This window comes from Moschus berezovskii, chromosome 8 (assembly GCF_049115385.1).
Source record: "Moschus berezovskii isolate FMDL1 chromosome 8, NW_MosBer_1.0, whole genome shotgun sequence".
Taxonomy (NCBI): domain Eukaryota; kingdom Metazoa; phylum Chordata; class Mammalia; order Artiodactyla; family Moschidae; genus Moschus; species Moschus berezovskii.
In genome coordinates this window covers 49,419,798-49,491,426 of record NC_142467.1, presented here as the reverse complement: position 1 = coordinate 49,491,426, position 71,629 = coordinate 49,419,798, and the positions used below count along the sequence as shown (strand labels likewise).

At 41.7% G+C, this 71,629-nt stretch overlaps 3 protein-coding genes across 9 annotated transcripts in view; 1 reads left to right on the top strand and 2 right to left on the bottom strand.

Moving 5' to 3' along the window:
* MYOZ3 (myozenin 3) overlaps positions 1 to 9,228 on the top strand; it is an 18,091-nt gene extending 8,863 nt beyond the window's left edge. For 2 of the 5 annotated variants that reach the window (XM_055431335.2, XM_055431334.2), the window contains 5 exons: positions 484 to 638; positions 1,762 to 1,815; positions 1,908 to 2,043; positions 2,481 to 2,643; positions 5,567 to 9,221. In XM_055431335.2, the coding sequence (XP_055287310.1) occupies positions 484 to 638; positions 1,762 to 1,815; positions 1,908 to 2,043; positions 2,481 to 2,643; positions 5,567 to 5,735 (677 nt within the window). In that variant the 3' untranslated portion in view covers positions 5,736 to 9,221. Of the gene's footprint in view, positions 1 to 483; positions 639 to 1,761; positions 1,816 to 1,907; positions 2,044 to 2,480; positions 2,644 to 5,566 lie in introns of all 5 variants that reach the window. The other 3 variants (XM_088838557.1, XM_055431332.2, XM_055431331.2) reach the window with 3 other exon arrangements.
* Positions 9,229 to 16,170: 6,942 nt separating this feature from the next.
* Positions 16,171 to 27,612, bottom strand: RBM22 (RNA binding motif protein 22). 3 transcript variants are annotated; one of them, XR_008686556.2, is made up of 12 exons: positions 27,466 to 27,612; positions 26,990 to 27,043; positions 26,036 to 26,065; positions 25,174 to 25,306; positions 24,007 to 24,107; positions 23,730 to 23,902; positions 22,418 to 22,618; positions 21,292 to 21,456; positions 20,349 to 20,437; positions 20,015 to 20,146; positions 18,327 to 18,509; positions 16,171 to 16,494 (listed from the first exon to the last, which is right to left on the bottom strand). XR_008686556.2 is itself a non-coding variant. In XM_055431328.2 (11 exons), the coding sequence occupies exons 1-11, from the start codon at positions 27,517 to 27,519 to the stop codon at positions 18,379 to 18,381; spliced, it is 1,263 nt and encodes a 420-aa protein (XP_055287303.1). In that variant the 5' UTR covers positions 27,520 to 27,612; the 3' UTR covers positions 17,401 to 18,378. The 3 variants fall into 3 exon arrangements, 2 of the variants coding, with proteins under 2 accessions (XP_055287303.1, XP_088694682.1); XM_055431328.2 differs by lacking the exon at positions 16,171 to 16,494 and having other exon boundaries at positions 17,401 to 18,509; XM_088838556.1 differs by lacking the exons at positions 16,171 to 16,494; positions 26,990 to 27,043; positions 27,466 to 27,612 and adding an exon at positions 26,337 to 26,960 and having other exon boundaries at positions 17,401 to 18,509.
* A 7,917-nt stretch (positions 27,613 to 35,529) lies between these two features.
* On the bottom strand, positions 35,530 to 70,208 carry DCTN4 (dynactin subunit 4). The gene is made up of 13 exons (XM_055429417.2): positions 70,042 to 70,208; positions 67,280 to 67,350; positions 64,973 to 65,151; positions 59,927 to 59,970; positions 57,737 to 57,844; positions 56,091 to 56,164; positions 55,758 to 55,870; positions 55,346 to 55,455; positions 50,985 to 51,058; positions 47,754 to 47,808; positions 46,651 to 46,758; positions 41,340 to 41,437; positions 35,530 to 38,119 (listed from the first exon to the last, which is right to left on the bottom strand). The coding sequence occupies exons 1-13, from the start codon at positions 70,174 to 70,176 to the stop codon at positions 37,906 to 37,908; spliced, it is 1,383 nt and encodes a 460-aa protein (XP_055285392.1). The 5' UTR covers positions 70,177 to 70,208; the 3' UTR covers positions 35,530 to 37,905.
* Between the last annotated feature and the right edge of the window lie 1,421 nt (positions 70,209 to 71,629).

Genomic DNA, 71,629 nt, shown 5'->3' with positions numbered 1-71,629 from the left:
GCTTGGGCTTCCCCACACCTCCGCCTCCTCCAGCCTTCCCATGTCAGAGAGTGGCTGCTGCATCCTCCCAGTGGCTCAGGCCAGAAACCTTGCCACCACCTCCACTCCGCCGTCTCTCTCTCACATCCCACCCCAAGGGCCTTCCTTCAGAAGATATCTAGAATCTGATCGTTTCTCGTCACCTCCACCACTATGGGCACAGAGCTGCACAGGAGAGTCAGGGACTAAACACACCTGGCCCAAGAAGATGTGAAACGATGCTTGATTTCAGCATCAAACACAGGCAAATCACACTCAGAGGAGTCATCTCAGCCCACTGGCTGGGCAAAGAATCCACAGAATGACACCCAGTGTCAGCAAGCATGGGGAGAAACTGACATTCTTGTACATAGTGGACAGTGCTGTGAAGAGTTCCCCTTAGAGTCAGCAGCCTGAGTATCCTGAAGATTTGGCGGTAAGAGCTCTCTCTGTCCTCTCCTGCAGTTCCTTTGCTGGACCTGGGCAAGAAACTGAGCGTGCCCCAGGACTTGATGATGGAGGAGCTATCGCTGCGAAACAACAGAGGGTCCCTCCTCTTCCAGAAGAGACAGCGCCGTGTGCAGAAATTCACTTTTGAGTTTGCAGCCAGCCCTCGTGCTGTGAGTAAGCTCCCACTGTGCTCACAGGGAAACTGAGGGCCAGTCATTAGCCTAGAGCCAAACAACAAGCCAAATGAGAACATCTGGCCCCTCAAGTCCAACTAGGGGATGACTGTGGCGTTGCCATCAGACTGATGCCTGCCCTGCTCTATGATCTTAGAAGAGTTAGCTCTTCAGGCATTTCTCCCCAGACACGAAACATAAAGTGGGTTGGACAGGGTGAGCTGTGGAGTGAAGGGACTCTGGCTCCTATGAAAAGTGCCGAAGAACAGTCAGGTGCTATGGGCTGAATGTGCAGCAAGCAGGATTTAGATTAGACTTGAGCTTGATCTAAGATAGAAAATACAGAACACCTCTCTCTTCTTTCCACTGGAAGAAGGTAAAGTCATCTAAAGAATGGGACTTCCCTGGTGGCTCAGTGGTAAAGAGCCCGCCTGCCCATGTAGGTGACAGTTCGATCCCTGGGTCAGGAAGATCCCCTGGAGAGGGAAATGGCAACCCACTCCAGTATTCTTGCCTGGGAAATCGCATGGACAGAGGAAACTGGCAGGCTACAGTCCATGGCTTGCAGGAGAGTCAAGACATGACTTAGTGACTAAACAACAGCAAAGAAAGGAAACAAGAATGACCTGCCCTTGGACTTCAGGGAGGTGGCAGGCAATCTCAAGTACTTCTAATGAACTCAGGGCCTGCTATCCTGTTCCACTCAATTTCTGGATGAAACAGGAGATGACGAGAGGGCACCATGCGGCAGAAAAATGACAAAACATCTGCCTTTGCTCTGTGCTTATAACGGTGCTAGCTAAGCAGTTTGCATGTGTCATCTCATTTAATGATCAGAGAGTGATAGTATTGTCATCATGCCCATTTTACAGAAAAGGAAACTGAGGCTCAGAGAGGTTAACAAAAGCCCAGGGTTAGTACAACAATAGCTGCTAACATATATAAGAGCACTTCTCTGTTCCAGGGTCTAGCGCTCTACATTATGAACTCATCCCCCAAACACCCTTGGGAGGTGGGCTCTAGGATTATGCCCCTCCCCACCCCCTGCCTTTATTAGTGGAGGCAGAACCTTGGTAAGCCTACCTGTGGTTTGCTTGCCACCTGCCCCCCAACCCCACAGGTCGTGGCAGGAAGTGCAAAGGAGAAGGTGACTGGAACAGCAGAACCTGGGATGGTGAGTGTGGACAGAGATCCCCCCACGGAGGGGAAGCCTGGGGGAAGGGGCCAGGCAGCTCAGATTCTCTGAGCTTTCACTCCTGTGCCCAGGTTGCCAACAGCCATGAGGGGCAGAACTACCGCTCTGAGCTCCACATCTATCCCACCTCACATGGAGGTCCTGGGGATGCTGAGTCCATGGCCTCCCGGCCGGTGAGCACCCACAACCCCAGCGCCCTGGCACCAGGTAAGTGGCCTCCCCACGTCCCAGGACCAGGGCTGAAGGACCAGAACATGGGTGTGTTCCCTGACGGGGCAGGAAGAACACCCAGAGAGTATCTAGTCCATCTTCTTACACGCACACACCCCTCTCTGCAGTTACAACACAAGCCTGGAGAGGTGCAGCCATGTCAGGTCACAGAGCATGCCAGAGATGAGCCAAGACCAGAGTCTCTGCCCCAACTTGCAATTCCCCTGCTCCATCCTCCCCGTTTCCAGGGATGGGGAAGGGTCCTCTTTGCTGGAGTGACTTTGGCATCACATTCCACTCCCTCCCTTGACTTCCCCTTCCTAGGTCCTTCCTTCCCGTCCCCAAACAGTGTCCCTGGGATGGGTGTGGCCAAAGGAGAAGGGAACCCAGGCAGCCCACTCGCCTGCCTCCCATGTGCCATACTCCACCCCTAGGTTATGCTGAGCCACTGAAGGGCATCCCACCCGAGAAGTTCAACCACACAGCCATCCCCAAGGGCTACCGCTGCCCGTGGCAGGAGTTCATCAGCTACCGGGACTACCTGGGCGAGGGCGGAAGTCACACCCCCAGTCTGGCGGAGTATCGGAATTTCAACAAGTAAGACAAGGCGGGGCTGCTCAGGGAGAGACCTAGGAGGAGGATGCACTGGAGCCAGTCACAACCACAGCAGCAGCTGCATTTCCTGAGCACTTTCTACATGCCAGGCTCTACCCCAGGGCCTTGTAGACATCTATCGAGTTCCTGCTAAAACACAATAGAACTCTTGCGCCTTAGCACACAGTCGGTGCTCAGTAAATGCACAGGGCATGAATGGGTGGGTGTGGCACACATCTTGTTGGATCCTGCTTCACATCAGGGTGGGGCGGGTGCTGCAATTTTTCCCATTCTGGTGGAGAAGAGGATTATCAACAATCTGCCCAAAGTCACACAGCAAGAAAGCGATGGCAGGGCTGTGATCCACGTCTGGGTTTGCCAGACTCCAGAGTCCAGTCTTGTTCTTCATCACTGCTGTGTGCCACCTCCTTGATGGATGTGGAAGTTTGAGTCCTTCCCTGGGCGGGGGCCCCAGATCTCACCAATCCTAGGCCAGTTCAGCCTTTCCCTTTCATCAGTGGTCTGGAAGAGGCCTAGAAAGTGACCTTGAGGTTGCACCACTGTGGGAAGTGGCAGTGAAGTTGCTGGACACCAGAGGTGAGAACAGCAGATAAGTGGCTCATAGTGTGTAGAGTGTGGGGCTTCATCAAGGGCTTAATGAAGTCTCCACCCCTGGCTGTGCGACCTTGGGCGACTGGCTTAACCTCGCTGGGTCTACCATTCCCCACTTGTTAAAGGAGACTCTTCTGGTATTAATACCTTCTTCACAAAATGGTTGTGAGGGTTGCATGAGAGGCCATAGGCAAAGTTTCTGGCAAGTGAGAAGCTCTCAAAAAAATGGTAGCTTCTATTATTACTATTTACAGGTTATTATTATTTTCAGGGGAGAACTTGAAAGGGATAAATTTAACGTTCCACTCTAGGGGCCCGAAAACAAATCACAGCAGGCAGGACAGGAGCCTGGCACTGGAGGAAGACGTGGGGCTGGGGGACGCATTTCAACTGCAGTTGGCTTCCTTAGTCTGCTGCTATTTGTGAGAAATTCTCTGCTGGCTTGGGCTGTATTAAGTGAGAAAGTGGAGGGTCCACAGAGAGCAGGCCACAGCCCAGCTCTTCTGGCACCTGCTCAGACCACATGTGGAGACTATCTGCCTGCCTTGGCCTGGAGACCAGGCCCCCTAGGGAAGGGTTGAAGGAGCCGGGGGTGATGGGCCTTGAGAAGAGAGTGCTCTGGAGAGATGTGACTGCCCTCAAACAGCTGAGAGCATGGGAGGACCATGATGGAAAGAACAGGGTCCAACAGGCATCGTGTGAACCACGAGCCATTGGCAGAGGATTGGGGGTTTCCTGCCAGGAAGGACTGGGCTGCCTCTTCTCCCGGGGCCCTCCAGCCCTGCCTGTCCAGCTATTTAAAACCCTCAGCAGACATCAGTGCTAGCAAGGCAGCTTCCAGGCTGGCCAGGGCAGGCCATGGCCCCACCGATCTCATGCTACGATGGGCTGAGGCATGTTCCCACCAAAAGGGGGGTTCTGAAGGAGCCTCAAGGCTAGACCCTTCCTGGCACAGAAGAGGCAAGTGAGGTAGAGAGAGAAGGAACAGCAGTGTTGGCGTCAAGCTGCACTCAGCATCCACGGCCCGACCGTGAGGCCTGCTCAACTTGGAGGCAGCCTGGCCTGCTTCTGTGGGGCCCGGCTGTTGCCACCACAGTGGGGGTGGTCCAGGCAGAAACGCTGTCCTGGCTGGAACCTGGGTCCTGGCTCAGGAATGGTCCCAAGCTGCAGGGAAAACACTACATGAGTAATGCTCTGGGTTCTCTTAAAAGTAAAAAATAGTTTGAAAATCATGTATTTGTATTATCTTAAAAAAAAACAACAACCAAAACACAGCCCTAGGCAACTACAAATAAAGGTAGGGCCCCTTTGTTCCCCACCCTCCAGTCCCAGGTCTCTTCCCAAAAGCAACACTGTTGTCAGGTTGGTGTGTGTTCTCAGAGCATTCTCTGCAAGCAGCCACATACCTATGGGGATGTAGCGTTGTTTGGTTTGCATGTGTGTGTGTATTTTTTGATATTTTGAATCTCATCCTATAACTTGCTTTTTTCAACTCAACATTATGCTTTTGCAATCTCTTAATATCTATAGCTCTGTTCATTCCTTTTAAGCTGAAATATAGTACCCTGACATGAATATATTGATCTTATCCACTGCTCTGCCAGTGGGCATATGGCTTGTTTCTGGTTTGTCACTAATCATTGCTCATATCTGCTTCCTTGTGCATATGTGCATGCATTTCCTAAGCCATATGCTTACAGGTAGAGTTGCTGGTTGACAGAATTTGCACATTCTCAGGTTTATAGGATCCCGCCAAATTGCCCTGCAAGGTAGCAGCACCAGTTTACCCTCCAGCCAGCAGTATATGAGTGAGAATCTTTCCACCATTCACTAACTTTGGCCCATTACCAAATCACTTATTCTTACCAGTATTATGGGTGAGAAATGGCATGTCTTGGTTGTAATCTGTATTCTCTGATTCTGAACATTCTTTCTAACTCTCCTTTCTCTCTCCAGTTTGTGATATATTTTTGTAAGGGGAGACGTCAAGAGGAAGGAAAAACCAGATTCCAATTCTTTCCCCTTCTGGACTTTATTTAAGGGGAGCCGAGAGTTTTGCCAGGACAGGTCAATTCTCACTCTGAAAACATCATTCTTATTAATATTTCCAAACAACGAGCCATCCTGACTAGGGGCAGATTTGGGACTGGGCAGAGCTGGAGAAACCTGTTAAAGACAGTAGAAAATCTTTGCTGAGTAGCAGAGAAACGGAGGCCCAGAGAGGTGGGGAGGGGGCCACACGTGGTGACCCCATGTCTGTTCTGCCACCCCACTCCCACACAGCCCGCCTCTCCCGCCGCTCTTCTCTCCCCAGGACCCCAGTGCCCTTTGGAGGACCCCTGGTGGGGGAAACCCTTCCGAGGGCAGGCACCCCCTTCGTCTCGGAGCTCACCAGTGGCTTGGAACTCCTTCGCCTTAGACCCAGCTTCAACAGAGTGGCCCAGGGCTGGGTCCGCAACCTCCCAGAGTCTGAGGAGCTGTAGCCCCAGCGCCTTCACTTCGCTCATCTCAGAGTTCGAATAACACCTGGAGCCAAGATTTGTGGCCAGCACTTCACAGTTTACAAAGGGCCATCGCACACGAAACCTTACTGCAAATGGCCTCAAAAGTCACAAAGTTGAGCAGTTCCCAATGTGGCATACTTCAAAATCACCTGGGGGTATTTTCCCCCAGGTTTCTGACCTGCCCCAAACTGCGGCATCAGAATCCCCTGAGCAGAGGGTTTCTGTTAGTTAACTCGCACTCCCAGCTGATTCTAAGAAAACTCGTCCCTGGTTTATGTCTTTAGGAATCCAAACCACCAATGACGTCACGTCCAGCCTCCACTCTCTTGCTCCTGTAGTCTAGCTTAGTCTCCCCCAGTGACAGGGAGCCCACTAGCTGCCTATTTACCTGTGAAGCACTCTGAAAGTTTTTCCTTTTACTGAGACACAGATGGTCTTTATCTATTCACGCTGCTAACATTTACTAAGCACCAACTGTGTGTTAGCTGCTGTGCCAGCCATAGGGAGAGGGTGTGGGGAATAAGCCTGGGCCCTAGCCTAGAAAGAGGGAGGAAAAGACATTAGGGAAGACAGATTTATAAAGCGGAAAATCACCTTAATGCTCCCTAAAGCACGCTGACAACTGAGGAACCATGTGCCAGTGAAGCAGGCGGTGGGGGGGTGGGGGGCTCTCCAACCCTGGGTGTGGGGTGGGGACTCTGGGAGGTGTCCCAGAGGATTTGAGTAGGGCCTTGGAGGACTGAAGGGAGGGAGTGTGACAGGGAGGTTGTGGAGATGAAGGCATTTCTGGCAAGTGGGTGGTGAGTGCAAGGGTGCGGAATTATCATGGGTGCCAGCATGAAGAAGGGGGACGGCAGTGTCAGAGGAGGCGGTGAGTCCTCAGTGGGGCAGAGTGGGTGGACTGCACTAAGGAGATGAGGAAGTTCTTAGGCTGGGGAGTGAGGGGTCTCGCTGGTTGCTGTGTGGGGCACAGACTGGAGAGGAGCAAGGCTGGATGCCGGGAATCCTTCAAGGAACGAGGCCTGGACTAGGGAGGCAGCCATGGGGTCAAAGGAAGGAGCACCCCTCAGCACCCTCCAGGGCAGGTGCAGAGTGGGGTGCTTACAAGGACGACTCCCTTCCACCCGCTTCCACTCACCATTTGAAGCAGACCCCGGGCTAGGTCTCGTCCTAGTCCCCACCAGGCGTAGTTCGGCCTCTACGCAGGCTCCTTGGAGAGACGGGAAGGGAACGCCTCCCTGCAGGTGTTGGTGATGGTGGTGCTGATGGGCTGCTTTTCATTGGGTGCCTCGGAGCTTGTGCTGGCAGCAGATGTTCTACATCGCCCACTTCTAATTTTCAGTACAACCTCGAGAGGAAGGCATGGTCCCGCTTTACAGATGTGGCTATCGAGGCCTAAGAAGGGGAAGTGACTCATCTGGGGACAAAGCCAAAGTGGGGATCTGTCCAATTTCAGTGAATATTTCTTATCAGTCCACTGGGTGGCCAAATCAGTGCCCGTTCAGTCTGGAATCACCTAATCCTGGTGTCATGCTTTTAGAGTTTAGAGCTTAAGAGTGCAGGCTGGGGGTCAGACTGGATGGGGTGGGTTCTAGTGCCACCGCTAGCCACGTGAACTTGAGCAAGTCATTTCTCACCTGCGGGCCTCTGTTTCTCCACTTGTAAGATGAGGACAAGAGTACAAGTCCCTGCATAGGGTTTTGCGAGCATAGTGATGGACACACAGGTAATAAGCAATCAGTAAGATTTTACGCAACTACTGCTCTTGGCTTAATAAGATGTTCCTGCAGTGAATGCACCTTGAGAAGTAGGCTCATGGAAATGTCACTGGGGGTCAGTAAGGCCGAAACCTGAAGGAGAGCCTCCGATGGGCTCTCTTTGGACCATAGGCCTCCCTTTGGACATGCCTTACTCCTTCCCCGCTGCCTCCTTCTGCCTCCTCCCTGACTCCCTCTCCTGGGGAGAGGAGAAGGCCACAAATCTAGCTGATTTCCAGAAATAGAATATGGCTGCATCTTCCTTTTGCTCCAGAGGAGTTTCGCTGTGCCCCACCCAGTCTTAAGGGGCCAACAGCTGATTTAGATTTACTTGCAATTGATGTGCTGTCTTGAATGTGGGGGATGCCATTTAAAGTTGTTTCTATGGACTGAAAGCAAACCGTTAAAAGTGTCTGAAAAAAGGAAGAGAGGATATGGACTGTCTTGGGTTGGCTCTGCTGTGCTCTGAGGGTAATGTCAGCCAGCGGGTATGGAAGGGAAGCTTGCTACACCCCAGAGTAAATCCTTATTCCTTCTTTTTTCTGAGGTGACTTACTGATGTTAAAAAAAAAAAAAAAAAGGAATGCTTATTGTAAAAGTAAATAAATGAAGTAATAAAATGTTAGGGTATCGGTCCATAGAGCTCCTCCCATACACATATGGAGCCCTTCCCCGCTTCCTGCATTCTGCCCCATTCCCGTACATATACCGGAGGTGGTGGTGGTGGTAGTGGTTTAGTCGCTAAGTCGTGTCCGACTCTTGCGACCCCAGGGTCTGTAGCCTGCCAGGCTCCTCTGTCCACGGGATTCTCCAGGCAAGAATACTGGAGTGGGTTGCCATTTCCTTCTCCAACACCAGAGGTAACCACTGCTAATTGTTTGGTCCCCCTAGCATTCTAGACTTAATTGAATAAAGATGTACATGTATAAAGATGCATAAGTACAAAGACATGTCTTTCTTTTAATGAGATCATACAGTATTTGTTGTTCTGTATTTTGCTTCTTTATTCAACAAGTAAAATTTGGATCCTGAAAAAGAAGGCCATTAACCTTTACTGTAATTTGGGAGCCTAGTATGCCCTTCCTATAAATTCTGTACTTTTGCCTGCTTTTGTTCTTTACATGAATGAAATCATACAGATATGGAAATGAAAGGGGCTGAGAATAACCTAAACATTGGGACAACTGACAGCAGGCATGGCAGCAGTGAACATGAATGAACTACAGTTACATACAACACAGAGGCATCTTAGAAACAAAACTGTGAGCAAAGGCAGGCAGGCATACAAACCATGTTTACTGAGGCAAGGAGGTGTTTAATATGAAATCAGGACTTTGGAGGAAAGAAAGGTTTGCGATTGTGAAGGGACATAATGCCCCTTCTGGGGAAAGCTGTACAATTTCTATTTCCAGATATATGTGATTGTTATACAGATATCCACTTAAAATATCCCTCCCTGGTCAGGGGACTAAGACCCCACAACTGTGGAATGTGGCCAAAATAAATAAATTCTAAAATAAATTAAAAAGTTAATGGGTAGATTGATTGTCCAGCATTATTAACAAGAGTTCCAGAAGGAGTTTTAAATGCAGAGACATAAACTCACACAATCTTCACCCTGCCATGAGAAGGATAAACTAAAGCCACACTTAGGAACCATGGCAGTGAACACTCACAGAACCCCAAAGTCACAAAGATACTTTAGAGGCTCCAGACAAAAAAGGTCACCTGACAGCAATAACGGAAAAACATCTTCAAGAAGTGAGAGCAGAGACTCCCTTGGTGGTTCAGTAGTTAGGACTCTGTGCTTCCACTGCGTGGTGTAAGGGTTCGATCCCTAGTGGGGGAACTAAGATCCTGCAAGCTGTGTGCCACAGCAAAAAAAAAAAAAAAAGAAGTTAACTTTCAGACAAATAAATAGGAAGAGAGTTTTCATTAATCTCTGAGATAACTATAAAAGAACATTTTTTGGGCAAGATCCATAGAGAAAGCATAGAATCTAAGGAGCAATGATGAGCAGAGAAATCAATTCAATAGACAGCAGAGAGTTAAAAAAAAGCAAAGGCACATAAAGTGGTATAAATACATTTAAATATATCAGTTATCACAATAAATGCACATGGATAAGACTCACCAGTTTAAAGACAGAAACTCACAAATTGGATAAAAAGTAATTCTAGCTCTATGCTGTTCACAAAGCAGCACTCCTGAAAATATGACACAAAAGTAAAATAAATGGAAAAGGATTAGCCAGTTAAATATTATCCCAAAGAAATATGCTCTAGCCATATTAACAACAGACAAAGGAGACTTCTGGCAAAAAAAAAAAAAAAAAGGATTATTGTGATCAGTTCAGTTCAATCGCTCAGTCGTGTCCGACTCTCCGCGACCCCATGAATCACAGCACGCCAGGCCTCCCTGTCCATCACCAACTCCCGGAGTTCACTCAAACTCATGTCCACAGAGTCGGTGATGCCATCCAGCCATCTCATTCTCCGTCGTCCCCTTCTCCTCCCGCCCCCAACCTTTCCCAGCATCAGAGTCTTTTCCAGTGAGTCAACTCTTCGCATGAGGTGGCCAACATATTGCAGTTTCAGCTTTAGCATCAGTCCCTCCAATGAACATCCAGGATTGATCTCCTTTAGAATGGACTGATTGGATCTCCTTGCAGTATAAGGGACTCTCAAGAGTCTTCTCCAACACCACAGTTCAAAAGCATCGATTCTTCGGCAATCAGCTTTCTTCACAGTCCAACTCTCACATCCATACATGACCACGGGAAAAACCATTGCCTTGACTAGATGGACCTTGGTTGGCAAAGTAATGTCTCTGCTTTTTAATATACTATCAAGGTTGGTCATAACTTTCCTTCCAAGGAGTAAGCGTCTTTTAATTTCCTGGCTGCAATCACCATCTGCAGTGATTTTGGAGCCCCAAAAAATAAAGTCTGACACTGTTTCCACTGTTTCCCCATCTATTTCCCATGAAGTGATGGGACCAGATGCCATGATCTTTGTTTTCTGAATGTTGAGCTTCAAGCCAACCTTTTCACTCTCCTCTTTCACTTTCATCAAGAGGCTTTTGAGTTCCTCTTTACTTTCTGCCATAAGGGTAGTGTCATCTGCATATCTGAGGTTATTGATATTTCTCCCAGCAATCTTGATTCCAGCTTGTGCTTCTTCCAGCCCAGAGTTCCTCATGATGTACTCTGCATATAAGTTAAATAAGCAAGGTGACAATATACAACCTTGACGTACTCCTTTTCCTATTTGGAACCAGTCTGTTGTTCCATGTCCAGTTCTAACTGTTGATTCCTGACCTGCATACAGGTTTCTCAAGAGGCAGGTCAGGTGGTCTGGGATTCCCATCTCTTTCAGAATGTTCCACAGTTTATTGTGATCCACACAGTCAAAGGCTTTGGCATAGTCAATGAAGCAGAAATAGATGTTTTTCTGAAACTCTCTTGCTTTCTCCATGATCCAGCGGATGTTGGCAATTTGATCTCTGGTGCCTCTGCCTTTTCTAAAACCTGCTTGAATATCTGGGAGTTCACGGTTTACATACTGCTGAAGCCTGGCTTGGAGAATTTTGACCATGACTTTACTAGCGTGTGAGATGAGTGCAATTGTGCGGTAGTTTGAGCATTCTTTGGCATTGCCTTTCTTTGGGATTGGAATGAAGACTGACCTTTTCCAGTCCTGTGGCCACTGCTGAGTTTTCCAAATCTGCTGGCATATTGAGTGCAGCACTTTCACAGCATCATCTTTCAAGACTTGAAATAGCTCAACTGGAATTCCATCACCTCCACTAGCTTTGTTAGTAGTGATGCTTTCTAAGGCCCACTTGACTTCACATTCCAAGATGTCTGGCTCTAGGTCAGTGATCACATTATCGTGACTATCTTGGTCGTGAAGATCTTTTTTGTAGTTCTTCTGTGTATTCCTGCCACCTCTTCTTAATATCTTCTGCTTCTGTTAGGTCCATACCATTTCTGTCCTTTATCGAGTCCATCTTTGCATGAAATGTTCCCTTGGAATCTCTAATTTTCTTGAAGAGGTCTCTTGTTTTTCCTATTCTGTTGTTTTCCTCTATTTCTTTGCACTGATCACTGAGGAAGGCTTTCTTATCTCTCCTTGCTATTCTTTGGAACTCTGCATTCAGATGCTTATAGCTTTCCTTTTCTCCTTTGCTTTTCGCCTCTCTTCTTTTCCCAACTATTTGTAAGGCCTCCTCAGACAGCCATTTCGCTCTTCTGCATTTCTTTTCCATGGGGATGGTCTTGGTCCCTGTCTCCTGTACAATGTCACGAACCTCCGTCCAGAGTTCATCAGGCACTCTATCAATCAGATCTAGTCCCTTAAATCTATTTCTCACTTCCACTGTATAATCATAAGGGATTTGATTGAGGTCATATCTGAATGGTCTAGTGGTTTTCCCTACTTTCTTCAATTTAAGTCTGAATTTCGCAATAAGGAGTTCATGATCTGAGCCACAGTCAGCTCCTGGTCTTGTTTTTGCTAACTGTATACAGCTTCTCCATCTTTGGTTGCAAAGAATATAATCAATCTGATTTCAGTGTTGACCATCTGGTGATGTCCATGTGTAGATAAATACCCTTATATAATACGCTAAACCCATAATCACAGTGGAAGGTTTAACACATTTCTTTCAATTGTTGACTGCTTAGCAGACAAATAATGGGTATGGATATAAAAATTTTGAACAATAAAATGAAAGTGTAGAATTCTGCCTCATCAAATTAAACAATACTCATTATTTTCAACTACCTATGAAACACTTTAAAAAGTGAATACACAAAATTAAAACTTTTTTGCATCAAAAAACAGTCGAGAGAGTGAAGACAACCCATAGGAGATTATAACTGAAAGAATAAAGTAAATATTCGTGAATCCAGTGATATAATTAAGTGACTGAATAAACAAATACATGAGGGGAAAGGACAGATCTTCCTTCCCTACAAAAGACTTACAAATAATACATGTAGGTACCACCCCTTCCAGGAGGTGGAACTTATTTCCCCTCCTACTCATTACAGACTGGACTTACTGACTTGCTTCCAAAGGGCATAGGAAGGAAAAATAGTAACTTTACAAAGACACCACTTTAACCAAGTGATCAAGGTTAACATCATCAGTGATATTCAACTTCCTGATGTAAACGGATGAGAAGGGCACCCCCACCTTGTAATATTTCCCCCAAATTCATAAGCCCAGTCTAAACAAATACAAACTGAGAGACATTCTACAAAATACCTAACCAGTTAGTCCTCTTTAAATCTATCAGGATCATGAAAAACAAGGAAAGACTGAGAAATTGCCACTGCATTCTCTATTCGGGAGAAGGCATCTTTCCACCCAGTTGACTAAACCAGACACTTGACGGGTTAGTGGTGAGGGAAGAAGGGTCACCCTAGACTCCTCTGATTTCACCTCCATTTACTTCAGGTCCCCATGTACCTTTAATTTGGCTTTCCAACATTCACTCTTTGCCCCATGGGCCATTACTGCCTTTGTCCAGCTGTCATGAGGCTATACCTTCTGAGCCTTCTCCAAGAGGGGAGGAGCTCAAAATACTACAGGCAGTGAGAATGGTTAGGAGGTAAGGCATTATGACAACTAGACAGAGGTTAAGTAGTGTGCGAGCTGGGAGTGCTGAAGTGATGATTTGAACTCAGGTAATCTGGCTCCCTTGGACTGCAAGGAGATCCAACCAGTCCATTCTAAAGGAGATCAATCCTGGGTGTTCATTGGAAGGACTGATGCTAAAGCTGAAACTCCAATACTTTGGCCACCTCATGCAAAGAGTTGACTCACTGGAAAAGACTCTGATGCTGGGAGGGATTGGGGGCGGGAGGAGACGGGGACGACAGAGAATGAGATAGCTGGATGGCATCACCGACTCTGTGGACATGAGTTTGAGTGAACTCCGGGAGTTGGTGATGGACAGGGAGGTCTGACGTGCTGTGATTCATGGGGTCGCAAAGAGTCAGACACGACTGAGCGACTGAACTGAACTGAATCTGGCTCCAGAATCTGTTTAAATCACCATTACTCTCACCCAAGTACCAGGTCTAACCCTGCTTAGCCTCCAAGATCAGACGAGATCTGATGCGTTCAGGTGACATGGCTGTAGCAAGGTGGCAGGATACAAGATTAACATACAGAAATCAGTTGCATTCCTTTACACTAACAATGAAATAGCAGAAAGGGAATATGAAAAGAATACCTTTTAAAATTGCGCCAAATAAAATACTTAGAAATAAATCTGACCAAAGAGGTGAAAGAGTTTATGCTGAGGACTTGCTTTTGAATTGGAAGAAGACTCTTGAGAGTCCTGTGGTCTGCAAGGAGATCAAACCAGTCAATCCTAAGGAAATCAACCCTGAATATTCATTGGAAGGACTGATGCCAAAGCTCCAATACTTTGACCATGTGATGCAAAGAGCCAACTCAGTGGAAAAGACCCTGAAGCTGGGAAAGATTGAAGGCAAAAGGAAAAGGGGCCTGTAGAGGATGAGATGGTTAGATAGGATCACTGACTCAGTGGACATGAATTTGGGCAAATTCTGTGACATAGTGAAGGACAGGGGAGCCTTGCATGCTGCAGTCTGTGGGGTCACAAAAGTGGGACACAACTTAGTGACTGAACAACAACAAATAAAATGTTAATAAAAGAAATTTAAGAAGATTCAAATAAACGGAAAGACATCCCATGCTCTTGGATTAGAATATTGTTGAAATGGCCATACTACAAAAAACAATCTACAGTAATGTGATCTGTATCAAATTACCCATGACATTTTTCACAGAACTATAACAAATAACCCTAAAATGTATATGGAAACATAAAAGACTCGGAATTGCCTAGGCAATCCTGAGGAAAAAGAACAAAGCAGGAGGTATAACCCTCCCAGAATTCAGACACTACTACAAAGCTACAGTAATGAAAACTGTGGTACTGGTACAAAAACAGACACACAGATCAACAGGACAGAACAGAGAACCCAGAAATAAACCCACACACTTACAAACAATTAACCTTCAACAAAGGAGGCAAGATACAAAACGGGGAAAAGGTCTCTTCAACAAGTGGTGCTGGGAAAATTGGACAGTTGAATTTAAATCAATGAAGTTAGAATACATTCTCACACAATGCACAAAAATAAACTCAAAATGGCTTAATAACTTAAATGTAAGAAAAGACACCATAAAACTTCTAGAAGAGATCACTGGCAAAACATTCTGACATAAATCATACCAATGTCAGTCTCCCAAGGTAACAGAAATAGAAATAAGCAAATGGGACCAAATCAAACTTACAAGCTTTCGCATGGCAAAGGAAACTATAAAAACAAACAAATGAAAAGACAACCTACAGAATGGGGGGAAATATTTGCAAATGATGGGGCTGATAAGGGCTCAATTTCCAAAACAATGTTGAGTCCATACAACCCGACAACAAACAAATCCAACTGAAAAATGGGTAGAAGACCTAAATAGACATTTCTCCAAAGAGGACATAGAGATGGCCAATACACACATAAAAAGATGCTCAGTATCACTAATTATTAGAGAAACGCACATCAAAACTACCATGGGGTACCACCTCACATCAGTCAGAATGGCCATCATTAAAAAGTCTGCAAATAACAAATGCCAGGGAGGGTGTGGAGAAAAGGGAACTCTCTTATACTGTCAGTGGGCATGTAAGTTGGTGCAGCCACTACTGAAAACAGTATGGAGGTTTCTCAGAAAACTAGAATTACCATATGATCCAGCAATCCCACTCCTGGGCACATATCTGAACAAAACTGTAATTCAAAAATACACATGCACCCCAATGTTAACAGCAGCCAAGACATGGAAACAATCTAAATGTCTATCAACAGATAAATAGATAAAGATGTGGTACATATATACAATGGACTACTACTCACCCTCAAAAAAAAAAATGAAACAATGCCATTTGTAGCAATATGAATGCCACTAGAGGTTATTATACCAATTGAAGTCAGAAAGACAAATATCATATCACTTATATGTGGAATCTAAAATATGGCACAAATCAACCTATCTAGGAAACAGACTCACAGACATAAAGAACAGACTTGTGGTTACCAAATGGAGGGAGAGGGACAGACTGGGAGTTTGGGATTGGTAGACGTAAACCATCACATACAGATTGGATAAACAAGGTCTTACTGTATAGCACAGGGAAATATAGTCAACATCCCGGGATAAACCATAATGGAAAAGAATATTAAAAAGTACGTATGCTGCTGCTGCTGCTAAGTCACTTCAGTCGTGTCCAACTCCATGTGACCCCATAGACGGCAGCCCAGCAGGCTCCTCCGTCCCTGGGATTCTCCAGGCAAGAACACTGGAGTGGGTTGCCATTTCCTTCTCCAATGCATGAAAGTAAAAAGTGAAAATGAAGATGCTCAGTCATGTCCAACCCTTTGCGACCCCACAGACTGCAGCCTACCAGGCTCCTCCGTCCATGGGATTTTCCTGGCGAGAGCACTGGAGTGGGGTAGTATGCATGTGTGTAACTGAGTCACTTGGCTACACATTAGAAATTAACATACTGTAAATCAACTATGCTTCAATTTAAAAAAAAGTAAAAATCTCCATGAGTGTAAATAAAAAAGTAGTTTATTTTTTGTGATCAGATCTGATATCTTTTATGAGAGTAACACTAGCTGCTGTTACAGTCCCTCAGGACTCAATGGCTTACTGTAACAAAAAGTCCTCTTATCATAATGCTCTCCTTTCAGCAGTGATAGAGGAACCCAGCCTCCTTCCACTGTGTGACTGCCATCCTCCAGAGACTGTTCTCCTGTGCATTCAGCCAGCAGACGGGAAAGAGTTCATAGCTCTGAGTGGGTGAGATGTTTCTACAGCCAAGGTCTGGGAATGGCAAAGTTTACTTTTCGCCAAGTGAACCCCTGGCTATGTTTCCTAGAGGAAAAAGAAATGGGAGTTTGGTAAGCACCTCTGAGTTTTTGCCAAAATCTAATTGCTCATAATTCTGATTTACTTAAGGCTAATCAAGTACTTACTTTATACTTCATGTTTGCTTATACTTTTTAAAAAACACATATCCACAGCCAGCTAGTAAACATTTAGAATGTTCTCAAAAAGGCAGGAATACACAATTGGATAGTCAAGATTACATATGTATATATACATAAACAGATATAGTTGAATTCAGAGATAAAAAACCACTGCTTCACATTACCAGACTGGCTAAAAATTTCTCACATGCTCAAAAGTAACCCTCCCTCCACCATCACAAAAAACCCTACCCAAAGGGTGTCAGAATATTTGGAAGTATCCCTACATTGCTTCACATCTGATACTACTAGAATTAAACTAACTGCTTTTAGATTAATTTTAAATCTTAAAAAAAAAAGGCAAGATAAAGTTCTCTAGAAGAAAACAAAAATTCTCAAGCTAAAACAGGGTAAAAAGAGGTATATTCATTCTATAATTAGGTACTTTTGAGATAAAAGTGACATGGGAATTGGCTTCTAGAAAAATGGGCTTGTAGATCAATTTTTCCTGATTCTTTTTAAAACGACTTATATAATACTAAGATGATATTTTAAAGCTACCATGTATCCACAACCACATGGCAGGCTGTGTTGAGTGCCTTCTGTGTATTATCTTATTTCGACCCCATAAGTAACCTTTGACATAAGTACTAAAAGGGCCTGGGTCTTTTAGACTAGATAAAGATCAGAATCAAAACAAAAACATATCTAAAGCAAAAACATATCTTTATATGTAACTTGTTTCTAACTTCCACTGACCTCAACTTCAGATACCAAGGATAAAGAAAACAGAAATAAACCTATGACAACATTTGGAAAATTGACCCGTTTTAATTTTTCAAAACAAAAATACAACACAATTTTTCTTTTTTTTTGCCATCTACAATTATTTCCAAATATTCTAAGACAAACAGAATCCCCTGCTCAGAGCAGGGAATTAAAATGAGACGCTGAAGTCACACAAAGGTGAATGCTGAAGATAGACATTCCAGCCGTAGGCCAGTCTTCCATGAAAACACACACTTAATTCTTTTCCTTTCACAGTTTGTTAAAGTGTTTTACAGGAAGTTCTTTAAAATAATTTCATTTCAAATACCAGGTTTCTTCAATGATACACAGCTCCATGAAATCTGTGTCTCCATCTGATTGACAGGAATGAAAAGTAATTTTTGTCTTTTTTGGTAGAGTGAAGTAAAAAAGCCAGATTCCTTTAGTAATAAATCAGGAAAGGAGAGATAAGATCTGGGTTGTGCTGGGTGCTGTTTCTACTTGTCTTTCAAGAGTGTGACTTTAGAATTAAATCACACTCTTGCCACTACAATGATTAGTACTAGTAATCTTTTTTTTAGATCATAAAAAGGAAAATATCCAATGGACATAAAAATGGTCAAAAATTACTTGCTTGTTTTTCTTACTGCAGGTCATTTTCCACCCCCCACCCGCCAAAAGAAGATACAAAATGAACATATGGTTAGGACGGTAACTCCGTTGGACATTCCAATTCACCCAGTTGCTTGTTCCCCATACAGATGAGGGGAAGAGGCATTAAGTTTTATTAGTAATGTTATAGCAGTAACCAGATGTGTTAATGGCAGCTTATTTCAGGTCCATCAATCCTTTGAGAACACACAGAGGAAATCATGGCTGTCGTTCTCCAACTGCCTACATCTGAATACATTCCACTACCATGGAAACTACAAAGGAAGGAAAAATATATTTATTCCAGGATTCATTTACTAGGATTTTTAAGCGCCCTCTCTTCTGTAGAGCCCCAGAGCGGTGATGAGTGCTAGGGGCTGCTGTGCTTCCCGGCATGTGCTCCCATCCTCTGAGGGTCCTGAGAAGGATAGTGGATTGGTCCTGGAGCCCTCATGAAAGGAGGGGGTGGTCCCATGGGGTGGAACATGTGTGGCCCAAAACCTACAGATGCGAGAGAACAAATCTGTTAGGTTTGCAATTCTCTTGACAACCTTTCAAACCATGAATCTTTCTAAGGTCTAAACCAGCTACACATAAATCAAACTGACACAGTGCTTCAGAAAATGCTGGTTCACAAGACTTGCTTAGGAATGTCTACCTGCATGACTTCTTTGGTTTTAGAAACCTTTCCCCTCAGGATGGCTAAAAACAACTCCATAGGTCTCAAGGTACTGCTAGTATGTCATCTGAGCCTTTGCTCTCTCTCAAACATGCCAATCCTACCAGATAGGATTTGATCAGAATTTGGGAGGTGAGGGAGAAATCAGGCTGACAGCAACACCCTGTCATCGTTAATCTCAATGCTTTATACTAGAATGAAGGTTGTTCAGAAACTAGGACTTACTCCAGTTGAGTATGGGAACTCTGCCCAGGCGAACCAGTTACTTGTGATTTACTTACACATTTCAACGCTGGCACTGGCAGTGCTGTACAAAGTGCTGATCCCTGAACTGTTTATTACTTGTCACAAACAAGATAAAGAGCTGGAGCCAAATTATAACTTCATTACACAATTAAGCACACTGTTTAGTTCATCTAACAATTTTTTGTTAACACAACTTCCTTAGGAGCTCCCCTGGTAGTTTAGTGGCTAAGACTCCACACTTCCAATGCAGGGGGCCCAGGTTCCATCTCTGGTCAGGGAACTAGATCCCGCATGCCACAACTAAGAGTTCCATGCCACAACTAAAGATCCTGCAAGACACTAGTAAAGATCCCTCATACTGCAAAAAAAACCTAAGATTCTGCATGCGGCAACTAAGACCAGGTGCAGCCAAATAAATAAATAAAAAGATTAAGGAAAAAAAAAAAAGACTTCCTTAATGAATTTACATTCTGGTGCAAACTCCTTGTCTTGCTGCAAGCAAATGACACCCACAGCCTACACTTAAAGCAATGATGCTCCAGGGCATCAATTAGGATATAGAACAGAGAACAAACTGATGACGTTAAGTTGCTTTACAATTAAGTTTAAGTTTAAACTGAAGTTTGTCCAACTCTTTGTTATACTATGGACTGTACCCTGCCAGCCTCTCTGTCCATGGGCTTTCCCAGGCAATAATACTGGAGTGGGTTGCCATTTCCTCCTCCAGGGGATCTTCCCGACCCAGGGATCCTCTTGATGTTTCTCGCAATGGCAGGCAGGTTCTTTACCACTAGTGTTACCTGGGAAGTCCCAAACTGATGATAGATCGTTGTAATCACAGTAACTCCCATTCTGATGATACACATACTTAGATCTTTAGAAAACTGGTGACTTCCTTCTTAGTAAGCCAATAAAAAAATGAAAATACCCGGAATGACAACAAGCAGGTTTACCTGCAGACTTCTATGGAGCATACCCGAAGGCTTAGATATGTTAGACATGATGGTACAGGGTCTGGACAGACTTCAGGAGGATTTCCCTAAGTCTAACCCATTTCCCTACTTCCTAAGAAAGAAGTTACCTGGGGGTGGGGGCGGGGCAATACCAGGTGGGGGTGGCAGGGCAATGTTCACCACGGCCGGAGGACCACTGGGGGGTAAGTTGAAGTAGTTGGCAGAGGCTTCTTCTTCTGCAGCAGGAGGAGGAGGAAGAGCTAAAGAAGAGAAGACAGCTAGTTAAGAGCAGAAGACCACTGTGCACCAGTGTTTCCACTACCCTGAAATGCTGAGGGGTCCTGCTGGGAGAACACAGCTGCTGGGAGCCAGAAGGGGGTCTCCTCTAACATTTGAGAAAGGTCAGGGCAGTATGAGTATCTGAAGTTAGCAAGCTACTGGGTAGGCAGAATCTGCACTCACCTCCTGGGAGCCCTGGAACGGGCTCGAGCTTGATTCCAGAGTCTGTGGTTCCGTCCTTCTCCTTCTCTTTCCCTCTGGCTGCCTGGGACCTGGGAGACACAGACATTCACGCTATCAGCACTTGGTGCCACCTTCTCTCACACCTCTGTTTCTCACGTTTCCTAGTCAAACAGAGCTCCTTCACTCCTGCCTCCTCTTCAGCACTTTTTCCTCATAAACGCCACAGTGCACAGTGGATAGGAGCAAAGGTTTTGAAGACAGAAAGACTTGGTTTCAAAATTTGCTAGAATCACTTTGGGGGATGCAGGAGGCAACAACACTGTGCTGAGCCCAGTGTTCAGGAAGCACTCTATGAGGCCTGCTGCTACTCTGAGAGGTCTCCCTGGCTCCAAGCCAGAAACTTGTTCCACTTTTGAACGTTCAGGGCATTTTACCTGTCTCTCTCTTACACAATAAACACTTTCAGGCTTAAATTAGCTGTTCTTCACTAAACAATTGGCCTTGAAGGACAGAATCCAGGTCTATTTAATTCATCTGTACACTTGCATGCCCTAGTATTATCCTTGGCCTATAATATCTGGTCACAGAACACATGAACCTTCAAAGCATCAGATTACTACACGAAAACCCTGAATAAATTTCCAAAGTAGCATCTTCCTGAAATCCACAGGAACTAGCGTCGGACATAATGAAAAATTATTTTTAAATGTCCTACTGATTAAGGCTGTTCACCAAACGCTTACTAGTCCCCAGATAATGAAAAGGTTTCTTGAAAATCTCAATAATGCTTTTCTGTGTGTGTGTGTGTGTGTGCCACGCAGTATATGGGATCTTAGCTCCCTGACCAGGGATCAAACCCACACCACCTGCAGTGGAAGCACAGTCTTAACCACTGGCCAGCCAGGGAAGTCCCAATGCTATTTTAATATAGTCTCACGCTCACCTTCCCCATTTCACGTTGAGCCTGCGGCCATTGACAATCAACTTATTAAAGGACTTCTCGGCAGCCACTTCTGCAGCCTGCCTTGTAGCAAACTGGATGAAAGCACACTGCTGTCTTTGTACAACAGTGATGGTCCGGATCTCTCCAAACTGGTAGAAGTGATTCCTGAAGGGATACAGGTAGAGAAAAACGAGAGTTGACAACACAGACATTCCCAGGAGGTTGAATATGGATTATTAACTCTTTCACTGATTCACCACGAGGTAAGTGGCCTCACGGCGATCTGCCTAGTTACCTGTAGGTGGTCTCCCCTATGCCTACTGTGGTCACCCCTACTGTCGGCATTATGTACTGAGGAAAGGAAAGATAAAAAGTGAGTAAAGACTATCAAATATCTCAGGGCTTTTCCTATGGAGGAAAGGGGGCTCCAGTAGGTTCCCTAAGGATGTTAAATCCTAGATAAGAGGTTAGTAAAGTATTGTGCCCAGGGTTGATGAGCCAAGAATGTTTAAATAAAAAATGTTTTAAGGTTTCAAAAAAGACGAGAAAGAGGAGGTGGAAGAAAGTCTGCTATCCCTGGGGAACTGTCTAGCTCACTTAGGTTTAATGTAGATAGGCTAACAAGGGCAAGTTCTACACCTGTAAGAGTTTCTTCTTCATGCTCTTTGCAAGAATTTCCACCACTATCTGCCCAGATGTCTTATCTAGCCAAGCAAAATATAAGAATAACACAAAATTACCAAATAACAATCTCTTAAAAAAAAATCAACAAGTTAAACCATCTTTTTTTTATAACTGCAAATCTCTCTTTCTATGTAATTAATCATTCCTGTAATTAATTAATTAAAGATGGTTGTGGGCCATCTTTAGAAATTCTAATGGTTATTAGGTCAAATAGAATCTCATGTAATTATTATCCTAAGCAAGCATGGAATAAGCACTGTTGAAGACTATTATCTGTCATCATAAAGAACTTTATAAAAATTCCAGTCAGCATGATAGTATAGAACAACTAAAAAAAATGTACCTGGTATAGAATTACCATGTTTTCTCAAAGTTTTCGCCAAAAAATATTATTTCAGGGCAGGTGAAAGTAAAGATAACTCATAAAACTATATTCACAAACCTTAGATCGGTTTCAGTAATGGTATCGCCCAGACCACCAACATACAGTGTGGTGATAGTCTTGTCCTCTGGTGGGTCTAGACGTGGCATTGTTGAAGCCCGCTTCAAGAGTTTATCTGCCACAGGGTCATTGATTCCATAATATCGGTCTTTAATGTTCTGATCAGCAAGGGGGTCATCTGGATCTGTTGGTTTTTCATGTCTATGGTTCAAGAAAGAACAATGCATAAAGGTGAAACAAAGGAAAAAATTTTACAGGTACCAAACAATAGCAGCTATATAAAGACCCCTGAAATGTTTTCTGAACCAGATACCATGGCCATACCAAAACATAATTATTAAAACAGAGCTAATATCAAGGAACTTACTATATCACACAAGGACATGCTAGCCTCCTAAAAGTCACTTAAATGGCCATAGGGTGGAATTATAAACAAATGCTTTTGGGGCTTCTCTGGTGGTACAGTGGATGGGACTCTGCCTGCCAATGTAGGGGACACAGGTTCAATCCCCAATCGGGGAAGACTTCACATGCCGTGGAGCAGCTAAGCTGGCGCACCACAACTACTGGAGCTCTAGGGCCCTTTGGCCACAGTTAATGAGCCTGTGTGCCGCAACTACTGAAGCAAATACCTAGAGCCTGTGCTCTGCAACAGGAGAAGCCACCACAATGAGAAGCCTGTGCACCGTAACAAACCCCACACACACAGCAACAAAGAGCAAGCAACAAATAAATAAATGTGAAAGAAATGCTTCTCGCACAATTTGCTTCAAAACCAAAGGTAACCACAACATGGTTACCCCTCTCTAGGGCAATGGTTCTTAATGTATCTGAGGTCTTGCATTCCACTCAAGCGTCTGATTAATCTATGGACCCAAACCCAGAAATAGGGAGAGCTAATTTTTTGTCAGGGATGGGGTTTACCAACTCCAAGGTAAAAACTCCTAATCCAGATGCCTGGCAGTCTTGACTCAAACATACTCACACTTTAGAAGTCTGGCTTTAATCTGATTTCAACTATACACTGAGATTCAAGCCAGTCATACCATGATAGCCAAGACTGACATCGTAGGTAGGAACCTGAGGTCAACAATGATATTTTACGGCAGAGCAATTTAGTCTCCCAAGGCTTGGTTATAGGTAAAAGTTCCATTATACGTAAAAACAACAATTCAATCAACCTCTGAGATACATGACACTAGCTGTATAAACTTCAACATTTTCAAGCATAAATAGTTTAAGCTAGCACCTCCCCCTTCATAGATAACTAGTCATCTGAAACCAAACACTGAAAAAGCAGTTCAGCTCTTGCCTGTATGGACACTCCTCTCCTCTCTTACATTCTCCTTTCACCCAGAAGGAGCAAATGTGCGGTCGATTCCTTTTGTAGTAGGGTGTGGTCCGGGCCAGTTTGAGCAGCATGTCACTGGTGGATGTGGCTTTCCCCAACATGCCAACTGGCCGCGTTCCATCAGAGTTGGAAATCTACAGAGGAATGACACATTCCAAAGGTAAATTACACAGACTATGTCAATCCCCTAGGATTCTTTCAACAAATATAAAACTGTATCAAGCAAGTGGCAGCACACCTCTCTCTCCATATTCTGTGTGTAGTACTCTTTGTTGACGTCGGACTTTGGCATGTCATCCTTAAAAGACAATCCTGCATCACGAACCTGGATGGGCAGGCCTAGAACAAAGGAAAGCAAAAAAAAAACTCAAGATACATTTTAAACCATATCCAAACTGGGTATGTATACAGAATAATATAACATCATTCTTCCTTTCTCCACTTTATTTGGTAATAGAAGCTTTATTTGAATTCAGAATCTGTAGCACTGTCAAGCTAATACTACTACAGAGCATTCTAAGAAATTATCCAAATTCTTAAGTTTTCATGAAATGAATGTTTAAATATTTTAGATGAACAAGCTCTTACTGTAGTCAGATTTTACCTGCAATTAATAATGCATCTAGCTTTTACTATAGCATGATTTAAAACAAATGTAAAAAGTGGATTATTTTTAGGCTTGTCCTGCAGATCCTCTGAACAGTCATAGTCATATAAGTATCACTGTACTGCAGAACCAGAACACTCCCTTAACAAACATACAAAGAATATTAAACAGTATGTGACCAGGACTCTGATTAGCAGAGTTAACTTTCTGAACTTAACATAAATAAACTTAGATTTTCCTTTTTTGTTTTATTGTATAGTAGAAACTTGCTGAAAGGATGTTTTTCTGAAAAACAAAAAGTCACCTGCAGTTCAAAAGTCACTCCCAAAAGAGTTACTCTGAAACAGTAGCAATACAGTGTATCAGTCCTAACAACACAGTTGATACAAAAACCCAAAGCACAATTAGCCTGAACTTTGGTAGGGACTGTGGAAGAAATGTTCTGAGAGGTTCTAGACAGGAGTCCAAGGCAAAGAAACTACCTGTCACAGCAACAATGCCTCTAACTTACCTTGGCTACAAAGGTATACAGAAGGGAGGTTTACAGCCTCCCTTCTGTATAATATAGTATTCAATATAGTTGTGTTGATTAATTACTGACCTTTCTTAAAATCACTATTGTTGTTCAGAACTCTAGAATAACCTAGTATGGTTCTTTTCTTCTTGGGAAAAGCAGAGCACAACAGACATTTCAAAGTGGGTCAGAACCAGAGACGGTGAGAAGAGGGACACAGAAAGACTGCTCTGTTGTTTAGAGCAGTTGCACACTTTCAGAACTATGGGACAAGTCAAACATACCATATTCTAGGTCTAAGAGGCAGGTCTGACAGACATTCTTCAATTTACTGCAGGTCTGGCAAACTTCAGTCTTCTTGAAACGCATGCGGACCCCAGGGCACCAGCGAAACACTGTGAATGGCCTGGCACAGATCTGGAACACAAGATAAAGCCACAGAGTGTTAATGGTCCTCATCTGGACAATTAATCCAGGAAATTTAGTAACATCAGGGGATTCAAAGAAAGGATCCCCAAATCTAGGATTTAGAGGAGATCTTAGCAATCATCTAAACAGGATCTGATGTTTCAATCCTTTATAACACTCTTCTCCAGTAGTTTAAATACTCAAAAATCAAAGTCCTCCCCACTCTAGAGGTCACCAGCATTAACAATCTAATTCTTAATCTTTTATGGGATGAGTAGGGAGTGGCCGGAGAAGGAAATGGCAACCCATTCCAGTGTTCTTGCCTGGAGAATCCCAGGGACGGGGGAGCCGGGTAGGCTGCCGTGTATGGGGTCGCACAGAGTCGGACACGACTGAAGCGACTTAGCAGCAGCAGCAGCAGGGAGTGTCTTATACTTCTTTAAGAATCTTATATCTATGACCTTCCCCCCAGCTTAAAAATGTTCATGGGCACAATCACAGAATATATGGTATATGCAATCCCAGGGGGTTCAAAGACCAACCACAGACATCAAGTTAACAATCACTGCATTAAACGGCTCATTTTCTTACCCCTACCCCAAATGCTTAACAGCCAAAGAGTACATAAATGATACATGAATGCATGTGTCACACTCACTTTTATAAAGGACTTCAAACCTCAGGGAGTTGAAGAAAAAAGGAAAAGAAAACTAAATCATTACTCTTTAACACACTTACTTTGCATTCCTTCCCATACTTCTCTTTGGTCTGAAATAGAAAAAATAGAAGAGTTACAGACACGGGGGGAAAAAGCTGATGCCTGTTCCTTCTCTACATAGGATCCAAGAAAAGTATCTGGAACTCCCTGGCATCTTAAGGGGTGGGAGGGGGAACCAGGACCCTACCCTTTTGGGGGAAGAGGTCAAGGAAGGGACTTGGACATAATCTAATCACATACAAACTATGACCTCTTAAGAATTTTATAGATCTAACACGGGGTAAGTATGTACCTTTCCACAACCACAATTCTTAGATTTACCTCTGGCTCCCAAGAACAATTTCCTAATGGTTTCCACAGTCCCGCAAGCACAGAGGATGCAGCCACGGCCAGTCCGTGTTCCAAAGTTGAGTCAGAGGCAACCACTATAGGCTCATCCTGTGACGGTCCTCTGTATATAGTAAATCAATACCTCCCAGACTGATCACAACACAGCCCTAATTATTAAATATAAACTGCCGCTAATATTACTTATTTATAAGGAGAGAAAGCACCTTACACTAAACACATTATAAGGTGTGGAGGCCAAAAGGCACTTGAGTTCAGTCCTGGCTCTCTTTCTAATTTGCTGAGGTCCCTGGAGTCAGAATATCTGAACTTAAATCCGAGTTCCACACCTTACTTGATATATTGAAAAGACATAAACTCTCTTCCCCTCTGGTTAACAGACCTGACTGCTAGGTAAATGCTCAATGGATATTAGCTATTATTATGATTCCTAGATCACAGACCGTCGCCGAGTTCCAAAGTGAGAGAACATGACAGTCCTTTGCAAATTCTTCCTACGCTTCGAGTTACTAAAGAAGCATTATTACTTCTTCGTGGCTAAGAAAAATACATGACCGACAGTGTGCGAGTACCACAACATTGACTGAACATATACAGTAGGTCCCGTTTTACACTCAATCACTCACCATTCGGATATATGGGTTTTCTCCAAGACACGTCTGGCACAGAATAGGGAAGTCCTGGTGAAAATGGGAAAGCTGGTTGAACGCCAAGTTCCAAAGGCCTTGCCGTCTCGGCCACTGTCGTGCGGCGGGGGGGAGGGGGCGAGGAGCGAGAACAGGGGGAACCCGTGGTCCAGCACGGACCGGGTGGCGGGAGGGGGCTCTGTATGCACTTCCGGGAGGCGGCGCGAGTAAAGACCCCCTCGAAAAGAGTGGAGGGAGTAGGGACAGAAAGTGAGCTGGTCCCAGACCCTGGCTAACCCCGCTCCATCCAAGCCCTCAGGAGGGCCGCCCTCCAGCCTTCAGCCGTAGCCGAGTTAGGCCGCGGTGCTGGCTGCTTCTTGGAATTCCCTCGGCCGCACCGCAGCCACGTCCCTGCCCGCCCGCTGGAGGCCTGACCTCGCTGCCTCTTTCTGTCCTCCTCCGGCAGGCTCACTCACCGCATCCTCCCAATTCTGCCTGTTGTAGGTGTTGGAACCCAGAGAGGTCGCCATCTTGAGAGCATCTGGAGGCAGCCGCAGCTTCCGAGTTGGGAGAGGACCGCCACAATCCCGTCAGGCCCTGCGGCTGCCTCTCGGCACGTCTACGTATTATTTACGCGTCCTGCGCGCCCTTGTGGGCGGCACCTTCTGTAACGGCATCGCTCGCTTGGAATAGCTTAACAATTGGCCTCCAGGTACTTCCTTCCATTGGTGACAGCCAGGAATGAAGTCACAAGTTCAACTGGTTTATTTAAAAATTGAGTGAAAGAATACAGGAACTATAATGAACGAGGGCCTGGAATTAAAACAGCGTCGACCCCAATGAGCGCTTATTATGCCAAAAAGTGGGGGGAACGTCTTGTGGTGACTCTCTCATTTAATTCCCACAGTAAGCCCGCTACAGGGTTGCCAGATTTAGCAAAAACCCAGAACGTCTAGTAAAATTTGAATTTCAGATAAACAACGAAAGTTATTTTAGTATAAATTTATTCCAAACATGCTTACACTAAATAATGACTTGTTTTTCTGAAAGTGAAATTTAGGAGGATGTCCTGTACTTTTCTGGCAACCACTGCCCTCTAGGCAAGTGTGACTGTACCTCGTTTATAGAAGGAAACCGAGGTTTAGAGAGATTAACTTGCTTCTAGTCATGCAGCTAAAAAATGGTGAAGCCACAAATCCAAAGACAACAGTACTTTTTTCCAATTTTTTAAATGAAAAGCCTTATGGATCAACACATGTATTGTTAAATCATTTTTGGAACAACTATCCTTTTGGATTTGACTTCTCGCAGAGTGCTTCCCTGGTGGCTCAGATGGTAAAGCGTCTGCCTGCAATGTGGGAGGTCTGGGTTCGATCCCTGGGTCGGGAAGATCCCCTAGAGAAGGAAATGGAAACCCACGCCAGTACTCTTGCCTGTATAATTCCACGGATGGAGGAGCCTGGTGGGCTACAGTCCATGGGGTTGCAAAGAGTTAGCCACTACTGAGCAACTTCACTTTCACTTTCTCTTGCAGATGGTGATTGCAGCCATGAAATTAAAAGACGCTTACTCCTTGGAAGGAAAGCTATGACCAACCTAGACAGCATATTAAAAAGCAGAGACATTACTTTGTCGACAAAGGTCCGTCTTATCAAGGCTATGGTTTTTCCAGTAGTCATGTATGGATGTGAGAGTTGGACTGTGAAGAAAGCTGAGCGCCGAAGAATTGATGCTTTAAACTGTGGTGCTGGAGAAGACTCTTGAGAGTCCCTTGGACTGCAAGGAGATCCAACCAGTCCATCCTAAAGGAGATCAGTCCTGGGTGTTCACTGGAAGGACTGATGTTGAAGCTGAAACTCCAATACTTTGGCCACCTGATGCGAAGAGCTGACTCATTTGAAAACACCCTGATGCTGGGAAAGATTGAGGGCAGGAGAAGGGGACAACAGAGGACGAGATGGTTGGATGGCACCACCGACTCAATGGACATGAGTTTGGGTAAACTCTGGGAGTTGGTGATGGACAGGGAGGCCTGGCGTGCTGTGATTCATGGGGTCGCAAAGAGTCGGACATGACTAAGCGACTGAACTGAACTTGGCATATTGTATTTGAAATTTATCTATATTATTACACATACCAGTAATTTGAACCTTTTTATTGCCAAGAATTTCACTGTATGGATGTATTTGGGGTTAAAACACACACATATTTGCCAATTAATGGACATTTGAGTTATCCAGATTTCAGTGAATACAAATAAAAGCAATATAAACATTCACATACAGGTTGTTGTATAGACATGTTTTCATTTTGCACGTGGATTGGGATTGCTTGATCATATGGTATATTTCTTCCTGTATAGGAAAGTTCTTGGGTTTACCTGAGCTTCACACATTTGTGATTTGTTGTCCTTCATTGTATTTTGAAAATTCTTAACAGTTATTTCTTTAAATATTCTGCCCAGTTTCTTCTCCATCTGGGACTCCAATGACATATTAGACTATATGATATCATCCCATAGACCTTGAGGGCTTCCCTGGTAGCTCAGACAGTAAAGAATCTGCCTGTAATGCAGGAGACCCAGGTTCAATCCCTGGATTGGAGAGATCCCCTGGAGAAGGGAATGACAACCCCCTCCAGTATTCTTGCCAGATAATTCCATGAACAGAGGAGCCTGACGGGCTACAGTCCATGGGCTCACAAAGATTCAGGCACAACTGAGCAACTACTAGATAGTATTATTCTTCATAGACCTTGAGTACTGTTTTCCTTTGGGGAGTTTCAGTTTGGATAATTTATGTTGACCTGTTTCCAAGTTTCCTGATTATTTCCTCAGGTAAGATAAGGTGTTCTGATGAGCCCAGAGAAGATATTCCTCATCTCTGATCCTGTGGTTTTCATTTCAGTTTATCCCATTCTTACAGTTTGCTGAAATCTGCTCATGTATATTATCCCAATTTTCAATTAGATCTTCAACATGTTAATCAGAGTTAAGTCCCTGACCAGTAGTTCCAATATCTAGGTCATATGTGAATATAGTCTTCTTGTTTTGTCTATCACAAATGGGTTGGTTTTTTTCTTGCTTCTTTGCATATCTAAAAATTTTTATTGAATGCCAGTTGTTACTTATGTATCAGTAGAGACTGAAGTTAATAGTATTAATGTCTGGAAATAAGCAAGACTCTTATTCTGCCAGGCCATTTGTGTGGGGTTGGTCAATCTAGGCAGGAACTGGGCTAGGTTTGGGCTTTGTTGTTGCTATGCTTGCCTTTAGTGTACCAGATTTCATATCACTAATGTTATTTTGTCTTTTGGTTGGGATTGTAGAATTTTTCTCAAGTGTTCATACTTCATCCTTAGCTTTCAGCTGTTGTGCATACCTGCACCATTAACGACAGGTCTCTATGCCCTTTGCCCACGCCCCCAGCAACTGCTTGCTGGGTTGGTAGTCAGAGAGAAGTCAGGGTTCTTTGTTCTAATGCAGCCTCAGTCTTTAGTAAGTCCTTTGTGCCCAGACCTTGGGAATGAGTCTCTTTTCGGCATTCTTGTCCCTCCTTTCTGTGGCAGCCAAACCCCAACTTGTATCTGTGGGTGGACTTGAGGGGGAGTTTCCTGCCCCTCTTGCATTTGCTGCTGCTGCTGCTAAGTCACTTCAGTCGTGTCCGACTCTGTGTGACCCCATAGACGGAAGCCCACCAGGCTCCCCCGTCCCTGGGATTCTTCAGGCAAGAACACTGGAGTGGGTTGCCATTTCCTTCTCCACTTGTATTTGCAGGAGGCCTTTAATGTATTGGTATAAAATCCTGGGGCTCAGGATTGAATCCTGTCCCTTCCAAGAGTAGAGGTTTTTTTCTTACCTTGGCCCAGCAGCAATGAGTCTTTACCTGTGCCCTATGTAGACAGGGTTTTCTGCTCCCCCCTCTCTCCCCAGTGGCTTAGGCCTTTTTGCTCTTATTGAGGGAAGGACCTAGGCAGGGAGAAGCAAGGCTTCATGACTTGCCTATGCCTCCTTTCTTTGCATGCCTCCAAACCCAGGGAGGCTCTACAGAGGTCCAGCACCCCTACTACTCCCAAGTCTTTCTCACAAACATGGGGTGGAGTTTTTGCAAAGAGCTGGTCTGTGCATGCACGGTCCCTCAATATCTTAGGATCCCAGGGGTCTTATACTGTCATGTTAGCTTCAGTTTGGCCTTTAGCAATTCTTTAATATTTTAGTCGATTTTCTCTTATCTGCGTTTATGGTGGTCAACACTCCTCCCACGCTCTGATACAGGTGAGCAAGTCTACATCCTGTCTCTCCTTGGAGGGGTTTGTCCATCCTTGAAATTCAGGCTAGTTTACTTCCATGCCACATCGGCCATCTGACAGACCCAATAAAATGCATGATTTTGTCTCTATCCAGTTTTCTGTTTGAGCCAGGGTGATACTCTTTCCAGATATCTACATCACAGGAATAAGTGGAACTTCTGAGTCTCCTTTTATTTATTTTAAGAGGAACATTTTTAAAATCACTTCAGTAATGTTAAATCGTATCACATGTGTAGATGTAGCCTTCACAAATACAATGAAAATGAAACAGTACTTTTCAGCAAGCTACTGTTGTCTGCCAAAGGCTGAGTCAGAAGCCCATGTTTTTTTTTTTAAAAAGTGTTACATAGGACTTCCCAGGGGGTGCAGTGGATAAGAATCTGCAAGCCAGTGTAGAGAACATGGGTTCCATCCCTCGTCCAGGAAGATTCCACATGCTGCGGAGCTGTGTGCCACAGCTCCTGAAATCTGTATGCTCCAGGGACCTCAACAGAGTAGACCCCACTCTCCAAAACTAGAGAAAGCCCTGGAGCACCAATCAAGACTCAGCACAGCCATGAATAAATAAAATTATATATATATAAAAAAGTGTTACATAAAAGAACTGATACTTTACCCTTGATGTAACAGAAAGATGGGTGGGGAGGGGAGCAGGGCATGAAAATGAAACAACTTTTTGACTGTTTGATTCCATGTTATTTAATGTTATTTTAGCTTCACTCTCTTGTGTAGGCAGTTTATATTGTGAAATAAATTTCACTATAGATGTCCCTGACCACTAGAAAATGGGGATAAATAAAGGTTGACCCTTGAGCAACACAGGTTTGAAGTGCATGGGTCCAGTCATACACACTCCCTGCCCCCGTCCAATAAACACACACTACAGGACTACACAACCTGCAACTGGGTTAAATCCATGAATACAGAACCCTGGATACAGAGGCCAACTATAAACTCACACAGGTTTTCCCCAGTGTCAGTGTCCTTACCCCCTGCACGGTGCACTGTTCAAGGATCAACAATATTGCAATTGAGCAAGTGACTTAGCTCTTGAGTTTTTTTAATTTACTCCAGACTATGAGATCCAACCAGTCCATTCTAAAGGAGATCAATCCTGGGTGTTCATTGGAAGGACTGATGCTAAAGCTGAAACCTCATGTGACGAGTTGACTCACTGGAAAAGACTCTGATGCTGGGAAAGGTTGGGGGCGGGAGGAGAAGGGGACAACAGAGAATGAGATGGCTGGATGGCATCACCGACTCTGTGGACATGAATTTGAGTGAACTCTGGGAGTTGGTGATGGACAGGGAGGCCTGGCGTGCTGTGATTCATGGGGTCGCGGAGAGTCGGACACGACTGAGCGACTGAACTGAACTGAACTGAACCCTTTGGAATATACTGGGTTGGTCCAAAAGTTCGTTTGAGTTTTTCCTTAACAACTTATGGGAAAACCCTAACAAACTTGTTGGTCAATCCAGTAGAAGAAACATTACAAAAGGGCCTGGATTTGGCTCTCAAGGGGTGTGCAATACAGCAAAGAAGCGATACACATACAAAACCCAGTATTAGGAAGCGGTAAATGCCCTGGAAAGGTTAGGTACTAAAGATTAAGACCACATCTAAATGGATGAAGAGAGAGGTGAGAGCAGGAAATTCACTCTGGAGAAGGCGCAGAGAGGAAAACGTATCCGAGGCTGAGATGACACCAGCACAAGAGAGGTCAAAGCAAGTAAGATATTTGGCTTACGACAAAAAAAAGCATGTATATGAGATACATTATTATATATATAAAAGATACGTATTATATATATATATTTTAAAGATAAAAGGTCAACAGCTATATAAACAAGAAAAAGGCAGATGATATTATTCAACAAATACTAGTGGCCTGCTACTAGCCAGGCATTGCTCTATGCTCTGCAGATATATCAGTTAAAAAAAAGAAACACTACGGAGCTTATGTTCCAGTACAATGAATTAATAAAGTATATAGTGCTGGATGGTGACTAGTGCTACTGGGGAAAAAAAGCAGCAAAGAGGGATATGTGCCTATTAGCGGAGGGCAGTTTACATGATTATCTAGAGAGGTCATGGAAAGCCTAAGGAGGAAGCAATTAAACATAGATCTGACTGGCGGGGGTTTGGGTCATACAGAAGTCTAGGAGAAGAGTTCTCCAGGCAGAGGGAACAGCCAGTGCAAAGACCCTGAGAGGGTGCCTCCTGGGGTGACTCAGGAACAGGAGACCCCTGAGGCTGGCATGCAGTGAGCACAGGAATGTTCTTGATGAATTCGGGGAGGCAGTGGGGTTCAGTTCCTATAGGTCCTCCTAAGTTATTGTAAGGACTTTGTTTTGCTCTTGAGCAAGCTAAGAAGCCTAAGGATTTTAAGCAGCAAGATGACTCTGGCTGCTATGCTGAGAACTGACTAAAGAGTCTGGCAGGAACCAGGAGGGCTTCAAGATCAATTTAGACCTTACTGGATTAATCATCTAGGGGTCTACGTAGATGACTCCGATTTAGCCCAGGATAGTAACACTGGAGAGGCTGTGGAGTGGTCGCAGTTTGAAGACAGAACTGAAAGGGGTTGTTGCTGACTTACCGGATGTGGCATGCAAGAGGAGTCACCGGTGATGGTGATGTTGTGAGCAACTGAAGGTATACAACTGCCATCTGCTCATTCGCTTCAGTCATGTCTCTTTGTGACCCCATGGACGATAGCTTGCCAGTCTCCTCTGTCCATGGGATTTTCCTGGCAAGAATACTGGCATGGGTTGCCATTTCCTCCTCCAGGGGATCTTCCTCACCCAGGGATTGAATCGGTGTCTCCTGCATTGCAGGCAGATTCTTTACTACTGAGTCACCTACTGGAAGACATCTTGTCTAGTTAGGGATGAATCTGCTGGAGAGGCAGATGCGGTGACAAAAAATCCAGACTGTGGTTTTGGACTTTCATAGACTAGGGCTGGTATGTAAACTTGGGAATGGCTTGAAAAATGAGTGAGATTACTAACAGTGAGTATAGAAATAAGACCTGGTATATCCTCCAAGGTTAGGAAGATGGGATAGAACTAGCACAGGATACAGAAGCAAAGCTGCCAGAAGGGTACAAGGAAACCCAAGAGAGCTGTGTTCTAGAAACCAAGTGAACTACTTCTTTCAAGCAGGGAGGCATCCACTGGTAGATGCTACCCAAGTACTAAAGAGGTAAGAACTGAGAACTGACCATTGTATTTAACAGTGTGGACTGTTGGGCACCTTCACAAGGACTGTTTGGTGATGTGGTGGTGGTGGCAGTCTAAGTGGAATGGGTTCGGATGAAAATGGGAGGAGGAATTGGAAGGTAAAACTGGCAGCTTTGCTGAAAAGGGAACAGAAAAATGGAGTGGCGGTTGAAGAGGGGTGTTAGGTCAATTTTTTAAAAGATAAATCATAGCGTGCCAATGGAAATGATTCAAGAGAGGGAGGGGTAGAAACTGCTGAAGTGGATTCCTTGAATAGATAAGAAGGTAAGACTGAGCGCAGTAAGTGGTGGCACTGGCTTTAGACAAGAGGAACATGAACAATTCACTACAATAAACTGAGGGAAAAGTTGAGTACAAATGAAAGTGGATGAGTGGCTACTTGTACATTTAAATAGTATCTTTGCAAGCAATGATCCAGCAGAAAAGTTGGTAGAGTCCTAACAATGTAACATTTACACAGCAGTCCTGAGATAGGGAGCTCAAGCAACATCTACCTATACAATGTTACAGTGAACTAAGTTGAGGTTTTCAGTTCAGTTCAGTTGCTCAGTCCTGTCCGACTCTCTGCGACCCCATGAATCACAGCACGCCAGGCCTCCCTGTCCATCACCAACTCCCGGAGTTCACTCAAACTCATGTCCACAGAGTTGGTGATGCCATCCAGCCATCTCATTCTGTCGTCCCCTTCTCCTCCCGCCCCCAACCTTTCCCAGCATCAGAGTCTTTTCCAGTGAGTCAACCCGTCGCATGAGGCGGCCAAAGTACTGCAGTTTCAGCTTCAGCATCAGTCCTTCCAATGAACACCCAGGACTGCTCTCCTTTAGAATGGACTGGTTGGATCTCCTTGCAGTTGAGGTTTTACCTTAGTTCATTTTAAGAAATGAGAAGGAAGCATGCCCCACAGACTTGCATGCTAACTGCTGACTTCACCTCCCCCAAGCACTGGCATGCTACTCCAATCAGCCATCATGAAACCAAACAAGACACACTCAAGCTTTGTCTGCTTTATTTCACTACATGAAGTTAAGCAATAAGGCAAAATAGTAACCTGTCATTCATAAAGACCAAGGAGTGCCTCTCATTCCCAAAATGGACCAAAAAGGATATTTCTTTACAAATACGCATGACATTTACCACATTAAGTCTATAAACAGTCTGAACAAAAGAAAACTCTAGTGGGCCAATCAAATCAAAAATTCAGATTCAGTTCCCCAAATTGTAGTTTCTAGTGCTAATGACATCTAATTTGCTTGTAGTGGTACACACTCACCATACTTTAAAAATCTTGTACCTGATCTAATATAAAAAATGAACAAATAAAAGTCCAAATTCACCAGCTGCAGATATTGAACCACTTCTACTCACACACAGAATTACCAGTTTGTACTGAAAACTATCTAGAGGAAACATTAAATCAATAGCTCTGTTATTCTGCAAGTTAATTTGGCTTCTGAGGAAAAAATTCTATGATTAAATTGTTTTTGTGTTTCTGTGTCACATGGGGGTGATGAGACCCGTTACTTCAACGTTATTTCTGGGAACAAACACCAGCTATATGCCATAAATGCGTAACAGTGTGTAGTCTGTGCAAACATGTAAACAGAGGACGTTATTCTCTACCTTGAGGTTCATCTCCTCCACTGGCAAATATGCAGCACTGGCGTCACAGCAGGCTGTAGCAGGTAGTGTAACAGAAATTAATTTGACACTTTGTTCGGTCACAAAAACTTAAAACTATTTCTACAGTTTGCAAATGTGTCATTATACAACACGCTGCCCCAACTCCTAAGAGGTTAAACCTTATTACTGTCATAATATTAGAGATATGAGTTCTTTTTTTCTTACACTGCAGCATATATATTACTTTGTGGAATATTGTTTCATCATATTGGTTTGATCTTAAGAGTACTATTTAGTGTCTTTCAAAGGTTTCTTAAATATTTCTACCTTCCAAGGGGAGCTGAAAAGTTACTGTGTCCTATATTTTAAATTGCTATATACATTTTTTTTTTAAACTAAAGGCTTGAACTTAGAAACAAAACCAGGGTATAAACAGGAAATTTCTCTTTCCCCCAAAAGTCTGTTGGCCACTTGCTAACAATACATTTATGGAAATGTGGCGCAGCTGGTGGTCTACTTTGTCAAGTCTCATTTTAGAAAACATCACAGAAACTAAGGTTGGCAAGCCAACTCCAGGATACCGAGTGAAAACAGCGTGTGTGTTGTGAGGCAAGTATTCTGGGCTGCTTGCTGAACTATTTTATGGTTTATGATCAAAATGGTCTTATTTGACAAACCGTATGATAAAAGTCATAAACTCAGGAGGGAGGAAGGTTTTTTCCTAACATCCAGTTTTGGATTCAAGAGATTACAAATGTTACTTTCCTCTTCAATCACTGGAAAGAACATTAGTTCAGATCATGATAAAAATCTAACCTTTAAGATATTTTCTGCATTCCAGAAGTGAACTTGCCCACCAAGTTTTCTTTGGGGTCTTTCCAGGTCCCAAATACTCAACAACTTACTGAGTTAAAGAGGCAGAGAGGAGAAGGGGTGCGGAGTAAGACATATAAAGCATGCCTCCCTGTGGCAGCATCAATCCCTGGATATTGTGGCAACAGTTAAAATGAATAGAATTTGCCACCCCAGTGACATGACATGCAATTGCTTCCTTCTCAAATTTTCCCTAGGAGAAAAAGTTCCATATTCTGCTGGGAAAAACATTTTAAGAGCAACTAATACGTAAGTATCCTACATTCACTTAAAGAGGTCAAATGAAGGTGCCCTAACTATTTCACAGGTCTTTCCAATCATCGCAAAACTAAAGACAATGTGACAATTCTATTTTCCTGTCAAATGGATGGAAGCCAGGAGGCAAGGGAAGGAATATATATTTAGAGTGCTAGACTATATCCAGTGGAATGCAAAAAGCAGTTGGTACAACACTGAGACCAGTGCCAGGTCATCAATAGCAGGTCTAACTTTTGGTTATTTTACGTTTTCATCTGTGAGATTTATGAGATCAGGTCGGGAGATAGTATGGACAGTTTCTCAAGTGGTCAATTGAATGCCACTCCAAGGAACAGCCACCCCTTTCTTGGGATGGAACTATGCTGTTGTGAGTCAACGTGCAGGGGTTCAGTAAGGGAGACACAGACTTAAGGGTGTGAACAGAGGAGAGAGCCAGAGGTACAGCAGTCACTGTGTCCCTAACGCCTTGCCGATGCGCCCACCCTCCTAGGAATAGGACTCAGCAGTGCATGGTACATCATTATAAACAAGGTCTAACGAAGCAGCAGCTTCTACATTTTAACGCAGGTTCATGGTGATACTGTCCTTTGGGATCTGCCCGCCAGTGGAACATTTTAAGGAAGAAGCGGGCCCAAGCTGAGTTCCACATGCTGGGTGAGCCAGATGACTTCTGTGCCCTGGTCAGTTTCTTCGATGGGGCGGATGGGAGTGGCCAGGTTTTTAAAATCATGCTTCATCTTAAAGCACACGGTCACTTCGCCCTCCTCACGTTGTGGGGTCACTTTGATGAAAATACCCACTTTGTTGGCCTTTCTGAAGGCTATAATGCTATGGAAGGAAATAAGCACAGCATTAGGCAGGTCACAGGTCAGCCAAGCCAGTTAGACTCACAGTCATTTCATGGCCCACAGGAAATCTCCAATGACAAGATACAACCAGAATCCCATTTCTCAACAATGAAGAGTTTCTTCAGCAAAATGCCGATCTCCTTATCTTATTACAAAAGTAAAGTACTGTCATAAAACTTAGGAAAAAGTAAATCTTTCTTATTTTCCTCTTCAGTACACAGAGAAAAACTGTCAACAGTTTGGCTCTTAACCTACTACATATTTTTCCATGCACTTACACTTTTATGCTTTTTAAACCAATACAAAAGGGACACACTATTCTGTAACAAGCTTTTTTCCCACTGTTTATCACAAACACCTGTCCATATTGGTATATATAGATCTTCTCCATTTTACTTAATGGGTGCATAGCAACCATAATTTGTTTACACTGATTTCCTGTTACAAACGTATCTTCACAGTATCTTTTATAAACATGTGGTAATATTTCTACAGGATACAGATTGATGCTAACTCAGAGTTTTAAAGAATTTCTGGAATATCATAAATCAGTGTGTCTTGTAAATAGCCTCTGTGAATTAGGAATTTTTAGAATAGAAAAAAATCTCTAGTTCAAGTTTCCATCTCAGTTTTCTAATATGCACTTGAAGTTTGTGTTTGAACATTTAGCTTCAAAAGTAAAAAACAATGAAATAAACAGAACTTGATCTACTATCCAAATGATACTCAACTATTCTAAGTTACTGAAACTAAACATTTACATATTATCCACTGTTCAGTTCAGTCCGCTCAGTTGTGTCCGACTCTTTGCGACCCCATGAATCACAGCATGCCAGGCCTCCCTGTCCATCACCAACTCCTGGAGTTCACTCAAACTCATGTCCATCGAGTTGGTGATGCCATCCAGCCATCTCATTCTCTGTCGTCCCCTTCTCCTCCCGCCCCCTGTACTATTAATTTCCAGATACCTGGAAGTCCTATAAAGCACAATAATATGAAATATAATTAAGCATTATACTAGCACAACCATTTTGAACTAGAACTGTCGTGCTGGAGAAGACTCTTGAAAGTCCCTTGGACTGCAAGGAGATCCAACCAGTCCATTCTAAAGGAGATCAATCCTGGAAGGACTGATGCTAAAGCTGAACTCCAATACTTTGGCCACTTCATGCAACGAGTTGACTCACTGGAAAAGACTCTGATGCTGGGAGGGATTGGGGGCGGGAGGAGAAGGGGACGACAGAAAATGAGATGGCTAGATGGCATCACCGACTCGATGCACATGAGTTTGAGTGAACTCCGGGAGTTGGTGATGGACAGGGAGGCCTGGCGTGCTGTGATTCACGGGGTCACAAAGAGTCGGACATGACTGAGTGACTGAACTGAACTCTTTTATTTATATTAGATTCATTTTAAAAATTCAATTAAAAATAGTTTTAAAAAAAGTCTTTCTAGCCTTAATTTCCCAGGCAACCACTGATGCCTGGGAAGCTTTAAAAAAAAAAAAATTCAGATTATTGGTGCCTACCTAGACCTGCTAAAGAGAAGCTGTGGGGACTGAAACTCTATACGGAATACCCCCCCGCCAAAAAAAAATTAAAACACCCAACCTGGCGCTTTCTGAAGTTAACCCAAGTGTTGTGATCACTGTACTAACCTCACCTTTGCTGTCACTTGGTTTTTCTAATTTGTCCCATGTTATCATATTTGTTCTCTCCAGAATCTTGGTGAGGAAGCTTTTAATCATTTTGTTAAAAAGCCTTAAATATGCCCTATACTAGTGTACTAAGTGCTATTTCTTTTCAGCTCAAAGTACATTCTTTGTTTTCTTAATTTATTTTCTTGGCCGCACCACACACCTTGTGGGATCTTAGTTCCCTGAACAGGGATGGAACCTGGGTCCTCTGAAGTGGAGGTTGGAGTCCTAACCACTGGACTGCCAGGGAATTCTCTAAGCCCACTTTCGGTATCTTGCTTTGTGACACAGGATTCTTCTAACCACACTCCTGCTTTTTAGGCTGGCTCCCTGTCAGGCGCCCTTCAGGGGCTCTAAGAGAGACCAGGAGCCTGTGGGAAGAAGGGGCTGCTCCTCCAGGTGAGCCTCCTATCTCCGTGCAGCTCCAGCGGGCAGCACCCCAGCAATGCATCTTCACTCAGGAAGTGGCATATCCAGGTGGTTTTCCAACTGCATAACCAGCTTCAGCATGCCACCCCTCCTCTGCCAGCCTGCCATGCCAGCACTAATCAGGCAGTGTCCCCTCCCTCCCCATTTCCCAGAGGTCTGAGTTGCAGCTCCAGGGGACTCCTCCTTCCTTCAAACTTCTAAATTCTAATCATTTTAACCATTTTTCTTTATCCTCTTAGCCCTAGGCATGGTAACTGCTTCACTGAATTGCCATCTCTGGGATATTTTAGATTTCTTTTTAACTTTTAAAGTTACTCAGTTAACAAGTCTTCATATTAAATTCTCTCTGTTCAAATAACAGATGTGATTTCTGCTTTTTAGACTGAAAGCTAACCAAAGTATTCCTCATCTGGGAAAGGTTTGACTTTTACTTTTCAGTTAATAACTGAGAAGTATTAGGTATGAGAGAGTAAAATCTATTAATCATTCAAAGAGGGAAAGGTGGCGGGGAAATCGACAAATCCAGTGATAAATTTCTGGGGACAGAGTACTGTACCCTGTACACAACCATTAACACTCACCTGAAAATTTTTTACAATGGGAAACAGAGGTTAAAATAACTGTGCTTACAGAATGATCCTAATTATGGAAATATTACTGGTGTTTATCTCTGGTGGTGAGATTTTATTTTCTTACTCATATATATGATTTAATATATCATATATATTAAAGCTGGTAAAGAATCTGCCTGCAGTGTGGGAAACCTGGGTTCGATCCCTGGGTTGGGAAGATCCCCTGGAGAAGGGAAACGCTACCCACTCCAGTATTCCAGCCTGGAGAATTTCATGGACTCCACAGTCCATGGGTCGCAAAGAGTTGGACACGACTCAGCAACTTTCACTTTCACTTCACTAATATTATCTTCATATGTATCAGTTAATAATAATAAACAGGAAGAAAAAATTACTTAAGTTTAGGTAAGAAAACTGAGATCTATCAGTGGGCCTCCTGTAAACCAGCCAACTGTGGTGTGTGGGTAGGTGGGTGGGGGGCGAGTCACAGAAAGATCACTCACTCAGGATCATCCTGAAAGTCCTGGGGTTCTGCCAACTCATCATACTCCGCTGCTGCATCCTTGCCGGCTAAAACAAGCTCTTTGGGAGGCACCACCACCTGGACAGCAGCACAGAGAGGCTGGCCTCAGAAGGGGTCAGAGCACTGCACAGCACTCATCCAACAGAATACAGCAAAGCACTGCCCTGACCCAGACAAACAGAAGGAAGCAGCAAGTTTCAAGAAACATACAACATTACTTCACTTACAAAAAGTTTAAGAACAAAGAAATTTAAGGGAATGGAAAAGTCAAGAGGGTGCTTAGTTCACTGGAGTTGCCATGGGTAATTCAAGTGGGAGCACATGGGGGCTTCAATTGTGCCTTCAATGTTTTATTTCTTAAGGGGCTGGTGGAACATGGGTGTTTGTATATTGTTCTCTATACTCTGTGGTATAAAAAAAGAAAAAGAAAAAGGAGAAACACATAAAACATATAAAGCAGAAACATATAACATAAAACAAAGGAGAAACATAAAATATATAAAGGAGAAACTTAAAACTTCCAACAAGCACAAGAAGACTCTACACATGGACATCACCAAATGGTCAATAATGAAATCAGACTGATTATATTCTTTGCACCCAAAGATGGAGAAGGTCTATACAATCAGCAAAAACAAGACCAGGAGCTGACTGTGGCTCAGATCATGAACTCCTTATTGCAAAATTGAGACGCAATTGATGAAAGTAGGGAAAACCACTAGACCATTCAGGAATGACCTAAATCAAATCCCTTTGATTATACAGTGGAAGTGACAGATTCAAGGAATTAGATCTGATAGAGTGCCTGAAGAACTATGGACGGAGGTTCATGACATTGTACAGGAGGCAGTGATCAAGACAATCCCCAAGAAAAAGAAATGCAAAAAGGCAAAATGGTTGTCTGAGGACGCCTTACAAATAGCTAAGAAAAGAAGATAAGCTAAAGGCAAAAGAGAAAAGGGAAGATACACCCATTTGAGTGCAGAGTTCCAAAGAATAGCAAGGATAGATAAGAAAGCCTTCCTCAGTGATCAATGGAAAGAAATAGAGGAAAAATAATAGAATGGGAAAGACTAGAGATATTTTCGAGAAAATCAGAGATACCAAGGTAACACTTCATGCAAAGATGAGTACAATAAAGGACAGAAATGGTATGGACCTGACAGAAACGGTGGCAAGAATACACAGAGAACTGTACAAAAAAGATCTTAATGACCCAGATAACCATGATGGTGTGATCACTCACCTAGAGGCAGACATCCTGGAATGCGAAGTCAAGTGGGCCTTAGGAAGCATCACTACAAACAAAGCTAGTGGAGGTGACGGAATTCCAGCTGAGCTATTTCAAATCCTAAAAGATGATGCCATTAAAGTGCTGCACTCAATACACCACAAATTTGGAAAACTCAGCAGTGGCCACAGGACTGGAAAAGGTCAGTCTTCATTCCAATCCCAAAGAATGTTCAAACTACCGCACAACTGCACTCATTTCACATGCTAGCAAAGTAATGCTCAAAATTCTCCAAGCCAGGCTTCAACAGTACATGAACTGTGAACTTCCAGATGTTCAAGCTGGATTTAGAAAAGGCAGAGGAACCAGAGATCAAACTGTCAATAATCTGTCTATAATCTGTTGGATTATAGAAAAAGCAAAAAAGTTCCAGAAAAATACCTACTTCTGCTTTATTGACTATGCCAAAGCCTTTGACTGTGTGGATTACCACAAACTGTGGAAAATTCTTCAAGAGATGGGAATACCAGACCACCTGACCTGCCTCCTGACAAATCTGCATGCAGGTCAAGAAGCAACAGTTAGATATGTTCCAGATATGGAACAACAGACTGGTTCCAAATTGGGAAAGGAGTTCATCAGTTAAGGCTGTATATTGTCACCCTGCTTATTTAACTTACATGCAGAGTACATCATGTGAAACGCTGGGCTGGAAGAAGCACAAGCTGGAATCAAGATTGCAGGGAGAAATATCAATAACCTCAGATATGCAGATGACACCACCCTTATGGCAGAAAGTGAAGAAGAACTAAAGAGCCTCTTGGTGAGAATGAAAGAGGATAGTGAAAAAGCTGGCTTAAAACTCAACATATAAAAAACTAAGATCATGGCATCTGGTCCCATCACTTCATGGGAAATAGATGGGGAAACAGTGGACACAGTGTCAGACTTTATTTTTGGGGGCTCCAAAATCACTGCAGATGGTGACTACAGCCATGAAATAAAAAGATGCAGCTCCTTGGAAGAAAAGCTGTGACAAACCTAGACAGCATATTAAAAATCAGAGACATTACTTTGCTGACAAAGGTCTGTCTAGTCAACGCTATGGTTTTTCCAGTAGACATGTATGGATGTGAGAGTTGGACCATAAAGAAGGCTGAGGGCTGAATAATTGATGCTTTTGCACTGTAGTGTTGGAGAAGACTCTTGAGAGAGTCCTTGGACTGGAAAGAGATCAAACCAGTCCATCCTAAAGGAAATCAGTCATGAATATTTTATTGATAGGATTGATGCAGAAGCTCAAATTCCAATACTTTGGCCACCTGATGCAAAGAACTGACTCCTTGGAGACGACCCTGATGCTGGGAAAGATCGAAGGCAGGAGAAGGGGACGACAGAGGATGAGATGGCTGGATGGCATCACCAACTCCCTGGACATGAGTTTGAGCAAGCCCTGTGAGTTAGTGATGGATAGGAAGGCCTGGCGTCCTGTAGTCCATGGGGTTTCAAAGAGTCAGACACAACTGAGCGACTAAACTGAAACGAAAGGAGAAACAGTGGTTCCAACATATTTTCTGAAATGGGAATATTGGCTTTGTTTATGGCCATGAAAAACAGTTTTCTTCAGACTTAGCCTTTGCTTATAACTAGGCTTCAACTTTGCTATGTTAGAGGTTAACAGATAACAATGTTAATAATATTTCTAATTATGGAAATAAATGTGGCTGGGGAGCTGAAAGGGAGAGAAAAGCAGCAAATTCATAAGCTGGGTATATTTACCAGGCACTTATTTCTATCTGCATAGAGACACTGAATAGACAGCTCATTAGTCAGAGAAAAGTTCTTGTTCTAAAATTTCATGTACTAGATGAATCATGAAATAAAATGTAGAAAGGTCTCAGTTCATTCATTCAAGTAATACTGAGAGTCAAAATCGCCTATTTTAATACTTAGTGCCACGTATACTCTATGTAAGGCAGAGGAACAAGAGATCAAATTGCCAACATCCACTGGATCATTGAAAAAGCAAGAGAGTTTCAGAAAAACATCTATTTCTGCTTTACTGACTATGCCAAAGCCTTTGACTGTGTGGATCACCACAAACTGTGGAAAATTCTTCAAGAGATGGGAATACCAGACCACCTGACCTGCCTCCTGATAAATCTGCATGCAGGTCAAGAAGCAACAGTTAGAACCAGATATGGAACAACAGACTGGTTCCAAATTGGGAAAGGAGTTCATCAGTCAAGGCTGTATATTGTCACCCTGCTTATTAAACTTATATGCAGAGTACATCATGTGAAACGCTGGGCTGGAAGAAGCACAAGCTGGAATCAAAATTGCCGGGAGAAATATCAAAAACCTCAGATACGCAGATGACACCACTCTTATGGCAGATAGTGAAGAGGAACTAAAGAGACTCTTGATGAAAGTGAAAGAGGAGAGTGAAAAAGTTGGCCTAAAGTTCAACATTCAGAAAACTAAGATCATGGCACCTGGTCCCATCACTTCATGGGAAATAGATGGGGAAACAGTGGAAACAGTGTCAGACTTTATTTTTGGGGGCTCCAAAATCACTGCAGACGGTGACTGCAGCCATGAAATTAAGACACTTACTCCTTGGAAGGAAAGTTATGACCAACCTAGACAGCATATTAAAAAGCAGAGTCCACCTAGTCAAGGCCATGGTTTTTTCAGTGGTCATGTATGGATGTCAGAGTTGGACTGTGAAAAAAGCTGAGCGTCGAAGAATTGATGCTTTTGAACTGTGGTGTTGGAGAAGACTCTTGAGAGTCCCTTGGACTGCAAGGATATCCAACCAATTCATTCTAAAGGAGATCAGTCCTGGGTGTTCATTGGAAGGCCTGATGATAAAGCTTAAACTCCAATACTTTGGCCACCTCACACAAAGAGTTGACTCATTGGAAAAGACCCTGATGCTGGGAGGGATTGGGGGCAGGAGGAGGAGGAGACGACAGAGGATGAGATGGCTGGATGGCATCACTGACTTGATGGACATGAGTTTGAGTGAACTCCGGGAGTTGGTGATAGACAGGGAGGCCTGGCGTGCTGCGTTCATGGGGTCGCAAAGAGTCGGACACGACTGAGTGACTGAACTGAACTGATTCTCTATGTATGGCTTCCCAGGTGGTGCTAGTGGTAAAGAACGAACCTGCTAATGCTGGAGACATACGAGACGCGGGTTCAATCCCTGGGTCGGGTAGATCTCCTAGAGGAGGGCATGACAAACCACTCCATTACTGTTTGCCTGAAGAATCCCATGGACAGAGGAGCCTGGCGGACTATATGGTCCACAGGGTTGCAAACAGTTGGACATGACTGAGGTGACTTAGCATGCATGCACATAGGCATACTCTATGTAAGCAGAGGGCATCTAGCTGAGGCACATCAGCTTTTAAAAGGAAATGTCACTTCCTTTGCATCTTGAAGAATGAGTATGCCTCATGCAAAAAGAGAGGTATGGTCATATCTGTCAGAAGAGTGGGATGGGAAGGAAGAATTCTAGGTAAAATGAGTAGCATACGTAATTCTCCAGGAACATTTGAGTTTATGACCCATTGGATCTGCTTGGATCTCAACCATTAATGTGCATGAACTAGAGAATGCTAGACTTAGTCATTTTAGGGAAGAGCGTAATGGAAAAAAGAGACGAGGATATTAAAGAGCTCTTAAGCTATGCCAAGAAATTTAGGATATTTCAACATCAGAGGGACACCAAACAAGCAGCCTGCCATGATCAAAGCTAAATCTTAGAAAGATCATCCTAATGGCAAGACAGAAGATGGGCTGGAGTGGAAGTGGGGGTGAACTAAAAACAGGGAGTTAGAAAGTTACGGTCATAGTCCATGTGAGAAAGGATGAAACCCCCCAAAAGGGCAGTGGCAGTGTGCCTGCGGATAAAGTAGAAAACTCTAGAGGTGAAATCAAGAGAACCTGAAGACTGGATGTGAAAATCAGAGTGTGGAATCCTTTAAAGCAGGTCAAATGAGGCCACTCCAGGAAAGTCAGGGTCACTCAGAATGAAGCAAAACACGCCTACCTTAGCAGTGCTGTTGATATTATCAGGGTCCCCCTCCTCGCACTCCAGAAGAGTCACGTGGGTGAGGTTCTCCACTGGATTCGTGAGAGTCAGGAGGACCTGGCTCTCCTGGGGAAAATGAAAGGTATCTTTCAGACATGCTTCACTGCTGCCACCTAGGTCCACCTTCTCTCATGATTGTATCACAGAGTCATCACCCTGTGCGCCCCTGCCTCCCACCATCACTCTTGAGCACCCCACCTGTACGTCTACATCACTGCATTCTTAAATGCTCATCAACTCCTGTATTACTTATACACTAGACTATATACTCTCTCAAGTTGCTATTTCACTGAAGAAATGGATCAGATTCCATAAAAAGGGCCAGTTACTAGATCCAGAAATTCTGAGAAATATACATTATCTAAGTGATTGTTTAAAGTTTATAACTCTTACTCTACCCAGGATGTCACTAGGACTTAAAAGAAGGAAGCCCTCATAAATAAAATACAGGAGCCACAGGCCAGCCAGATGTATCAATACAGCAAAAAAAAAAAGGCATATCAAGACTATAGAAGACTTTTAAGATTTCTTGAACTTTTTTGGTATGCTCTTTAGATTAGCAAAAAAACCTTTGAAATGAACAGGGACTATAAAAGTGTCTTTACTGCTGTAGAACATTCTGTAATTTGTTGGGAGGCATGTGTTGGAGTTAAGGACTCAAAGAACAGGGGCTGCTCTTTGAGAAACTGAAATCTATGACAACACACACACACAGAGATGGTGGAGAATCACACACACACACACAGACATTTAATCATACATACACACATGGGAGGAGAGCTGAAGCTGGCTGTGGGGTCTAACATCTCCTCTTTATACCAGCCATGATTCTACCACCATGTAATGTGCACCCTGCTCCTTCTGCATATATTTCAAAGATGCTATGATCAAGAATTCCAGCTTAAGGACACTTAAAATCTCAGTCCCTTTATTATTTCAAACTTTCTTCTTTTCTATCTCTTGCTCATTGAATCCTGTGTCAAATATGCACAGCCACCACGTACACTAAGCACACATCTTTGATCAATTAAAACTCTTCCGTTAATATACATGGTACTAACCTTCATGTAGCGAAGGTTGGGAATTGACATGATTCTCACTTCTGGGATATAATTGCTGTAAGTGAATAAAAAATGCATTAATGTTCATTGTAGTCTCTTAAAAGAAATTATTTCTTCCTATTAATTAAAACATGTCAGAGAAAATTTTGAAGATTCTTCTTATCACTACAATAAGAATTTAAGACATGAAATCAAACTGGTAATGAGCTCTTTCTGAAATCTCATGTGTACCTCTATATATCCATGCATCAGGGTAGATATCTCTCTTATGGATTTATTAGATATGTCTTTTGAGATTTTTATTAATTCATTTCTGTAAATCTATATGGCAACTGGTGATAAGATCCAACACTGATTTAATAATACATTGCAGGGGTACAAAAACAATACCACATACTTACCAAACACTTTTACAAAGCATTTACTCTGATTGCAGCCATGAAATTAAAAAACGCTTACTCCTTGGAAGGAAAGTTATGACCAACCTTGATAATATACTAAAAAGCAGAGACATTACTTTGCCAACAAAGGTCCGTCTAGTCAAGGCTATGGTTTTTCTCGTGGTTATGTATGGATGTGAGAGCTGGACTGTGAAGAAAGCTGATCGCCGAAGAACTGATGCTTTTGAACTGTCGTGTTGGAGAAGACTCTTGAGAGTCCCTTGTACCGCAAGAGGATCCAACCAGTCCATTTTAAGGGAGATCGATCCTGGGTGTTCATTGGAAGGACTGATGCTAAAGCTGAAACTGCAATACTTTGGCCACCTCATGCGACGAGTTGACTCACTGGAAAAGACTCTGATGCTGGGAAAGGTTGAGGGCGGGAGGAGAAGGGGACGACTGAGAATGAGATGGCTGGATGGCAACACTGACTCTGTGGACATGAGTTTGAGTGAACTCCAGGAGTTGGTGATGGACAGGGAGGCCTGGTGTGCTGTGATTCATGGGGTCGTGGAGAGTCGGACACTACTGAGCGACTGAACTGAACTATGTGCCAGGCAATACTTGAAGCTTGTTACAAATATTAATTCATGTAATTCTCATTGCAACTGCATTAAAGAGGTATTACTATTATCCCCATTATAAAGATGAAGACACTAGCCTTAGGAGAAGCAGCCTGCTGGAAGCGGCCAGGATTCAAACCCAGGCAGTCTGGCTGCAGGGTCTTGCTCTTAACCACTCTGTATGCTACCTCTCTGAATAAGACAATAGAATACTGTATTTATGTGTGCTTGTTCTGGACTCAAAACCACTGGGGTTCAAATTCCAGCTTAGTATTTATATACTAAGATATTCCTTTATAAAGAGCAGGGCAAGATATTTAGCTCTTTGTGTCTTGGTTTGTTCAATCATAAAATGAGAACACTGAAAGTTCCTTTTTATTGTGAAGAATAAATTAAATAGTATGTACAAAAAGTGCTTGGAACAAAGCATGCATAAATGTCATCATGCAAATATTAACTGAAGATAAAACCTATTGCAGAAACAATTCAAGAGGGTGCGTGTAGGAGGGCATCTTAGCATTACAGTATTTTAACTTCAGACTAGGTATTTTTCATGATGGTCATCATGGTTATCTGAGTAATTTGATACAAAATTCAAGGGCCCCACTATCAAAGATTTGGATTTAGCTGGTCTGATTTGTGGCCAGAACATACGTATTAAGATTCCTTGGTGACTCTGCCATGATGCCAGAAAAAAAAAATACACTTTTTCCCCAAAGAACTCTTAAAAAACTGATGTGAAGCACATTTGGCCATTCAGGATTTCTGCAAGGAGTGTAATTCTTAATTAGGAAAGGAGTTCATACCACATGTCACTTCTGTAGTCCTAATCAGTCATGCATTAAATAATATTAGTTAGGAAACAGAACATACTGTATGGGCATTTACAGTTACAAAGCATTTGCAAACATAATAGCTCATTTGACCCTTCTTAACAAACACAAGAAGATGGCAGGACTGGTGTTATGCCCATTTCAGAGATGAGGAAAATCAGTTTAGACAAATTCTGTGACAGAACCCATATCTGGCCCTCCTAGTTCCCTCCTCCTAAGCTACCAGACCAGCACTTATCTGCCATCTGACTGCCAATGATTTCTTTTTAATTGTTGTATAATACTCTACATGCACGTATCTCAATTTAATCAACTATTTCTTTGTTAATGGTTAATCAGTTTGACATTAAAACTGTTTCCAGCTTTTTACCATTAAAATGTTATAACACACATCTTTTAAAAATGTATCTTTATATATTACTGGTCTTTATATATTGCTTTTGTTTCTAAAGAATAGATTCCTGAGGTAGTACTACCAGGTTGAAATGTGTATGTCGTTTAGTCTTGATACTCCAAGTCACTCTCCACACTCTAGCAATTCACTCTACCAACAATATGTACAAGTATGTTTACCCGCAGTCCCATGAGCACTCAGAAATAATATTTCAATTTTCCTATTGAGTCTCAGCATCTCTCCATATATTCACCAGCCATCTGGACTCTCTATTCTGGGAGCTACATATTCAGATCCTTCGCCCCACATTCCAGGGATATTCAAGTTTTATTTATCATGCAGCAGCAAATACTCTTTCTTACTCAACTGTCTCAGGACTCTGTTGTCAATTTCGTTTTTTTATAACTCATATTTTTCTGCTAAGGTCAAAGCTGGCTATTTTCCTTACTAGCTTCTGGGCTTCCTGCCTTACTCAGGAAGGGCTCTCTCACCCTAAAGTCAAGACAATAATTTCCTAATTATTCTTTTTGATAGATGATTTTCATATACAAAATTCCCTTCTACTGACAAGTCCCAGTGAATTAACATGAATTTAATTATTTTCATCCCATGTGACAAAGCACTATCAGAACATAGTTCAATAATAGTGTTACGAGATATTCTTCCACCTGCTATACTTACATTTTTCTTACTTTATTTTTTAAAGAGATCATTCCAAAACTTAGGTACTTTATCGTTTAGAATGAATGACTCTCCAACCAACAACATACCACATTGCCAGAGACCATACTATTACATGTCCCTGATATAAATACCTTGGATTCTCTGTTTGTAGACTTACCTTAAACTTTCTGTTATGTATTTCAAAACCAAAACAAGAATAGAATAGCAAGATTATTCTGATGTAGCTTCTCTCTTCTTTTTTAAGCCAAGAGTAAGCACATTTCATAGTGGGGGGAAAAACAAAGCAGTAACCTGAAACACCAATCCCAAATACTCACACAGCAACCATCTGGATTTTGAATTTGATAGATGTTGGATTAAATTCTGGCTTGCTCAGATTATGTTCACATTTCTAAAAAGAAAAAAATATATATATTATGTATCAGAGGAAAACAAGAATACAATCTGCTGATCCACACAGCAGCTAAATTCAGAAGCACAGCATTTAATACAGTTTGATTTTATTTTACTGCAAGATCACAAATATTTTAAAACAGTGTATAATACTGATAACCAAAATACAGGAAAGATGATGTTTTGGACTTCTGGAAATAAGCAATCACACTATCAAATATCCTAACCCTTAGTGCTTCAAATTGAAATAATAATTAACAAATACTTAAAAATTTCTCTTTATTTTTAAATTTATTTTTGGCTATGCTGGGTCTTCACTGCCATGCAAAAGCTTTCTCTAGTTGTGGTCAGAGGGCTTCTCACTGTGGTGAGTTCTCTTGTGCAGAGAACAGGCTCTCGGAGAAGGCAATGGCACCCCACTCCAGTACTCTTGCCTAGAAAATCCCAGGGACGGAGGAGCCTGGCAGGCTGCAGTCCATGGGTCGCTAAGAGTTGTACACGACTGAGTGACTTCACTTTCACACGCTGGAGAAGGAAATGGCAACACACTCCAGTGTTCTTGCCTGGAGAATCTCAGGGACGGGGGAGCCTGGTGGGCTGCTGTCTATGGGGTCACACAGAGTCAGACACACCTGAAGCGACTTAGCAGCAGCAGCAGCAACACAGGCTCTAGGTTTGTGGGCCTCAGTAGTTGCAGCTTGAGGGCTTAGTTGTTCCACAGCATGCAGGATCTTCCCAGATCAGAGCTCGAACCCACATCCCCTGAGTTGGCAGGCGGACTCAAAACCACTGAACCACCAGTGAAGTCCCTAACACATACTTCTAATTAAGTGTGAACAAGGTGAATTTTGCTGAGTTTTCCTCTTTCCTGTATTCTTTTCTTTTTGGCTGTGGCTTGCAGTGGCATGTGGGATCTACCCCAATCAGGGATCAAACCCATACCCCCTGCAGTGAAAGCATGGTGTCCTAACCACTGGACTGTCAGGGAAGTCCCTTCTTTGTTTTATGTTATTTTTATTAGTCCTTTTTAATTTCCTATTAGTCTAAAAGATACGCATTCCTGGGTTGCTGCTAAGTCGCTTCAGTCGTGTCCGACTCTGTGCGACCCCATAGACAGCAGTCCACCAGGCTCCCCCGTCCCTGAGATTCTCCAGGCAAGAACACTGGAGTGGGTTGTCATTTCCTTCTCCAATGCATGAAAGTGAAAAGTGAAAGTGAAGTTGCTCAGTCGTGTACGACTCTTAGCGACCCATGGACTGCAGCCTACCAGGCTCCTCCGCCCATGGGATTTTCCAGGCAAGAGTACTGGAGTGGGTTGCCATTGTCTTCTCCAATTCTTGGTTTAAGTGAACTTAAACACCACACTGACTGTAGGAGGTAGGTGTAGGTACTGTAAATACTGTCTGTATTTCACAGATGATGAAAATGGGGTAAGGGAAAGGTAAATAATCTGAGCAAACGTCACAGAGCCAGTAAGACTTGGAGCTGGGATTTAAATCCAAGTGCTGTGATTTCAGATCTCATGCTTTAGAATAAACAATTACTTGCTTACTATCTTGAATAGGCTCCGCCTATATCCAGTTAAAAATTTTTTTAACCCGAGGGAAAAAAGAACTGTGTAAAGATACCAGTTACTGATCCTACTGCTCCTCTCCTCAGAGCCAACCAGTTTCTCATGTACAGCTGATGAGCATAAAAAGTATACATATACATCATCCTTTTTCACAGTAACACAAAAGAGAACGTTTTATATTCTTCTGCCTTTTCCACCAAATCTATCTTGGAAATTATATACCAATACACAGAGAGGTAATCTCTGTGTCCTATTTAATAATTCTGTAACTTAACCAGACTCAAATTGATAAATGCTTCCACAATTTTGCTACTACAAATAACACAGCAATGAGTAATCTTGTATGCAAATTACTTCCCACATGCATAAATATATCTGTAGGATAATTTCCTAAAAGTGCATTTGTTATTTTGATGGATATTGCCAAATTGCTAACTTCTGCCAATCTGATGATTATGAAACGGTTTCTCACTGCAGTTTTAATGTACACTTCCTGATTACTGTACGTGTTTGAGTATCTCTCCTCTTTACTGGGAACTGGGATTCCCTCTGCCATAACTGGCACATTAGTATCTACTTGTCAATTTTATAACGGGGTATTATCTTTACCCTACTGATTTGTTATACTTCTTCACATATTCTGGATACTAATTCTCTGTCAATTACACACTTTACGAATCACTCTTCTGAGTATATGATCTATCTTTTCATTTCTTCATGGGTTTCCTTGTGATTGGGGTACAAATTTAATGCATCAAATATGTAAGTTTATCCTTTATGGTTTATCTTACTTATGGACTACTCACTCCCTTAACCAGAAGCCACAAAGAATATTCTCCCGTATTTCCTTCTAGAAGTAAAGGTCTTCATATTTACTCTTAAAGTTTTCAAGGTTCCTAAAATTGACTTCTGTGTATCGTGTAAGTTAGAGGCCCCAATTTTTTTTTTTTTTTTCATAGAATCATTTGAGATGATTTCACAGGCTATTCTTTCCCCAGTGACTTGAAAGGCCATTACTTGGTAAAATCAAGTTTCCTGACATGCATAAGTCTATTTCTGCTTTCTCTATTCTGTTTCAACAGTCCATAAATCTAACATAAACAAATGTTTTTTATATGTGTGTGTGTATATATATTCCCTCTTTTCTTACATAAAAAGTTATGTGCCTGCTATACACCCTGTTTTTTGCATTTATAAATACATCCCATGTTACGACAATGTTACTTATAGATCTGCAGTGCTCACTGGGTGGATCTATCCTAATCTCTACATATTTTGGTTTGTATTTGTAGAGGTATATCTCCAGAGAGGTTGATGGGTCAATACAATATTGATTTTTTGCCTGCTGGATCTGTCCATTTCTGAGAGACAGATGTTGAAGTCTCCAACTATGATGGTGGATTCATCTATTTCTCCTTATAGCTCTATCAGATTCTGCCTCATACGGTTTGACACGCGATTGTTGGGCAAACGTAAATTAAGAATGGTTATATCTTCTTGGGGAACTGACCTCTTGATCATTATGTAATATCCTTCTTTAGCCCTGGTAACTGTCCTTACTTTGGAGTCTGCTCTGTCTGAAATGAATATGGCTACTCTTGCTTTCTTTTGATTAGTACTAGCATGGTATATTTCCTTCTTTCCTCTGGTCCCTTCCTTCCTCTATCTCTCCCTTCTTTCTTTCTATGCACTGTTTGAATCAGGAATTAAAGTCTATACACTGTATTTGTTTGGTTGACAGGCCTAAGTCTCTTCTAATCTAATGCTGTGTTATTTGATAATAGGAGCTATTAGTTACATGTTATTATTTAAATGAATTTCATCTCAGAAAGACTCAGCTCTCACAGTTGCACTACCATATTTCAAGTGCTCAGTCGGCTACATGTGACTTGTGGCTAACATGCTGGACTGTACAGATAAGGAACATTTCCATCACTACAGAAAGTTCTGTTGGATGGTATTGATCTAAAATGTTTCCTTTCTCTTTATTGGGTATTTTTTCTTCTACAGTATTTCTTTTATTAATTGAAGAGACTCTAATGTTTCATAGATTCCGAGAGCCTGGATTTGCTTATTTTTCTTCTTTATTGCTTTTCCTTTCAATTGATTTTTAAAAATCAGTCCTTTTTGTTTCCTCCCTACTCTCCTAAAAGCTTTATATTCTTTCAGTATATTTTTAGGAGTCAGCAGTATGAACTTTGGAGAAGGAAATGGCAACCCACTCCAGTACTCTTGCCTGGAAAATCCCATGGATGGAGGAGTCTGTAGGGTGCAGTCCATGGGATCGCTAGGAGTCGGACAAGACTGAGCGACTTCACTTTCACTTTCATGCACTGGAGAAGGAAATGGCAACCCACTCCAGTGTTCCTGCCTGGAGAATCCCAGCGACAGGGTAGCCTGGTGGGCTGCCGTCTATGGGGTCGCACAGAGTCAGACACAACTGAAGTGACTTAGCAGCAGTATGAACTTAATCTTCAGATACCCCAGCTTCCACATTTGTAAAATAAGGCTAACAACAGTACTTACCTCACTGACTTAGGGGCTTTAAGCTTATCCTGAAAGCTTTAAAACAGTGCCTGAACACTGGAACACTCTCTATAAACATTTTCTAGTTACTACTTTTCAGAGGTTTTGATACTGACCAGATGCCAACTGCATTTATTTTTGCTTTTCTCTTACACAAATGACAACTCTACAGAAAGGAATACTTACTCGGCAGCGCAGGGACCGTTTGATCAGAAGATGCTTATGACGAGGATAGAGCTGTGACGCACAGACTGGCTGGAAGTCAGGCTGTAAGAGGCGCTGCTGAAGGGTGGTCACTAGCATGAAAGGCAGAAACCACGCTCAGTTTAAGTGACTTGCTCAAAATCAGATGTATATATGATAACTACACAAAATAACACTGCCTTTGTGACTAGCACTCTTCAAGAAAAAAATACGGAAATTTGACAGACATTTCTTCAAATGATACCTCTATCTTATTTTCTGCATGATTAATTTTAGTACTAACAACTATACCATTAAAAATCTCAAATCAAAAATAAAAATCACAAGACACAGAAGTAACAAAAACAGAATTAGATGTAAAATAGAAACAAAGTAGAATCATGAATAAAATTACCCTCTGTTAAATTTACTGGTCTCGTATAATAGTCTTCAGGTAGTGGTTCCACTTCATCTACAGCCTGAGCTGGCTCAATCTTTATCTCCTTCTGGTCCTCTCCTTCTTTAAGGCTAAAAGATAAAAGCAGTCATTTCTCAAGGGTCCACCTAAAAGTCCACGATATCGCTAACTGAAGTACTCCTCTATTGTAGAATATTCTTTCTGGCCAGGTTTTTCCTAAGTATGAGAATCTTCTTCCCCACTGGCAACTGTTATTTTAAAACCACATTCCTTCAATATTCATTTTGATACCAGCTTTTCCCCTCAAAGCCATTTAATGTCCAAACTTACGAAAGTCCAGCAAGGGTACTAATGGTTGTACCAGCTCGTGGTCGCTGAAGCCTGGTTCCAAGACCGTATTTGTCCTAAACAGAGTTAAGAAATTTCTCTTAGAAATTCTATTTTTATATATGTTATGTATCAAAATAAAGAATTTGGGGAGGGACAGCATGAGAAGCTCAGGGAAATAAGCAAAAAAAAAGCTAATTTAATAAATGCTTCTTTTAAAAAGAGTAAGTGTAGCCCCACATCATCTTATTCTTAAAATGACAACAAAAGCACCAAACATGGAGATTGAAACTACATTAATACAGTGAAAATGAGCAAAATGTGATTTTTAATCTAAAAATATCTAAGCAATGGCTTAGACCAGAAAACTATGTGAAGTATCTAAGACACACAATGAATGTCTTCTTGGAACACCAGTGATCATCTGCTAACTTTAGGGTCAGCAAGAATCATAAAAGAACTTACCACTACATGAATAGTATGTTGCTGTAGGCCCCAAAATAGCAGCAGGTTGCAACAGAGACAAAAAAATGCAGGATAAGATAGAAGCAAACTCATACAGCAGGCAGGTCATAGGGGAAAGTTGGAAGAGTAACACATTTAATTAAAATTTCTCCCTAAATACACTACTACATATGCTGATTATACCATTGGATTGTTCAAAAATTCACTGAGACGTCATAAAAGTCTCTGGCAAATGTGGATGCTTTGCAAGTTGTAATGTTTTATTAAACTCTAAAAGACATTTTTATATGACTCTTACCAATTCTTAGGGTTTTAACGGCTTAACTAATTCTCAGGCAGAGGCAGTACAAGAATTTAACCATTACAAGTCTCATTCCCTTCAGTGTAAAATGGGAATACACTACCTACTACATAGGACTGTTGTGAGGATTAAACACAGTAATATGGATAAAGAAGTCAGCACTGAGTTTGATACATCACTGCCATTCAAGAAACATTATTTATTAAATGCCAACCTGAGTGGCTCCAAGCAAACACACATACAAAATTATTCTGGGAGCAAATAAAACTTGGGGGGACAACAGCAAAAGCTTCAAATCCTAATTTCTCATTTCTAATTGGTAGTTTACAAACTAGTAGAGAATAACTTTGATCAATAATTTCTATCGAAATTACACCTGCATATACTACTACTTATTTAACCACAAAAAAGCTCAGTGTAAAAGTCAGTATTTTTCACATTGGAGAAATATTGGAAGGTGCCAAAAAATTATGATAACTAAAGCCCAGAAATCACTACTACTAGGACGCCAAAGATGGGTGGACTACATGTGTAACATGAATAAAATCTACCATTTGTTCATATTCTTCTTTCTGTAATATGCAAAAGCTGTAAATGTGGGTGTCTACAAAACTAATAGTAGCCTCTTTTGGAAAGAAGATGATAGAGGGGAGTGATGGAGAAAGAAACACCAATGTACTTAAAATTCAAAGAACTCAAACAGAACTAATGATATGGCAAAAGCATATCTGTTGGATTTAGACACCTATCACCTGAGAGACCTTTTGCTAGCCATCATTCAGGAATCTAGGGACAATGGCCTCTTTCTGAAATGTTCACTGCTCTTATGCCATACTGCTCTTGATCAGTGAATTGGAAGCTCCTCTTTATACCAAGTTCTCACCGAAAAAGCCAAAGGCATATAGTTTCTACGCCGTGCCAGTTTCTTGCGATCTCGCTCAACCTTCTCCTTCTGAGCAAGCTGCTGGTAATACTCAATCAGTTTGTTCATCTGTAAGAAATCAAAGTATTTGAAACAGCTAACAAGAAGCTTAGGAAATTCATCAACGAAACTGACTAGAGATATAATGAATAGAAAAGACACATTAAAGTGAGCAAGTTTCTCTTCCCAGAAGAGAATTTGTCTTTCTTACATGATCTACTTTCAGAATTGAAATGGAACTTTCAAATTCAACAACAGAAGAAATGAGCAATGAAAAGGCTTGAAAATTCCATGTTCTCTTTTCACTGCTCTTTTACTTCACTGCTTCCTTCCCCTCACAACCACTCCTATTTTCCTGGCATGGCCACAGGACCATCTATTTCCAACATGTGACATTTCATACCCTATTTTCTCCTCAACTCCAACACATATTTTCATTTCAAAAATATACTTTAATCATAAAAGTCGTACAACTGTGAAAAGTTCAAGCAATATAGAAATACAAAGAATAGAAAGTACAATTTCTCTCTTATCTGTCGTGCCCATGCTCACCCTTCTCACCGTAAGTATCCACTACTACAGGTTAGAAATCTTTCTTACACACAGGCACAGGTATGATATTAGATTCTGCATACACTAAAAATGCATGCATAGACATACAATTTTTATATGTGAAAAATAAATACAGGTCTTTATATTTTTCATATAAGGGGAAAAAAATTGCTCTTTTAAAGCTTTTTCACTTTATGTGTGAATTTTCCACTCAGTACATATATTAATAGATTTACCTCATTCTTTTTAAAGCTTGCATCTTATTAAATGGTACAGGTGTCCTAAAGGTATTTAACCATTTCCTCTGAGAGCACTTAAATGGTCTCCTGATACCCACTCTTGTTCTATTAAGTCAACAGTAATTATTTTTTAGAAACACTTATCTGATCCCGTTAGCTCTTCTGCTTTAAAGGCTTATCAAATGCCCTAACTTGGTCCACATGGTTCTGCACAATTTGGCTCCAAATCCTTTTCTCTATTCACCTACCACAACGCTCCACTCTGGCACACTTGCCCACTGGTCTACAACTTGCTCGTTCCACTTACAAGCCCTTTGCCTTGGGTGTTCCTCCACCCTGAATTCTTTCCCTCTCTGCCTGTTGTCCTCAGATCCTAGTGCAATCCTCAGATGTAGACTTATCTAGTTCAAATTCCCTATAATAAAAGCTCTCACGCACAGCTTCTCTCTCCTTTACATTACTGAGTTTTTCCTTTATCTGGGGATTAACTGATTTTGTTTTCCCATCAGTCTTAAACTCTGTGGGAGGAAAGGACAAATATTCCTATTGCTCAGCATGGTCCCTGGCACACAGAATGGAGCATATGCTTGATAACTGCTTGGTAACTGAATATCCACATTTTCGTGCATAAGTACAAGTATTTCTGTAGGCCAAAGTCCAGGAAGCAGATACTGCTGAGAGACCAAGAAAACTGTACTAGTTCACACTGACAAGAGCATATGTAAAAAGGTCCAATTGGATACACTACCATCCAGGATATTTTCAGTATTTCTAATCTTAGCTGAGGTCATAAGTGAACAATTATAAATTCTTATTTAATTTCCAGTTTGACTGTACAACTTCATTTCAATCACATTTCACCATCTTTCTAATATTCTGCTTCCGAGGCAACAAAATCAGTCCTAATGTACACTGCAGAGATCAATTCACTGTGAACTATTAAAGGATGTCTAAATAACGATTGCCACTGATTCCAAGAGCATCTTCTAAATTAGTGCTGTTTCCAAGACTTAAGATGTTCATATGCTGATATGTTTACATGTTGATGATATGATATTTCTGAAAACAAATGGACCCTTAACTTAGTTCGTGGGTATATGGAAAACAGAAACATATTATTTCCTTTTTCCAATTCACAAGAGTACGGAAATAAAATTACTCTTAGGATTCTCTATTAACTTAAGTCAGGCTGGAAAAAACTGCCATTATGATTTAATGTCTTACACGAGAAGCACTTTTTAAGTGTAAAAGACACCAAAACACACATCATGGATTTACAGGCCTAAGCCATATTCACCGATAAAACGGTCTTTTTCCTCATCTTTCCTCATGTCACCCTCTCTGATGACCCTTTACTTACCCGTTGCGTGTGAGGATTTTCAGGTTCCTGCCAACCACCACTAGCTGAAAAATAAAGGAATATTAAACAAGGCTTACATAATCTGATTTTATTTTCACAAAAACAGGTCATCTGCAGGTCACAAACTTAAAACTTAAAAACATAAAATCACAGAATTTTCAAGAAAGAGTCCTAGAAATTACATAGGCCAGAGTGCTTAGAATCAAATTCTTTCTTTAAAAATAATGATGGTGATAATAACAACCACCACTAGGACCACCTCTACAGCTAACACATGTATAATTTCTCTGTCAGCTATTTGAAATGTATCAGACTTCCTTTTATTCTCATAATAACCCTCTCAGGCAGGGACTTTCATTATTAGTCTTATTTTACAAATGAGGAAATTGAAGCTCAGAGAGTTAAATAACTTGCCCAAAGTCACAGAGATAGTAAGCAATAAAGCGAGGATTCAAATGCGGGCAGTCTGACTCCAGAGAATTTGCCCTTACCTGTAATATTGTACAATTTCTATGTTCTATGACCCTGATTTAGAGAAGAGTTTCTTAACATAAGAAACAAAAGCACAAACAAATCATAAAGGAAAAAATTATTCCAGAAAGCTGAAAGTAAAACCATAATGAATACTTTCAACAGATGGTACTGTAACAATTTCCAGAAATTTATAAAAAATTAACCTCAATCCTTACACCTCACAACATTTACAAAATTTACCATGAAATGGTAATAAACTTACACTTAAAAACTGAAACATAATATTCCTAGAAGAAAACAAAAGTGAAAATCTTAACAACCTTGGATTAAGCTAAAGTTTCTTTACTAGGACACAAAAGGCACAAATTATATATTTTTAAAAAAATTGATAAACTGAACCTCATCAAAATTAAAAACTTGTGTTTTTCAAAAGACACTGTTGAGAAAATAAAAAGGCAAGCCACAGACTGGGAGATAATATCTGTGAAACATATATTCAACAAAGGGCTTGTATCCACAATATAGAACTCTCACAACTCAACAAAAAGATAAACGCGCAGTTTAAAAACACGTAAATAGGCAAAAGATTTGTATGAACACTTCACCAAAGAAAATACATAGATGGCAAATAAGCATATTAAGAAAATGCAACTTAAAAACACAATGAAGTATCACTACAATCACTAGAATGGCCAAAAGACCAACAATACTAATGGTTATTGAGGAACTGGAACTCTCCTCCATTGCTGGTAAGGACCTGAAACTGTACAGCCACTTAGAGAAACAGTTTGACAGTTTTCAGTCAAGGTAAACAAACACTTAACCCCATGACTCAGCAATTCAATTCCTAGGTGAATACCCACGAAAAATGAAAATCCATATTTACACTAAAATTTGTAGGCAAACGTTCATATCCAGTTTTATTCCTATGAGCCTCAAACTGGAAAAAATTTCAGTGTCTATCAACTCCAGAATGAATAAACAAAATATGGTATACCCATACAATAGAATGCAACTCAAAAAAAACAGCAAAAACATGAAAGAATCTCAGAGGCACTATACTAAGAGAAAGAAGCCAGACACAAAAGATTAAAACACTCCAACTATGTAAACTTCCAGAAAAGGCACAATTACAATGAAAGAAAGGAAATTAGTTGCAGTCAAGGGCCAGCAGGTGCAGGGAAGGAACCGACTGCAAAGGGGCATGAGAAAACTTCTTTGGGGTGACAGAAATATCCTGTATCATCACTGTGGAGATGCCTATGTGGCTATACACATTCGTCCAAAATCAAAGAATTCTATGCTTAAAATTGCTGAGTTTCATTATACGTAAATTATATCTCAATAAAGCTAAGCCAAAAAAGGGAAAAAAACAAGAGGTGCCATTTCACAACCATGAGTCTGGAAAAACTTGAAAGAAGTTCAACAGTACCAAGAGTGCCTAGGATGTGGAGCAAACAGTTTACTCATAGATCAGTGGGAGCAAAAATTGGTAAACGCATTTTGGAGAGCTAATGATACACACATCTTACAACCAGCAATTTTACTTTAAATTATGCAGAGAAATCCTTGTTCCTGTGACAGGAAACACATTTAAGAATGATTCTAACAGCACTGTTGTCAGAGGCAAAAAATTGAAAACAACCTAATGTCTCAACCAAATGTCCATTTGGAAGAGACTAAAGTAAACTGTGGTTAAGTCAGGCATGAATCACTTACCATCACTACTACATACCACAAACAAACTTGATAGAGATAAGTTGTAGCAGGATACATAAAACAAGGTTCTATTTGTTTCAAGTTGAGAAACACATTTACTAATGGCTACATACATTATGTGGAGAACTGCAAAAATATGCACAGAACTGATGAAAACCTGAATTCAAGACTGATGACCATCTCTCTCTAGGAAACAGAAGGCAGATGGAATGGGAGGAAGGCTATACTGGGCTTACACTGTTTTGGTTCTGTTTAATTTCTTAAGCTGAGTGGTAAGTTCATGAATGTGTATTATTTTTATAAAAATAACTTTTTTCCCAAATAAAAATGACTCCTGTTGAAGGTGACACTGTAACTCCTTGCAGGAAATGGAGAAGGAAATGGCAACCCACTCCAGTGTTCTTGCCTGGAGAATCCCAGGGACAGGGGAGCCTGGTGGGCTTCTGTCTATGGGGTCACACAGAGTCGGACATGACTGAAGTGACTTAGCAGCAGCAGCAACAACCTTTAGCACAATATTTATATTTTAAAAGTTGCTTTACTTACGGCAAACATGAAAAATAATTATGCGAAAAAAATGTTTCAGTAATATTTTAGAAAAATCTTGTTTTATATAATTGCATTTTTAGAACTGCTGATTGATTCTAAACACAAATTTGAGAGCCATTATGATCTCATTATAAGTTTTTGCACATTACTGACACAAGGGCTTACTTATAAATAAACAAATAGTTGTAACTAAAGTGGTTTCAGGGCTTCTCAGATACCAATGACATCATGGAAGAAATAAAATTATCTGTACTTCTTAAGAGCTCCAAGTATTCAATTATCACTGTCAAGATACCCTTAGAGGGAGCTAGATTCTAGAAATAAGCACAGGCTTTAAATTCTAAAAAACAAATTATCTAATCCTAATGGTTTATAGTCCAAAAAGTATCAAAAAAAAGACAGAGTAACAAACTGAGAAATCTATTTGGATTTCTAGGTTTTGTTTAGTCCGATAAAAAGAAACAAAATACAAACATGGAAAAAATACACTTTAATTCACTGAACTAAGTGCCACTTTGAGGTGGTTTTTTACATTTAACTTAAATTCATAAACAAATTTAAACAATTTGCTTGCTACACTGACATTAAGACACAAATATTTACTGACAATCTAAAAAGATGGTACAGAAACTTTCCAATATAAATCAAATTTCAGGAAATACCTACCCACCAACAAACACTTTAAGAAACTTGTTTGTTAACTTTTTGTTTTTGAAGAACGTTTTACCAATATAATGTATGAAATTAGGAAAACAACCAAGAGCTCAGGCATTCTACACCTAAGGGCAAACTCAAGAAAATCAAGAATTAAGTTTTAAGAATCACAGTTGAATCTGAAAGAACTTTACCCATTTTTACTACCAAATTACATAAGAAACTATAGGAAATTTTTACCAAATGTCCATCTTCATTTGAGTTACGTCAAATAACATAATCATTTTTTAATTGGCTTCCTCATGTATTAGTAAAGGGATTATTTTTCAAACTTTAAACCTTTTGTATTAGGGTATAGCTGATTAACAATGTTGTGGCAGTTTCAGGTGAACAGCAAAGGGACTCAGCCATATATACACATGTATCCATTCTCCTCCAAACCTCCCTCTCATCCAGGCTGGTTCATAACACTGAATAGAGTTCCATGTGCTATACAACAGGTCCTTGTTGGTAAGATGACATTTTTAATGAAAATCTAAAAATGGTCATTTTTAACAAGTCTAAAAAATTTTCAGAAAATTAATGAAATTTCATAAAGAAAAAACACAATGGAGAGTTAGCGGTGCTACTGTTTATATAAAAAATAAATAGCAACTCAAGATTCTGAACTGACTGTAATAAAGAGCGTTTCTCTGTTATTAACCATGGAGTACAGAAAATGAAAGAATAAAGGAAGTTTCTTAATAAAGATGAAGTGCAACCTCTGCTTTGAAACACAAAAATGATGGAGAGGTAATTAACATTTTAGACTGTCTTTTAGGTCCAAACACACATAGCTTTTCTGTATCACTTATGATATATGTAGATGTCTCTTTAAGCATGTGTTTGAATGCTCCAGGATAGATACCTGGACATGTAATTTTTGGGTAAAAGAATAAAAACAATTTAAAAGTTTAATGAATGTCAAATTGCTCTCTAAGGTAGTAGTAGACAAAAAATCTATTTTCCTATATTTCTGTCATACTACCAGAGTTGTGAAATTTTGCCAAATCAATGGATTAAACTTTAATATGCATTTTCCTGATTACTAGTAAAACTGAAACATATCCTTTTGCATATTTATTGACTTAAAAAAATCACCTCACCAAGTTGTGCGCAAAAAAATAAATTCCAATGATTTGTGCACATTTTGGTTATTGAACATTTTAATTTCCATTTCTGAGGGCTGCTGTTCATATTCTTTGAAAATTTTTTTTCTCTCTTGGGTAGCTTCCCTATTGATTTATAAGGGTTCCTTATTTTTGGTTATTTATCTGTAGTCTGTTAAATATAAGATTGACCACTTTAATCTTTTAAGTTTGTTCATGGTATGTTTCACCATCAGCAGCAATTATTTTTTATGAAGAACATTAATCTTTTGATTCTAAAAAAAATGTCAGATATATAAATGCTATCTTACCAACCTTAAGAATACCCAGTTTCCAATGAAATATCATGGTCATAAATGTGAGAATTTGGGAACACAGATTTAGTGGCAAAATACTCTGAATTTATCACCTACCTCCCAACAAGTAATAGAATTCATGATCTGTGTGCAATTACAACTCTGCTGATTTCACAAAATCTCATGCTAAAGTCCACCTCACTCACCCACAGATTTATCTGCCATGCCCACATCTCTAGATGTCCAGCGACAAAATCCACAGGCCAAATAGTAGGCTTTTTTCATGGTGGTCTTGGCTGGGTCATCTGGAAGCTGTGTGGAGATGCTTGTTGCCCGAGTGGAGAGGGTATGCATACAGCCAGGACAGTCAAAGCAGTTGGCACATCTAGAATACAACAAACAACCACTGATTCATTCAACAAATATTTACCAAGCACCTACTATGTTCAAGATATTGTTCTGTATGTCAGGAATTCAAGACAGAACTATAAGGGAAGGGTGGCTCTCAAACAAAAGGAAATCAAAAAGTACTCTGAAGAGACTCTTATAAACTGTTTCAAAATTTCAAAAGCATTACATGCTAATTATTTTTTAAAATGTGCAGTCATCACCAAAGTTCCTGAATAACTACAGCATGACCTTAGCCTATTTCACAGAGGGAATCACTGTTAACAGTCTGGAGTTAACTTTTAGACTCTTCTTATGCTTGCACAGACCACAAAGATTCTGTGGGACAAAGAAACGTCACAGCTTATGACTTTAGAGAGGACAGACCAATTGCACAATGGAAAACTGAGAGGCAACAATAAGTTGTGAAATTGGGTTTGGAAAATAACTGCTTGTTTGCTGTGCCAGAGAGCTGAAACAGATACCAAATAATGCTACCAAGGTGAAATGGTTCAAAAGGGTGGCATTTTCAGGGCTTTCTGCTCTCTTCAGGCATTACTTTCCCTAGTGAGCCACTCAACATTCCCCTACAGGGGCCCCCATGCCTTTTTGTTTTTCTAGTAGGAAGTTTTCTACTTTCCTACCATCTGAGATTATCAAGATTGTACCTTCAGTCATAGACTTGCTCTAAAGTTCCATAACTCCAATTTTCTGTGATATTTTGCTACTGGACAATATTCTCAAGTAAGGATAGTAACAGCACCTACTTTAAAGGAATACTTGGAGGATTAAACGATAAAATAAAGGTATGGATGGCATACAAAGCTGGTTTATATGGAGCTGTTTCTCCAGGATAGGAAGGACAAATAGTGGTTTATATCCATGGAGGTATAAAGGTGTGACTGATTGCAAACGACTTCCACACCATGCTAAAAACCAAAATGGCACCAGTAACAATGAGCATATCTACTACTCAGATCTTGATTTTTAATACCAAGCTCTAGTAAAAGGTACCAGGGCTCCTTGGAGAAATGGCTCTGGGACAGAAAATATAGATGAGCCTGGAGTAAGTAGGAAAGTTCTCAAACAACCGAATAACGCTTCTCTCCCCCTCAATGCCATAAAATGATGAGGGTACGCCAAAGGGAGACAGAAATCTACTAAAAGAGGACTAAAATGGCCAAAGCTGGAACAACCTGAGTTTAAAAAAAAAAATAGTAGTACTGGAGTATAACCTAAAGTATACAAAAATAGTCACAAGTCCACACTGCTTTAAGTAAATGATTAAATAAATTAAAAAGGGAAAAGAGAAAAATCTTCCATGCAAAAGAATTCCAAGTAATTCATGGAGACAGCTCTTATGGAAGGGAAGCATAACTCATTACTAGTTAAGTGTGGGCTGTATTAGTACATTTCCTTACAAGAGTGTGATATGGAAAAGGAAAAGGGGAAAAAAAAAAAAAAGAGTAACTTTACATCAGAAAAATCTGACAAACAATAGCTCAAGCCAAGTAATCAAGGTTAACATCTACAGTGAAAAGTCATACTGGTGGTATATACCCCTGATACGGTGTGGTGAGAGATGCACTTTACCTATGTGATCCTCTTCCCCACAACACATTCTCTCAGATGATGACAAAAGCATCAGACAACTTCCAATCAAGGGACATTCTACAAAATATCTTACCAGTACTCCTGAAAACCAAGGAAAGTCTAACAAATTTCACAGCAAGAAGAGCCTAAAGAGATATGACTATTAAATACAATGTGGTTATCCTGAATAGGATCCTAGAACAGAAAAATGAGATTAGGAGAAAAATTGAGGAAATCTAAATTTAGTAATAATGCTACCAATAATATTCATTGAGACAAATAATACCACACTAATATACAACATTTACAATAGGGGAGACTGGGTAGGATTAAAGGGAATTCTCTGTATCATCTTCATAGTAATCTTAAGTCCAAAACTGTTATAAAATACAATTTATTTTTTTTTAAATGGAAGAGTCACCTTTGGCAAAAAAAATGATGCTAAAAAAAGAAAAACAGCTAATTTCATGTGTTTTCTTATCAGCTATTAAAATATAGCTGTGGAAAATAGGAAAAAAGGATCCCAGTCTTACCTATTCTTTTTCAGTTTGGCTTCAGCCGATGGCATATTTTCTAAACAACTGGGACAATAATGGGAGTCCACCTAGAATGAAACAAGAAATCAAAAAATCACCTTGGCTTGTGTATATACCTATAACAAACAGTGAAATTTAAAATACATCATTTTGCAGCAGAAGGTGAGAGACCATTGTTCTGGCAAAGAACTTGGACTGTTTCCAGCATAGGGTTTATTCTTATAAAAATCACCTGTTTTTTTCTTAACCTCTGAATTTCCTGAAATCCTTCTATTTTTCTTTTCTGAATTTTCCTATTCCCTTTCACCAGGGTTTTATGTATTAGACATGTTAAAATATGTTTATGTTAAAGACGACTCTATGATAATCTAAATAGATTAACAAATAATCCAATTTATGAAGCTGTGATCAAATATCATTTTATCTAGTCTAGATTTATGAGACTGCAATAACTGGACTACATTTTAATTGTTAAGAGAGATTTTAAAAGTTCTCTCTTTACTGATGTACTACATGTTCACTGAAGAAAAGCATAAATTAACAGTTACAAAGTCAGCTATAGCCAACCAACTAGAGATTTTTAAATGGCAAATTGAACTACTAAGTTAACAAGATAGTCTTATTGTATTTAACTTGAAAACATAGTATAAAAATTAAATTCACTGTATTTTTTTAAGGACTGAATAATTATTTCCTTTAATGTAGGTAGATCCTATTTGATAATTCTAGAACTCTGGTCATCTGCAGATGGAAAGACAGATTCACCTGAACATAAATACTATGACATAAACTGGTTTCTTTTTTTATCATCTGCTTATAAACAGAACCACCTTTGAAAGATAAAGTTGTTGCTCAAATAGTCACCAGGAACACAAAATACAGTACTGTTAACTTATATTTGCACTTACTCATCATAAAAGCCAAAATGTAATTCATTCCTTTTTGTTCCTTTCTGAATTATGCTCCTCCCTTCAAGTGCGGCTCCAATTCCAGGCTCCCCATTAGAACTTTCTGGACTGCTTCAGCCCTCACTGGCATCATCCTTCCCCAAACCCTAATGGCTTCTGTTTCACAGGTGCACACCAGTCCATAAAAGATAGTCACAGACTCAAAGTCCTAGCTGAAGGTGTCCTTACAGATTATGAAAACTAGCTCCCTACTGATCACCAATGAGAATCTAATCCAGTAAATTCTGGAGGTGAAGCTGGGACAGGGAGGTATCATAGAGAGAAAAGCCCTGCCAAAGGGATAAGCATACAAAGTGCTAATAAAGAAAAACAAATGCTGTATATAATACAGCACTGATTTTTCTTTTTCCCTTGTGTTATTTAACTGCTTTCTCTATTCTGAATAGTATGAAAAATAGTCTCAATAAAATAGTAATTAATAATGTGTAAAATGGCTTATAGTATAGGACATATTCTCACAAGCATTTTTAACAGTCCAGGGATCCTAACTGAGGTCCACTGAATCAGGCTGCTTGGTTTCAAATCTTGGTCCTTTCTCCCTTCATCAAATTTTTGGCTGTGTGACATACTGCAAACGTTATGTGTGTTTCTGTAACTGTGAAGTACAAGAGTCATCAGTCACTTCAGTCCTGTCCGACCCTTTGCGACCCCTGGGCTGTAACCCACCAGGCTCCTCTATCCATGGGATTCTCCAGGTAAGAATACTTAAGTCGGTTGTCATGCCCTCCGCCAGGGGATCTTCCCTATCCGGGTATCGAACTAGCGTCTCCTGCATTGCAGGTGGATTCTTTACGTACTGAGCCACCAAGAAACCCCGAACAGTAAAGTGGTTTTTTAAAAAAAGGTATTTATTCTGTTGGTTTGTAGAATGATTAAAGGAGATTATGTAAAGCACATGGGATACAGAAAGTACTGAATAAGCAGAAACTATGTATTATTAATACTAATCAGCTTTTCCTTCAGGAGCCTGCAAGTAACTCAAGAGCAGGATTTATGTCTTAACCCGTCTTTTAATCCCCAAAGCTTACTGAATGAACACGTGCCAGGTGCTGCAGACGTTTGGGGGCTTTGTTATTCGATGATGATGTTTTCCCCCTAGGGTGGCGTTTTTTCCATTCTGAGCAATCCCACCTCCAACGCCCACTTGTATCAGTGAAGGACAGAAATGTACCCCCAAGAGAAGCGCCATAAATATAATACTTTGAGCTTCTTAAACAACTGATCCGATTCTAACCGCTTTTCACTCAGCTCACCCCATCCCAACCCTCTTCTCTGCTGCAGGCCTTGGGCTGGGCCGGGAAACAGAACAAGGCAGTCAGAAGGCCGGGTTTCTGTCCAAGGAGGGGCAGAACTTCCAGGATAGGAGGCGCTTGTATAAAAACGACCGCGGACTTTCCCACTACCTCAGTCAATCTTGGAAAGACCGTATCTCGACCCACAAGAGGCCTTAACTAAGCACCCCTACATCTTTTCCCCCCACAACCCGCCCAATTACCAAACCCCGGAGCAGATGGCCAGGGTCCCCAAAGTCTAGTTTGTCCAATCAGAAGACGCGCTAGAACAGAAAGGCCGCTCAGCCCCACCCAAGGCCGCTCCTCCTTTCCAAGTGACAAATTATAAGCACATTAAATCACAGACAAAACTAAGTGACGGAAGGCAAAGCCAATCAGCATGCTAGGAAAATGACTACCCGCCTCCAACCGGCGGAACTTCCCCGCTGGTCGCGGTGACTAGGGGGAACGCCTCCCCCATCCCCCAACACACACACTCCTCATGGGACGACAGCGTTACCTCGTGAGACACACATTCCAGCGACCGCAAATCGCTACAATAGCGGCAGAAGTAAAGCTGCGACAGCGGGGCCCGAACCTTCTTTTCTCCCTGGACTAGGTAGAGAACCCGCTCCGATTGCAGCAAGGACGCCATCTTGCGGGGGAGGAGTCAACGACGCGCCCGTCGCATCACGTGACCCGAGGGCCGGCGTTTCCCTAGCTTCCTTCCTTACGTCTTTTAACGTAGACTTTGACGTAAGCTTTCCGAGCAAGTGGGCCTTTGCGCAGGACAAAAGTCAAAATGCGCATGCTCAGCTGGGATACCAGCTTTCTCCAAGTTGGGGCCTGTCCCGCCAACCTCGGCTCCCCAAGCTCGTCCCCCTCCAGCATTTTTGTGAGTGTCAACCGCCCGGACGGAGCTCAGATCGTTGTTTTGCTAGAAGTGGAGTCGCAGATCAAATCCAGACAGACTCAGTACTGTTCTTCATTTCTAACAGGAAGGTTGCTCTTTTATTTAAAACTGCCTCTCTCGCTCTCACCTTCCAAACAAATCTCCAGAAGTTAGCTGGAGGGTTTCTGAGACAGAGTTTCTTGGGAACTAGAAAACTAAGAGTCCACACCACCACTTCCTTCCGACAATATTACTATTGACCTATAGAAACTTTCACAGATATTATCTCTTTTGTAGTTTCTTAGATCAGCTCTTGCACGCAGAAGCTGTATCTCGTTTCCTGGTTTTCCATATTTAGCATTAGAACCAAGTCTATATTGTGGATGTTAATGAAGCAATGAAATCAATGAACAGTGTTGCTAGGTGTCATTTACATTTTCTGTGGGGTCGCTAGGGGTCGGACCCGACTGAGCGACTTCACTTTCACTTTTCACTTTCACACATTGGAGAAGGAAATGGCAACCCACTCCAGTGTTCTTGCCTGGAGAGTCCCAGGGACGGGGGAGCCTGGTGGGCTTCCGTCTATGGGGTCACACAGAGTCGGATACGACTGAAGTGACTTAGCAGCAGCAGCAGCAGCAGTGCACGCATTAAGGCTTAGACGTGTAAAATGACCACTTAGGGCTGGGCTGGCAGAGACTGGAGCCCATGTTACCTGCTTCAGTTCACTGCTTTTCTCTTTGTACTAGAATTGAAAGTGAAAGTCGCTCAGTAGTGTCCAGCTCCTTGCAACCCCATGGACTATACCCATGAAATTCTCCAGGCCAGAATACTGGAGTGGGTAGCCTTTCCCTTCTCCAGGGGATCTTCCCAGTCCAGGGATTGAACACAGATCTCCTGCATTGCAGGGGGATTCTTTACCAGGTAAGCCACAAGGGAAGCCCAGTGTTGTATTACTACCTGTCTGATAGTAGAGTTGGTGACTGAGCAGAAATAGAACTGAATAGTAATAATAGTTAACTTTTATTGAGCACTTCCTGAATGCAGGACACTGTGTCAAAACTACATAGTCTCACTTAATTTTCACCAGAACTCCAGAAGGCAGGTGCTGTTATTTTTATCTCACAATGCAGGAAATTGAGATCCCAGTGCTCTTCTCTTCTCCCTTGAAAGCCTGGCTGTAACTGGGGCAGAACTGAGATTCCTCTGCTCTGTG

Coding starts and splice junctions, on each gene's coding strand:
- DCTN4 (XM_055429417.2), bottom strand. CDS start 70,176: ATGGCGTCCTTGCTGCAATCGGAGCGGGTTCTCTACCTAGTCCAGGGA. Junction 47,809..50,984: donor AAAATCCAGATGGTTGCTGT/GTGAGTATTTGG, acceptor ATTCACTTACAG/CAATTATATCCCAGAAGTGA. Junction 41,438..46,650: donor ATATCAACAGCACTGCTAAG/GTAGGCGTGTTT, acceptor GCTGCTGTCCAG/GTGGTGGTGCCTCCCAAAGA.
- RBM22 (XM_055431328.2), bottom strand. CDS start 27,519: ATGGCGACCTCTCTGGGTTCCAACACCTACAACAGGCAGAATTGGGAG. Junction 22,619..23,729: donor GGAGAGGAGTGTCCATACAG/GCAAGAGCTGAA, acceptor CTTGAACCATAG/ACATGAAAAACCAACAGATC. Junction 18,510..20,014: donor TGCCCCGCCCCCACCCCCAG/GTAACTTCTTTC, acceptor TCGCATCTGTAG/GTTTTGGGCCACACATGTTC.